This window comes from Erpetoichthys calabaricus, chromosome 13 (genome assembly GCF_900747795.2).
Source record: "Erpetoichthys calabaricus chromosome 13, fErpCal1.3, whole genome shotgun sequence".
Taxonomy (NCBI): domain Eukaryota; kingdom Metazoa; phylum Chordata; class Cladistia; order Polypteriformes; family Polypteridae; genus Erpetoichthys; species Erpetoichthys calabaricus.
The window spans coordinates 59,267,157-59,339,245 of NC_041406.2; the positions used below are offsets into that span (position 1 = coordinate 59,267,157).

Below are 72,089 nucleotides of genomic sequence, written 5' to 3' on the forward strand. Positions count from 1 at the left end.
GCATGACACAGTGCCAACACTTCTGTGAAACATTCAGCACATTCACTACATGTGGATTAGCCATCATACTTTTTTTTAAATTTTTTTTACAGTGACAGTTTTAGTATGTGAATTGTGACATAAATTGTACTTTGCAACAGCAGTGGTTGACTAATTTATTGTTCTTGTTAAGAGACTTTTAATTATTTGGTAATGCAGAAGAAATTTCTCAACATACAGAGAAAGGGGAACATTTCATTATATGTAATATAGTGTGTCACTCCCCAAGGGTCATTGTCCTTCTCAGTTACTCCATAATCCTGAGCATGTGGTGTTGTCATGCATACATGGATAAATATCTTTTTTATTTTAAGGAAACACTAGAGAAATTATGCTGAAATCATTAACCTCACCATCTGTATAATATGAGAGGCTTGGCGTAAAACCATAGTTCAGCTAGAGGCTGCAGCTGCAGTCTGATTGTGACTTATGTTTGTCACAAGCAATCAATATCATCACAGGTTTTAGGACTAAGAACACAGAAGAGGGAGGTCGATGTGTTTCAAAAATAAATGAAACAACAAGGTTAAATATTTTTGCAACCCAGATACATTTAAATTAAAAACAGTAAACATAAACATGTTAGGTGCAGATACCTAAATCCTTGCATAAATGAAAATACTGAACAGATCCAAACAGGCAAAGAAACAGGTCACATTCTCCAGGAAAACCAATTCCAGGGAAGAGATTAATCTCATGGAAATAATGCAATGAATAATTAAATCATGGGCATCATGTTTTGGGGTTTCAGTGTGTCTTCTTAAGGGCAGAATCTATTATATACCAGAAAAAAATCTAAATGATATAACATTAAGTAGTAGTGTTTGTAGCAAATATACTGTATGATAGCATAATAACATCACACAAGAAATATGAAGAAAGCAGGAGGGAAAAAAAGTTTTTAAAAATTATAAAAAATATATGAAAGTATCTTAACTGTGCTCGTGGAATGCTTAAAAGTCACAAAATTTTAATTTCCAGTAGAGGATCAAATGTACAGCATAGTCATTAAAAATAGTGAACTTTAGACTAGTATAACTAATCATTATCTCATAGAATAAAATATATGAGCAGATAGAAAAACAACTGTTGTCAAAATAATTATATAGGGACTGTAAGAAATCATCAGAGAAAAGAGAGGAGTTGAGAGTAGCTATTCATACAAAAGAGTGAGGGCATTTTATTTGACAAAAAAGTCACCACTGTAGATTATGTGAGAGATCTTTTATCTCCTTCCAAGCAAGTGGACATAACCATATTTAATTTTTGATATCTGAAGGATTTCTTTCTGTAGTAAAACTTCCTCATATAGGGGTAGTTTAGAGACCACTCTTAACACATTCTGTTTTATGATGTAAGAGGATACGGGAGTACCTGAAGAAAAAATGAAGAAAGCATTGTGTCCAGCAAGAGGCTCATGCTCCCGGGGAATGCATTCTTTTCAAATTGTAGTCGTACTTGAGACAATATATCCCTCCCAGTAATCATGATGAAAGTATTAATACCAGTTAATTATGATGCAGAAGGAAGAATGTGTTTACCTTGCTTTTAAATGCTGCATTTACTCCTATAAACAAACAACTGAGGAAGCCTATAGGACAGCACAGTTGTTTTATAATGTTTCAGTGGGGTCTTGGACAATCAGGTGCCAGTTTTGCAGTGGAGTTGGAGGCATGATCCTAGGCACAGACAGCAGGGGATTTGTTCCACCCATCCATAGGCAAGTCTTCAATGAGTGGCTGAGATTCTTGCTATTTTATATCCTTACTTTGCTAATATTACATCATCTTCCTTTGAGACATTGCTGTTAGCTGTTATTACCACTCGAATCCCTGAGGCCTGTAAAAATATTCGTAATGCCAGGCCACCTTAAATTCCCTCGCACCTCCTCATCAGTGCGTTTGTTTTGCGAGTATGTCAATCAGCACTGGCAGCAGACAGTTTGCTCACCTATCCCCCACCGGGGCAGCTGAAGTTGGACACAAAATTCTCACAGCTGAAGTCTGTTTATCTGGGAATGAGGTGTCTGGAATTGTGTAGAGAAATAATATATCATTATGTGGAATACATACATTTCATATGTGTTCTGTGTCTACAATGATTTGTGTAAATATAGGATGACAGGAAATGCGAGGCAGGAATTGTTGAACACATAACTAAAACAAACTTTTTTTTTCATACAAAAAAGTAGAAGATACCACAACATTAGAACCAGCACAGCCAGGTCCCGTAACAGCTTCATCCCCAAGCTGTCAGACTTCTGAACTCTTACATGCCAACTAGTACCATATCCCTATAACATTCCCCCAATTATGTACTGTCACGTTACACTTGGCACTTTACTATGGATATTGAGCTTTGTTCGAGCTGTATAGTCCTACATCATTTGTTTTGTTACATTGTACTGTTTCAATGGTTTTGGTAATTTTATGTTGTATGTTAAATTGTTTCACCTATGCACCAAGGACTGTAATGAACAAAATTTTGTTCAATCATTTACTATGTACGTGGATAAATGACAATAAAAGTTGAGTTGAGTTGAATGTCCTGTTAAGCTCTGTTCGATCCATCATCAGAAAGTGAAAGGTTCATCATAGCATCCTGACTCTTACTGATAAGGCCATCCCTCAAAACTAAACATTAGAGCAAGGTGTCGTCAGTATCGGAAGTCTGCAATGCTCTTCAGCTGGAACAGGAGTGAAGTTGCATGGGTCCACAATTTCAAAAGGGTTCTCACCAAAGTATTAATGTGTAGGCTTGAATACTTATGCAAACACTAACATTTGTCTTTCTTCTTCAGTTAAATATCTACAGGTTTATTTTGACTTTGGAAATGTATTGTTACATCATGAGCTCACATTAAAAATACTGAATGGATAAATGTGTGTGTGCAAATCTTTTGCCATGCAGAAAATCATGATGACTTTCAAGGGAATTGAATACTTTTGCATGCCACTATATTTTCAAAAGGGGAAGTACTCTGGAATAGTAGGTAGCACAGTTGCCACACAGACCAAACCAATAATCTGCTTCTCGTTACCTTGAATTTAGTTAAGCGTGTTTCAGAATGTTATGCAATTTTGTGACTGAATTCTTTGTTGTTATGTTTGCTTTCATAGTTTTTATTCAGATTAACTAATGTGTCCTTAATTTCTTAACATGTTTCAATTAAAAGTTATACTCCTGTGGCTGCCTGCTATACTATTCATCTTACTTTCAGATATATATATAACTGCAGTGCTTCACTTAACTTTCACCAGTGGGGTTTCTTAACCCACTTCATATCCATATTACTAACCGAGAATGCTAAACCGGATGATGGACGCAGGCACATCCGGCAATGGGCCGTAGCTGCAAAAAGACGTACTGCGCAGGCGCAAAAAGAGTCCGCGAGGGTCGGCTGAGGAGCCGAGAAAGGCGGATAGAAGAGGGCGAGAGAGGCGGATGAGGGGCCGCGAGAGGCGTACAAGACCACAGAAAAAAGGAGTGAGCACAGGAAAAATTGAGAAATGAGGCGCAAAGAGCACCGAAAAAAGGAAACGGCACATAAAAAAGTATTCAAACGCAAGCAAAGCACGAAACACATTGCACACGAAACTAGACCCAAGAAAAAAAAAAAGAGGCTCGCGCACAACAGCAAGGCACCCCCCCCCCTACAGGCACTGGACGGGACACACACCAAGAGGGGGATTCAACAAGCCCATGGAACACAAAAAAAGAACACAAAACCACCCCACAGACCCTACAAGCAAGGGACGGGACACACACAAAGAGGGGGATTCAACAAGACACAGGAACACAAAAAGAAAGAAGACGCTCGCGCGACAACAATCCTCAACCCCCCCCCCCCCTCCCCCCACACACACACACATCCATAAGAAGTGACACCCAAAGCCACATATTCTAAAGTCAACATCAACACCTTCACACTAGACAGCATAGGTGTCAGCATAGGTGGATCTCCTTACAATAAAGCACTATTAACCGTTCAACTGCAGAAAAAGAAACATATTAACAGTGACTGCGATCCTTCTTATTACTTATCCATATTTCGCATGCTGAGAAAGAAACAAGTCATGAATACACGGTCACGGGTACAAAACGAAAAGGAAAGGATAACAGGAACAAACACACGAACACGAAAGAAACAACAAAATAGACGGCTATGCAGCATAGGTGGATCTCATTACAATAAGGCACTATTAACCGTTCAACCGCAGAAAAGGCTCCATATTAACAGTGAGTGCAATTCTCCTTATTACTTATCCATATTTCTAAAAGAAAAAATGTCTCGACTCCAAAAACGCAAAGCTCAACTAAAGCTTCTAACTAACGATGTACCTAAAAGTAAAAACTTTATGAACTGCATTAGATCCTACAATGGTTCATTTGCTTTTGCATATACCGGAGTAAATATCAGGCCACCAAAAGGCAATGGCCCATACTACTTTCGCATATGTGCTCAAATACTGCATCGCATTGGAACAGTGCACCCTGAAACAAATCAACAACGCAAATATGCACAAATCTACATCCTAGATCCACATGACGCAAACTATCAATCAAAGTGCTGCATCGCAACAGGCACGGATTCAAAACGAAACACCTCCCGTCTCAGACATACGTTAATGGCAGTGAAGGCTACAACGGGCTTCTCACACAGCACAGGCAAATCGATTACAGCTCCAAAACAACACGTCCCAAATACTACACATGCAACAACGCGCCTCTCAAACGGCACAAGAAAAACATACACCACTAAAATTCATTCGGATTAATGAATGTCATTTGCAATCATTGTCATTCAGTTCACTTCCCTGAAGAAACAACTGGAAATACAAGTTATACATTTACACGTTGTTGTCAAAAGGGTCAAATTAGACTGCCTTCTTTACATTCATATACTGAATATCTACAGAGGCTTATAACTGACGATGTACCTGAAAGTGAAATCTTTATCAACTACATTAGATCCTACAAATCGGTATCCACTATGAACATTAACGGTGGCACTGCACGTGACATCCGTCTTGAAAAAATGTTGTTTATTGATGAATGTTCAATGGCATGAAGTCACTTACTCAACACCATTCATAAACTTCTACAAACGTTTATGAATAATAATATTCGATTTGAAGGAAAGGTACTTTTATGAGGAGGAGATTTAAGACAGTGATTAGCTATTCTTCCAGATGCCATGCACTCGGCTATTGTTCAGTGCACCTTAAAATACGCAGACAATTGGCATTGCTTTCAAAAGATACAGTTAGTAAAAAAGATACGATGTCCAGAACCAGATCATAACAATTGCTTATTACAACTGAGAGATGGTACACTCACCAATACAGCTGGACTTCAGGCACATATTATTACAATTCCTCAAGCCTTTATCTGCGACAACTTAGTTACAGAGACATTTCGAACAGCAATCTCATTAGACCAAATGCCCCTTTTAACACAACGCACTATATTATGTCCAAAAAATATTAATATGGAAAACATTAATACCCAAGTCATTCCATTACTTCCTGGAGAGACACAACTCTTTCTAAGCTCTGACAAACTTGACTCTGATCACAACAATAACCATCTTAAATGACCTTACAAGTTCTGAGCTGGAATTACCTTTTACACTTAAACGGCGTGTACAAAGAAATTTTCAAATAAACCTTTACACTGTGCCACACACTTTATTGTTTGCTTTCTATTTGCATCATCTACACCGTCACACTATTCTATATCTCATTCATACATCACGCTCTTTGTCATTCCCAACACCAGGGGTTGGCGAGCGAAGCGAGCAGGGGGCGGAGCCCCCTAGTTTTCATTCTAAATGAACACGTGATAAGATGTACTGTCAGTTTTTCTTATACTGTCCTTTGTTGGTCCACTGCTGTTTTACTGATTTAAATTAATGTTTCTCTCTCTCTGTCTCTCTTTCTGGCCATTTTAGTCCACTCCTTATAAAGCTGCATGTGCTGTGTTTAAAAGCTGAACCTTTGAAACCATTTTGTTTGCTCCATGCATTTTTCTTCAATGGTCATGTAGTCAGAGATCATGGATTTCAACTCCAATGCTATGCTGATTATATGATTTGCAGGCATATACAGTACAGTATGTCAATTCAGGCTGCAGAGCCTCTGCACTGCATTTGAAGACTTGTTTTGGGAAGAAGACAGGTTGAATGAATCATTACTTCTTACTTTTAAACTTGATTAAGACTGGTGCCCTGCTTTTGGTTACTCCAGATTTACTTCTATATCTCAAATCTATACTGTCTCCTTTTGAGGAGGGAGATCATGTATGATTTCGCTGTGGAAACAACCTGAAGTACAGTATATGATCCGAGAAGTGCATATGATATTATTTATGTTGACTTTCAGAAATGGGAAACTTGTGATCAAAGCTCTGAGGCTAGGGATCTGCACTGGCAACTGGAAGGTTGCAGGTTCAAATCCCGTAAATGCCAATAGAGACTCTGCTCTGTTGGGCCCTTGAGCAAGGCCCTTAACCTGCAATTGCTGAGCGCTTTGAGTAGTGAGAAAAGTGCTATATAAATACAAAGAATTATTATTTTAAGTGCCTTGAGCATGGGAAAGGCGCTATATAAATAAAATGTATTATTATTAAAGTAGCAGGAAAACTAAAGGCCACACCTTCTTCTTCATTTCCAGCAAATACCACTGTGGTGCACCACATTTAAAGCAGTTTAGAAACTGTGTAGATAAACAAAGCAAATATCCACATAATAGTAAATTACATTACATTTACATAGTAAATTAAAATTAAGCAAACAATGTATTTTATAAAAAGGCCATCATACAGAGAATTCCTTGGTCTTTTTGTCTGTAACTGGGTGGACATTTCATTTTTCTGCTAGGCAATGTGAATTATCCTGCTAACTGAAACATACTGTATTACATAAATATGCACATTGGTTCATGTTTTGAATTTGAAATGGAAGAGTTGGGGAACTTACTGGTATAGAAGGTAGCATTGCCATTTCATTCTCCTGGATTTCGGCTTGATTCCTTCCTGGCATACACTCTGTAGTTTCAAGGTTCATTAGGTCTTATCATTTTTCTTTATTTAGCAGGCACCATCTTTACCCACGGCTTTTTCGTTCATATATGTTCTTTAAATCAAGTCTCCAGTTGATTCCACAATTTAATGAAAAGCATTCTCACCTCCTGATACCGTCAGGAATATTAGTATGACCTTAGATGATTTCCTTTCATTCAGTTGATCCATTTCCTCAGTGACTTAATCCCATAGTTTCTTCTTGCACAACATTTACAAAATTTGACCATTCCTCACCACCTGTGCCACTCGACCTCTTCTACAAGCTGTTTTTCCACTGGGCTGCACTACTGCAGCTCTCTGGGTAGGTGACCCAACAGATGCTGTCTGACTTCTGCACATCCTATACTCCTGTCCCCTCAGGTCAGGTCAGTTTAGGCAGCACACACTAGTGTAGAGCATTGTTGCACACACCACATAACAAAACAGCTTGGGATTCTGGTCGATAAAAACTCCCAGGCAGATACCTGGTCCAGTCCCACCCCACAGAAATGACCATGTATCTTCTGCAGCCAGGTGTTACGTGGGTGTCCTCTTGGTCAGGCCCAGCTGCTCGGGTCTTCAACAATGAGGATCCTGTGAGCTGGATCACCCTCTGGGAATCGCGCCACATGGCTGTAGTGCTGTAACTGACACTCCCTCACAATGCAGGTAATGTGCCTCATTTGGGAATCTGTGACCAACCGCTCATTTGACACAAAGTCAAACCAGTGGTACCCAAGGATTCTCTGAAGAGACAGAGTACCAAAGGAGTCCAGTCTTCATCTCAGGTCACTGGATTGCATCCATGTCTCACAACCATATAGCAAAACAAGAAACAACAGGACTCTAAAGATATGGACCTCCGTCCTTTTGTAAAGATATCGGGAGCACCACACCCCCCCTTTCAAGCAACCTCATGACCCCCCCCATGCTCTCCCAATTTGTCTACTGACTTCATTCACCTGAGACATGAATGTCGCTGCTAAGGTAAGTGTCCCTTGTTTTACCACAATTCTTTGCTTCTCTCTTTCCAAGCACTTTCACTTACAAGGATTCTGTTCAAAATCTTGTCTTTACATAAAGGCTCCTGCATTGCTCTGCTTCTGGGAACCTCTTTCCTCTGGTATCTGTCCTTTCAAGTCTCCTTCTGACTCCTCTCTAAATGTGCTAATGCTAGTTGGTGTTTCTCAGTTCTCGCTCTCAAGCTGTGGAATGGGCTTCCTGTGAACTTCACAGTCACGTCTACTAGTGTTAAAATTAATGATCTTTCTTTGGCCAGCAGTTCTTTTTAATAGATACGTTCATTAGATATTGAACATCAATCTTTTTTTTATCTTTTACTTTGTGGTGTGTAAGGTAGGATTGAGGAGGTTTCTAGAGAGTGTGAGCAGAAATCTTCAGAACTGGTTTCATTCTGTGAATGAGAATTAATTCAGAGAATTAGTTTCATAAGAGAAATGTATAAGTATATAAGCATGGCATCTGACAATAATGGGTTACCAGGTGACGTTTGTACATTCATCATATGACTTTGTCTTTTTTTTCTCCATGAAGTCTCTTTTTTTGCCGCTCCTTAACACATGCAGGTAAGTAGAAGTGGTGAAATTGTCAATGTACAGCACATTCATGATTTTTCCCATGGTTCCTAACTGTGTGTGATCCCCCTTGTCCCTTAAAATGCAGTGCCATGTAATGAATCCCACTAGAAAGGTTGTTCATGACCAATCTGATTTTAAGTTCAGGTTTAACTTGGGAGCAAGTATTATTAAACATGTTCCTAAAAATATCCAAGATTATTTGCTCAAATTTGTGAGGGAAACATCCTCAGAGAGTTTGTCTCTGTACACGGAAACACTTAATCAGCCTTTTCTGTTCTAATTTCCTTTCTTTTTAGAGTGTTCTGCTTTAAACCCACAATTGCATTGTGGCTTATTGGAAGACCCCAGAGTCTAAATCACAACCATATGTTTACTGAGAATACAACCATATCACATCTCAATGGCAGAAAGAAGATTGCACAAATGTAAAGCATTCTCGGACTCTAAAACAAATAGCTTTTCTACACGCAAAGACTGTTTATTTTTTATTTTTTCTATTGAATGCTTTATCAACAATTGGACGTTTGTGAAGAGCTATTGATGTTAATAATAGTGTAGTCTTCCCTAAATGTGTGTGGTTTGGGCTTTTTCTTTAAATATTGTGCAATTTTTCTATAGCACCTTGCCACATTGTATTGGGTGTTCTTTGTCACACGGTCTGCGAGACATGGATCTGCTGCAATTAGAAAAAGAATTTGCTTAGTTAGCCTTGGCAGTTATGTTTGTTATCAATGTGAACAGTGTGGTCAATACCTAGAAACAGACTTCTTTGGTAAACATTTTCAATATTGCACTGTAGGAGTCTACCTAACTTCTGTGACAGATGAGATGGCACAGACTGTCCATATTGTGTGGGAAATGAGCTGCACGGAGTCAAAGCTGTGGGCTTATGGAGAGTAAATTTATGGGAGTGAGACTGACAGTAGTTGCAGTGAGGCTGAAATGGAAAGAATCCGCTTCTGTAGGAATGGGATTAGGATTTATCAGTTTTGCCTTCAGCAATGCCAATAATGAATTAAATGATTTGTTAAGTCTCCTACTTTATTTTCTCTACCTTTCTCTATAGGAGGCGGTCTCCGGCTGTTAGACTTACTGTATACCAAGGTGACCAAAGCACACTCATTCTCCATCCATCCATTATCCAACCCGCTATATCTTAACTACATGGGTCACAGGGGTCTGCTGGAGCCAGTCCCAGCCAACACAGGGCACAAGGCAGGAAACAAAACCCCGGGCAGGGCGCCAGCCCACCGCAGGGCGCGCACTGTGGACAATTTAGAATCACCAATGCACCTAACCTGCATGTCTTTGGACTGTGGGAGGAAACCGGAGCACCTGGAGGAAACCCACGCAGACACAGGGAGAACATGCAAACTCCACACAGGGAGGACCCGGGAAGCGAACCCGGGTCTCCTAACTGCGAGGCAGCAGCGCTACCCACTGCGCTACCGTGCTGCCCCACACTCATTTTAAGAAACCAAGTACAATTTATTGATAAACACAAGGGTTAAAGAAATAATGATAACTACATATTTTTGTTGATATACAAGACAGACAAACATGTAACATAGAAGAGGCTGGCTGTTTAGTGTCCATTTACAGTTCTAATTTATCCTGGCACAGATAAACAGTTTTACCATATTGGGTCTTTAAGAATGGTGTCTGATGTTATGTGAAGCTGTTTGTTGTTGTTGCTCCGGGTTCAAGTGAAGGATTCTTCTTGCGTTGGAGTGCACTTTTTCTCTTTGTGACGTGCTCCTTTGTTCATGGTGTGCTGTCAGTTAAGCTTTTTCCTGTGTCCTCTGCAACTTCATAGGGAAAAGCATTACACTTTCTGGCAGAAAAGTTTAGATGCTGAAGTGCCTTTCTTGATGTAATGGCTGCTTCTAGAATGGGTTCAGTTAGAGGTACAGGGCTTGGCTTAGCACAGTGGATCTTAGCTTTCAGGTCCACAAGGAGAAGTGATTGTCTGCTTTCCGTTCCCTGAAGAGTGAATGTCTCATCAGCCTTTTTGTTTCAGAGAGAGGTCCTCAGCTTTCAAAGAGGCAGGACAGATGAGTGCAGTTAGTTTTGGAAGGAAAGTATAACTTCCAGTTACAGAACCAGTGCCTGCTCGTAGACAGGTTATTTTGTCCTTGTCACTCTTTGAATTATAGATCTGTGTTCGGACTTGGGTGTCCATTTGGCACCTTCTGGTCTTAAAGAGATCTCTGCAAAGATGTCAGTTTAACTGTGATTTACACTTTTGTTATCAGATGAAGTACAGTCTGATCCTGATGTTGTAAGAACTGAGGTTCAGTCATTTATTTTGGAATGAGGTTGGCGGAAGGTAAAGCTGGATTTCTGCACCACTGTTAAAAATCTGCCTTTTAATAGCTCTTGTGTTCCATTAGAGAGTATAGCAGAATAGGCAAATGTACAGTTTCTCCTATGCTGCAGGGAACAAAAAGACCCCCACACAGTCAAAAGTTAATTAGTCACAAGAGAGGGAGATGTTCTCCATAAGGTCGACTAGATGCTAAATCCAGAAGCTCACATGAGCACTCACAACCAAGAGGGGCACCGCCTGAGAGAATTTCCTACTAGTGGTTCTAACATAAAACACAGCAACACTAAGGTAGCACATATTATATAAAGCGGCTTAGAAAAGAGAACAGCATAATTGAGCAAACACTAGTCTGGGGACTGTTTTGAAGCCGGTGAAGATATCTAAACTAGCGTCAAAACCATTACCAATTAGAAACATCTTCAAAGAACAAGGGAGACGGTTTCTAGTTTTTGCACCCCTAGGATTTGGGTTTCAACAATGGAAATGGAACATTTGTTAATGAAATCCAATAAGCTGTAAGAGAGTTCTAATATTAAAGTTGCTAATGTAGAAAACAAATGAAAAATCCATTAGGATCATTTTAGAACTTTTGAAATTGCTGCACAAAAGAAAGGCATTGCAGTGTTGCTGGGTGAGTAGAATAAATTAGTAATGTCACTGTGGGAGTCTTTTCATTTTAGTTTCTGACCCTATCAAAGCTTTGAATGGATTCACCTTTACATTGTTATAACCTCCACATATGCTGACTCTGGATGACTACAGTATTTGCTTTTTCTCATTGACCTCACTGGTGCTTTTGACATTGTTAACAGCAATGTCCTCCTTGTTGGAATGACTGAAATTTGCTTCTAATGGATGTGTTCCACTTCTCCAGCTGTGTGCAGACTCATTGGCTTTTACATTTTTTTGCTTAGCCGATGCTTTATCAAAGTGTATAATCCAATAGTTTCCACATAAGAAAAATGCTTGGCTTCAGACGGTGAGTATGTGTTAGTGAACGACCTTATACAATACCTATAAAAAGTATTCACCGACTCTGAAGTTTTCACATTTTATTTTTATAAAACATTGAATCACAGTAAATTTAATTTGGCGTATTTGAAACTGATCAACAGGAAAAGACTCTTTAATGTCGCACCATACAATCTAGAAAGTTTTAACTGAACGCTGATTCAACCTGACATAGCAGAAGCCCTAGGACCATATTAATAATCACCAGCAACTTAAACAAGGAGGGAAAAATCTTAAAGGATCTCTCCTGCATCAGAAAACACAACGGTGGGCCATTTACACAGTCAAGGTCACCATTTGCAGTGTTGTGGGAGGGACGTGACTTTTCAGTGATGTGTGGAGAGTACCCTTGTGTCTGCATGCAGGGGCAGTCACAGTCTACAAGAAGGAGGCCCAGAGTTGTTCCATTAAATCAAGAAATCGGACGTCTTGGCCTCCCATGGAAAGCCCATTCTGGTGTGCTGCAAAAGGCACACGGGCCATCAGAAGAACCCTAAGTTCAAGAGAAACAATACTGTAGCCATGGAGCTGTGAGACAACTCTTTGTTCTTGCCAGGGTATTTGAAGGTTTGTAGGAGCTTGCTAATCTTCCATATACAGTGATCCCTCGTTATATCGCGCTTTGACTTTCGTGGCTTCACTCCATCGCGGATTTTAAATGTAAGCATATCTAAATATATATCATGGATTTTTTGCTGGTTTGCAGATTTCTGCGGACAATGGGTCTTTTAATTTCTGGTACATGCTTCCTCAGTTGGTTTGCCCAGTTGATTTCATACAAGGGACGCTATTGGCAGATGGCTGAGAAGCTACCCAACCAGAACGCGTATTACGTATTAAATAAAACTCCTCAATGATATACGATATGCTTCCCACGCGGTGCTTCGCATACTTGAAAGCCCGAACAGCACCTATTGATTTTTGATTGTTTGCTTTTCTTTCTCTCTGTCTGTCCTTCTCTGCTCCTGATGCGCACTCCTTTGAAGAGGAAGATATGTTTGCATTGTTTTAATTGTGAGACAGAACTGTCATCTCTGTCTTGTCATGGAGCACAGTTTAAACTTTTGACTAAAGGGTGTTATTTCATGTCTAGGGGGCTCTAATAATGTTTAAAAAAAAAAACGTATTTAGAAGGTCGTAAACAGGTTTTCTATACTGTAACTGCGAAAATATTCGATTTATAAATAAAGAATCCTACTTCGCGGAAATTCATTTATCGCGGTAGAGTCTGGAACGGATTAATTGTGATAAATGAGGGTTTACTGTACCTTTTTATATCTGTATATCCCGATGCAGCAACAGTATAAGATGTAATCTACTGTTCTGTCATTTGTTCCTTGCATTTGCAGTCTGAATGATGTCTTTATATTCTTGGTGTTCAGTCAGATCTGTTTCAAGAGTATGAAGGATGCCACCCATGGTCTATCTTGTTTCTATTTTTTCTGGTGACTTTCATGGACAGGAAGATATTGGACACATTGAGTGAGTCAGCAGTTTGTTACACCAGCTCAGAGCTACACATGAAGAGTCTGAGTTGAGATTTGATGCCACACAGAGGTGGTATCATCAGACACTCGGTCACTAGCAGTCCTGAGTGGGCGAAAATGAGTGTCTGCATATATGTATGTATGTGTGTGTGTGTATACGCTGATCCATTGACTACTTAATGTATGTTGCTAGAGGGAGTCAGTTGATTGACCTGAAAGGGGAAGTGACATGCGCTGGTTATTGAACCGTCTGCAGTAGCTGGCTAGCACGTACTGTAGGCACTCATGCCAGTAAGGAGTTGCAGTATTCAAGTCATGAGAAGACCAATGGCTAAACTAAACAGATGCTGAACAGGTTGAATCATAGAGCTCTCCAGTGCACTCATTCAGTATGACTCTAAACGTTTCTAAATGTCCGATCATAATCACCTCTCAGAACACAGTAGCTTGCGTTCTGCACCTGATTGGTGAGTTGTTGCCCCACATGATGCAGCAGCTGTAGTTGAGTGTTGGCTACAGTGCATGGTGGTGGTGAAGGAGAATCAGAGTTCTCAAGTGAAGTTTTCATTCTTGTCCTCTTTGCATATGGTTGTGACTTTTGGATGGTGATAAGATTATGAAAGTGAGCAGTCAACAGGGATTCCTATGAAGTGTTGCAAAACTCATTTTCCATGAAGGGTGTAGAGGGCAACAATCTGAGAGGACCTTAAAATGGAGTCTCTGTTCCTGAATAGTTAAGGCCCAGATAAGGCCATAATCACTGTAACTCTCACCATGATAATCAGAAGAGAAATTAGAGAAGTATGCAGTTAATAAGGAAAATGTCTATTTCATGTAAAATCCTGTGCTTTAAGATGGCTTCCCATTGTGTTTCTTTCTCAGGGTAGTGACCCAACTGCTTTGTCTGTGCTCACTCAAGCTATCACTGGCCAGGTTGGCTTCATTGATGCTGAGTTCTGTACCACTTGTGGTGAAAAGGGAGCGGACAAACGATGTTCATCTTGTAAAGCGGTAGGATCAAAATACATTTATGATATAATTAAAGAGAAATACTGTGCGATATTGGAATTTGATGTTGAAGGCATGAATGATGTTTCTATTTTCCTCTACTAGAAAATTGTTTTCAGTCATTTATTTCATACATAGACTCCTCAGTTGAGTAAATTCATTAATATACAGATTGGAAATGACTCCTAAATATGCATATTTTTTATTTGTAGGTAATATATTGTGGCCAATCATGTCAGAAGCAGCACTGGTTTACACATAAAAAATTTTGCAAACAACTAAAAGAACAAATAGAAAAGCAGGAAAAGGAAGGAGCTAAGCTAAAGGAAAAAGAGGAGAAACATATTCCAAAAAAAGGTCAGTGTTCATTAATATGGCTGTAAAGTTAGAGAATCTGCCCAGAAATGTTTTCTGTACAGTACAAAAGCATTCTGACAACTCTGTAAATGACTTGGCGAGTGCTTTGCCTCTTATTAGATTCAATTTCATAAACATACGGTGCAACTGCAGAGCATTTCAGCATTGTTTACTCTTTCATTTACAGAGGAAGTCTCAGTATGTGGCACAGTGACTCAAGAATCAACTGAAACATCTAAGACAGAAGAGAAGGTGCCAGAAGTGCAGGAAGAGAAAAACTCTGTAGCTTCTGAAAGTGTACAGACATGTGAAGAATGAAACGGTCCTCAGAGGTTTGGCCAAAGTCCAGCTCTTCTTATATCAGCGACCTAACGTGTGCCCAGCAAAGCCACAGCACCTGCTGTGTGACGACAGCCGAGCTGGACATTCCTGTTTATTCTGGCTACCAGCAGGCTGTCAGAAAGATTAGCCTGGCAGACTGAGCCTGCACATGAACTGAACAGCAGCAGGCCAAGTTGTGTAATCACCGCTGAACGGGAGTAGATGTAGAAAACACCGGCACCGCGCAACCACAGCTTTTAAGTTATGTATCTTTCCCAAATATTAATAAATATTTTGTTCACAAGAGAGTTTTGATGAAGTGGTTTGTTTTTAAAGCCAAAAAGAAACATTGCTTTTGAAATGTAAAATAGTCTAATCACCATCGGTGTCACAGATTGGCTTAATAACACTAAATACAATGCCTATAAAGCTGGGGTAGGCAATGTCGGCCCTCGAGGGCTGCAGGTTTTTATTCCAACACTGTTTCTTAATGAGAAGTCAATTATTACTGATGAAGCACTTACTGCTCAAGTGAATTTTTTGATGCCTCATTTTAGTGGTCTCGCTTGTTAAGGTTCCCCACCCTTAATTGCTTATTTCAGTCTTAAAGAGCTGCATTCACTGTTTTTAATAGCTCCTTATTAGCAATAAGATGCAAATGACAAAGGAGCCAGCAGGTCCCCATCGAACTTGTTTCCATTTACACCTCTGTGGCTTCATCAAGCATTCTTTGGTTAAATAAAACACTTAAGAGAAAAATGTGACAGACGAAAAATCTTCAAATCATTCAGATGATATCCTTGGAAAGGTAAAAAAATCTATGATATAACAACCTAACATTGCAGACTAACAAGCTGTAAAGTTCAATAAGGCAAGTTTGCTTTCTAATTAAGCAATTGGTTTGGAATGAAAACTTGAAGCCACTGCAGCCCTCCATGACTGACGTTGCCTACCCCTGCTGTAAAACATAATCACCCCTTGGATGTTTTCACATTTTATTGTTATAACACATTGAATCGCATTGGATTTTTTTTTTTGACACATCAGCAGAAATACACTCTTTAATATCAAAGTGCAAACGAATTTCTGCAAAAAATTATTGATCACATAATATAAGCAGTCACCCCCTTTAAATCATCAGTATTTAGAAGTCGCAGAATTACCAAACTGGAGATCACCAGTCTGTAGTGAAGACACATCAATTGATTTAGTATTACTGTACTTGCATCTCCTTCTTGTGGTGAATTGGTATCATTGCCTCACATACGCATTGAAGACAAACTTTGTGAAATGGTGATTATAAAGTACGGGTCAGGGAGGAAGATGAGAATATCCAAGTTATGGAATATCCCTTGTAGTTTAGTTGAATGAACCCTTAAGAAATGGAAAGATCATGGCACAGCTGTACATTTGCATAGAGCAGCACATCCACAAAAACTGAGTGATTGTACAAGGAGAAGATTAATGAGGGAGGCCAGAAAGAGACCCCTGAAGGAAATACAAGTCTCAGTGGATGCGATTGTAGAGACTGTGGACACAACAACTGCTCAGACACCTCATCAGTTGCAGAGACACGACATCTTAGCCAGAGTTTGCCAGAAGGGCCATGGGAGACGCTGAAGTCGGCTAGAAGAAGGTTTTATGTTCTGATGGGACCAAAGCAGAGTTTAAAAATCAATGCAGCGAAATAAAGGGAAAGAAATCCGGGAGCAAAACCTGAATCGGTCATACAAGTGCATTAGGATGCAATTCTAACAAAACTTGACTTTTGCAGTCACCTTCCTATTAACAAAATGGTTATTGAAAATGTTACATACTCTTTTTCCTAAGTGTAATTATTACAATTAACATCTAACCTGCTTGTCCATTTCAGTGTGGCGGGACACCAGAGCCTGTTCAGGCAGCACTGAGCACAATGTGGACACCAACTGAGAAGTCCGGCAGCAGTGTATTAACCTGAAATTCTATATCAAATTGTACAAGTGTGCTTTTAAATTGGAAATATTTTAAAATATTAGTTATGGGTTCTTTGTTTATCTGAAGTATCAAAACTGTTTCTAAGTTTGAGACCCTGTGCCTGCGTCCCACTCTCCGTGGTATTTTGGAGTTTGACATGTAGTATTTAATTTTGAACTGATTTCTCTGTGAACATTTCAGGGTGGCTTTGACTGAGAAAATTGCACCAATAAATGTAAGTAGCTAAGATTAGTTTTGACAGCTATAAATTAGCTTAGAAGATAAAGATATTCATTTTCAGTAAATTGTTATCCAAAAAAAAAGTTTTATTGTTTTTTTAGACAAGCATAATTACAGTTGTGCATTTTATATTATTTAGTACAGCAGAGCAAGGTTTTCATTAACCATACTTTATATTTAACATAAATTAACTGCTTTGTAACTGTTGACATTTATGTCATAATTCAATAATTGCAAAGTTATTAAAAATGGTATGTCTTTTGCTAGGTATCCACCTTAATGTAGACAAGGGGAAGACGCTTAAGCATAAAGTAAGATGAAGGCCCGGGTCAGCTTTTACGTCATGGAAATAAAAAGTAAAAAACTGAAGCTACAATCTCAGAAATGTCTGAAGGTTTGTACTTTTAATGCTGAAATTTCAAGTGACAGTAAGAGTGACGTTTAAGGAATTGCTTAATCCTGGGTTTGAGGTCTGATAAGAGTGTGTAATAATGGTAGAATCACTTTGAATTTTATTTACACTATACTTGCTTATGGTCAGTGTTGGGGAACATTACTTTTGAAAGTAACTTACTCAATACTTACTAAAAAAAAAGCAGGTAAATACATTATGGAGCAAAGTGTAATGTGTAATAAACAGTGTGTTACTTCTGTGTTCCTTTTTTTTTTTTTTGTATGAAAAAGTGCACATTTGACTGGCCAACATTTATTTCTGAATCCAAACAGAGCAGAGACTCGGCCACATGTGACTATTGTCTTGTGTTTTATTAGGACATTTAGTCCTTCGTGTGCTGTGAAGTAAATAACACCCGTCCCCTTTTTACATCCCCTTTGGCAACACTGCCAGCTGCGCCACCTGACAACAATGTTTTAAAATATCTAATGCAAATAACTGGATTAAAACTAAACTGATACTTTATTTAGAGGTATCTCTTACTGGATTGCATGCAGCACACTCTTCTGCTTGGGTGTGTGGTACAAAATCTGTACATTTTGGTTTATATTTCCATTATAATTTGTTCAAGACAAGACAACAGATGAATTACATTCAGGACAAATCAAAGCAGGTGGTCTTCCCAGTTATATCTCACTTTTAAAACATGTGTTCCAACAAAGAAAGGAAGACATGCTGGTGGCTCAGGTTATCAATCTATATAATAAAAGCCCAGCACGGCGTCCGTGTCCGGGTTCCTTTTGGCTGTATAGCCGCCCCCGTAGAAAAGCCCCAGTCCTTCCCCTCTCAGAATTCCTGCTTACCCCCCTCCGTTCTTTCCCCTTTGTGCACGTGAGTATTTCAAGCCCCGCGGCTGAGTCGGATGGTTCCCCTGGTCACCAATTCGTGTGTTTCAAGCCACGATTTTCTATTTTCTCCCTTCCGGCCCACTATGCCTTTCTGTCTTCAGATACCCATGTACACTTGTACGGAGGAGACCTTACGGAACAATGCCGAAACGAAAGGCAACTGAACCTGCTGCTGTGAGAGAGGACACATTACAGCGTCATCACGAAGCAAAGAGGCAAAGGCGTGCCAGTCGCTCGCAAGAAACGAACAGTCAGCATTCACACAGATTAGCTCAACGACGCGTCTCTGTCGCACAACGAAAGGCAACTGAAACCCCTTCTGATTAGTCTGCGTCCCACACTTCGTGAATCATGGGTTTTGTTTTGAAATTTTGTTTCCCATGCAAAAATCAAATGCGGTGCGATGAAGGAGCCAGTTCACGACTGGCAGCCACGTTTAAACAGGGAGTCCTTCAACTGTGGTCATCCAACGCGCAGCGTAGCGCGCGCCAGGTCGCTAGTTACTTTATAACCTGAGAAAGGATGAACATCTAATTATTTTACAGCCAGGAAAGGAATACATAGCGATGCCTCCGAGAACACAAAAAAGTTTTATTGTTTTGGAAAATGGACAGTGACTTCATTCATCATATTGACAGCCAGCCAATCAAAATATCTAACAATCACATCTTGCAAAACCCCCTCAGTAGAATTTTAGAATAAATGTGCCTTGTCTGAGGAGCGATATAGTGAGAAAGGAGGGAGGAAGAAGAAGAAATGAAGTCGTTAGCAGAGAACAGAGCAACGGCAACGTGCGGCTGTTTCCATCTGGTCATCAGAAAAGCATCATGAACAACTACGAGTGCTAGATCACAAGCCACCTGTGACATTCAACCTTGTCATCTTTACTTTTTCGTGAGCTTTTTCTAAAGACTATAAATATCCAGACTTTACTATCAGTCCTATTTTCTATTATTCTTTGTTCCACTGGTATTATTATTATTCTTGTAATAAATACCATGCTGCTTTTAACTTTCTATGCTTTGTCTTTATGTCTTGAGCAATTGAAGTAATAAGTTTGATTTCTTTGAGCACCTGGTCCGGCCGGAGGTTTGCCATTACCTCTGTGCTGCGAGGTTTATTAAGGCTGAGGGTGAGAGCTCCACTCAATAGTAGGGACAGGACGTAAAGTAAGGCATTCTTGGCTGATAAATGGCCTATAGTCAAGAGTGCTGAGCCTTTGTATGTTTAAATGTATTCTTGTAGACCAAAAGTAATATTTAGGTCTGAGATAACTTTAAAACATTGTATGTTGTTTGTACCGATAGTAAGTCTTTTTAAGTGCTGAGAGAGTGACAGGCTGTGTTATTCCTAAGGCACTTGTGTGGTTTAAAGTGCTAAAGGTTAATCAGCGTGTGTGTGTCATTCATGGGGTACTGTTGTGGTTAGGGTCTGTGTGTATGTGTATAGCTATGTATGTGTGTGTTAATCTTAAAGTGCAACGGTAGGCCAACCCGGTAACGAACTTGATGAGTACACCATACCCTTGAAGAAAACAGGTAAAGGGTAAGTAGAGGGAAATACTACGATAATACAGTGTGCGATCGAATACTGCAAAGCACCGCCATAACGTTCACCATGTTTGCTTTTTGCCTTACACCCAGTGCTGCTGTGATAATCCCCGGTTCACTAAACGGGACATGCAGGATTAAATGTATACTTCTGTTCAGTTCCCTTCCCATATTTGCGCACACGACACACTTGCTTAACCTTCTGGTCCGCTGTCAGTAGGTGGCCGGGGCTCACGTGCACAATGTTACAGTGACATCAGAATGCAATGTCTTTATGCAAAATAATGTTGCGATTTAGCTTCTGTAGTGACATCATAACATTTTAAAGTAACACAAGTGTTTTCACTTCAATAAAATAAGTTCTGTGTTACATTACTTGTTACTTTTCAAAAGTAATCAGACTACGTAACACACATTACTTTTAATGCATTACACCCAGCATTGGTTACAAAGCATATCAATCACACTTTAATTTTACAGGAATTTACTGTATAGCCGATAAATTAGCACTTAACATAAATGAAACCTGTTTGGATTCTAAGAAACCAATACATGCGGATCTTTGTTTGACAACAGAATTCTAAGGTGGGAAAGGTATTCCCATGAAGTCGGATGGACATGCAAGGAGTCATCTGAATTGGATAATCACTCGATGTGGAGTTTCAGACGTCTCCCCCTCCAACGTTTGTTTGGAAGTCGCCACGGTGTTCCAGTCCACAGTAGAAAATTGCATTAAAGATCTTTTCATTTTTCTTGTAATCAAAGTGCCATTTCTTCCCCTTAATAATGAGCTGAATAAAGAAATACAATAGCAATGTGTTTACCGTGTCTGTAATCCACCAACTCCCCCAAAATAACCCCACAAAGAATTTTATAATTTATTACATGGAAAACATCCAACTAATGTTCTGTTTCAGCATTTGCTTTTCAACTTTGTTTACTCTGATGTTACATATCCTTGCATGCACATTATTAAATTTCAGTTCATATTATTTGTTCTTTAATTTGCCCTGTTTTAATAGGCACCCTGTCAGAGATCCCTTTTGTGAAGTGTACCAGTGTTGCTAATAGTTTATAAATGAATACGTAAAGCCTCTTCTCTATGAAAAATGTCTGAAAACAACTGCAGAGAGTCTTTTATTTATTTATTTCTTCTTTTCTTCTCGTTCAGTACTGTGTTTTCTGTATCCAGTAATTCTGGCACAGATGCCGCCACCTAGCTAGGCAGAAAATGTGAGATATCGCCTGGCCCGGGGGCACCAGTATGACACACGGTACACTTTGCATCAGCGATAGCCCTGGCCTTAGTGCTGCTCTTAATTTAATGGAAGGACAAACGGACCCTGGTTGCTATCAAAAGAACAAACTCCACACCATGTGTTACTAATAGTGCCAATTTATCTTCCTTAATTTTCTGGAGGCTCCCATTGGCTCAAGTACTTTACTTACCAAGTCTGGTGTCTTCCTGTGGCATTATCACCTGGAGAAAAAAGTTATTAAAATGAACACTTTTTTTTAAATAAATATACACTGATATATCCTTGTATTATGCCGGCCCTTACTTTGATGATGTACTTTGCATTAGATATGCAGGAAGGCATGTTGTCTATTGACCATTTTCATTGAATTCATTGATGATCAACACATGATAGGAACCCAACTGAGAAAGCTCTGTTTGTCAAGACAGACATTTTACTTTATGGTGTTATTAGCTGAGGATTACCATTACAGAATAACAATACTGGTTCTGGATCTGAGTCTTAGTTAAATGACCCCTTAAATAAATACAAGATCAAGTTTTTGAGTTCTATGCACAGCTTTAGCATATTTACACACAGTTGGACATGTTAATGACACAAAGGAAAGCAGAAGGAGCTTTATAGCCGAACAGAAGAGCAGGATCAGTGGTTGGATAACAGCGTGATCACCCCAAGCTGGCCAGTTTGTCTCTGGACTAATGTTAACTTTACAGTGCAGATGTTCACTCATCACATTGTTGGTGCGTGAGCCTACCATTTTAATGCAGCAGTACATGCTGGTAAGATACCACGGGAAGTACTATGCAAAGGAGTGGAGTGGGCTATAAGAAACCTAACAGAGGTGAGTAAATGCCTGGATTTTCATTTCGGAAAACCAGAAGCTTCATTTAAATGTATGGATGTTGTAGTAAGGAAAGCTAGGTGAAGACATTAGGCACAACTTTATTTTGTAGTAAGATTGTTGTAGCAGTGGATTGAAATGATTCAAGAACAATGCTGCAGCCAAATATAAGCCTTTACTGGCTATGTGCTCTACTTGGTATATCTTTTATTCGTAATTTTTATAAAAGAGACATTGCTAAATTGAAAGGGGAAAGGATCAAGGCAAATACTTGACAGTAAATGCAGTTGTTTAAAACATGAAATAAACATAATATTATACAGTAGATGCATGTTCATCTAACTTTAACAATTGATTGGCTGTCTTTAGTTTTGATTGTGAATGAATGCTCGGTGTTGTTCCAGAAACAAATGTCTCTAAAATCATCAGCTCATTTAAAGTAGTGTTTTTCAAGTCACCTCATTTCAGCATTCATGCCTTCATAGTGCTGGTGTCGCTATCACAAACCAAGCAAGACTACAGGTGCTGATTAAGCTTGGTGCAACTCTGACCTGGGATAAGAATAAGGTCACTGTTCCCACCAAAGCTGACTGTCAGAGGGACCTAGAGAATGAGGAGCTCGGTGAGTAAGTTATCATTTTGTGTCCTGGAAATGGACCTCAGAATGGACAGTAGTAAAATTAGTTTCAGAATTCTCATTAAGTGAAAATTGTTAAGCCATCATTGCAGTGCACTCTGGAAGAGGCCGAGACGACCTGGGTGGCCAGCAAAGATAGCCTCTTATTTGACTTGTCAGTTTTACTTTCTCTGGATCTGTTTACATAGGAGTTTTCATTTCTTCATCTTTATTTCCTACTGTCTTTACCTTTATATATCTTACCATTTACTTACAATTACCTCAGAGCCTTAACAGCCTAATTAAAAATTTCTCTACATAAGCAAAGTATATGGTTTGCACATTGCATGGTGTTTGTGTTTTTCAACACAGGTAAACTGCTTTGAGTTTGTTGAGTATTCTATAGTATATTAATGGTTCAAATGTACTTCTGTTCCATATTCTTTTACAGGAAAAGTATTTAAAATAGGAAGATGTAAAGTATAGATAAAATAAACAAAATCCCTGCATTGGTGAAGGCCTCATAAAAAGACAAAATGGCAGTTATTACTCACCATGCTGGATGAGAGCTCTGGACTGGCTGTTTGGCACCACAGACTCCACACGTTTCCCAAAAGCTATTGACTGCAGAATTCTGAAACGCTCAGGACTGTATTTACTAAATGCTGCATCTTTTTCTTCTTGTTTAATCTCTGTAAATTGAAATTGCTTCACATTGGTATTAGTATCAAACTAGTTAGAACAGATACAGGTCAACTGTTAAAACTGTACAAATAAATGACATCATTTCCTTATGCAATGACAGTCCCCTTTTTGTTAAGCATTGCTACACATAAATCAACTAAGTAAACAATACTCCATTAAAGAGTAATTTTATTTTGTCTGTTTATCCATTTGTTGATTTAGTTTTTGTTTCAAATATTTGTGGGACACTTTCTGAACTCGACATTACACACTAGCAGAGGCGTGCTATAAATCTTTAAAAAAAGGGACAGGCGCCAAGGATCTAGTCTGAAATGAGAATACACATCAGGGCACAACCCATTAAAAAGTGTGCAATGAAGAGTAGCGAAATCTGATTGCTCCAGTCTGTGCATTTTAAACTGCTGCTTAAGGGCTTTGGGGAGAGAAGAAAAGATTTGACACAGAGAAGTAAAAACTATTGTTATCCATTCAGGAGCTCAATAGCACAAGGTAACTGAAACTTAATGATTAATGTGCATGTTGTAATGAGTACTGTGACAGCAGACACAAACACACATTGACCACCACATCGACTGTACTGGGCTCCACACGTTGGAGAAGTGCCTTTGTCTGCTACTGCATGTTTCTGTCATTTTAACTGCTGCATCATTATATGACATAACAACAGCAAACAGAGTTTATATAAGCATTATACTTAGAGTTTAAACGCTGCAGCTATTTAATTATGGCATGTTTGCATTTCCAATTAGACAGTAATGTTACATTTATTTATTTGTTCAAGTGTGCAGTCAGAAGGTAGATGTTGTGCAGCCTTATCTGTGTATCTGCTGGTGTTGTTAGGCAAATTTGTTGATTTGGGTGTTTTGAGTGCTGAAATCTGTAAGTCACCCCTTTTATAGGCAGTCCTTTGGATGGAGTGTGACAGACTGTTTACTTCAAATGCATATTTTGCAGTTAATATTTTCATGAATATAGCTGCCAGTTCTTTGAAGCTACAACGCTGTTGTTGTAATGCTGAACAACAGAGAGCACACACAGCACCTGCAACAATGTATCATCCACTATTTACCATTCATCCTCTGATGCCTTGAAATGCCAATTTTTAAACTGATGTCACAGAAAGATTTTTCTATTGAAACAGGTTATGTTTATTTTTAAGAAGTGCAACGTGCTCTATGCACGTTCGACACACGTTTATATGACTAGTGGGGTATTTAAGAGACATTTTGACTTTGGAAGTTTATCATAAACACAAGCCTGCTGTCTGTCTGACCAGGTTAACAAGAGCACATCTGATTTTTGTAGTTCAAAATTATCAACCCTACTTTGAGTGCTGCCTTCATGAAGCATTGGATTGGTTTAGGAATGTGACACTCAGTGAGCCGTCTCATGGTTCCCATCCAATTTTGAGCAAAGTTCACTATTGGTTGTCTCCAGACATATATATTATATGTCCAAGGATCTAGAAATATCTCGGGTGTTGGAGGAAATGAATTAGAGCTAGCTCAGTCTAGGGTCGGATAACACCCGTTTTGAACCAACAAGTTATCCCCTATGGCTTTTCTGAGGAAAAAGTGTGGTATGACCATCCATCTTCAGTATTGTAGCTAGAAAGTAGGTATAGCTTTTCACAAATTTAAAGCCTTGCAAGGCTTTCTGTATTATTTGTGCTGAATATTGCAGGTAATACTGCAAGACTGTGACTGGCCATGATTTCCATTACTGTAATAAGTTGCACTTTAAGCTTTTGATTTTTCTAATAAAGCATGTATAAAAATTAACTTCCAAAAGCTGTTGAGGATATGCTCTCAATCATTCAATTCGAATTTATTCCTTTGCCTGAAAAAGGTCATATTGAGTCACAATCTGTGAAAGTACTGGCACTGGATGGGGACATTAGTCCATAGCAGGTCTGTTTATAAGGCCAAGATACTTAAGCAATGTATACACACATTAACAGTTTAATTCAAAATTGTGTTACATTATATCCTCATACTGTATCTGTAAACTTAAAATGCATGAACTAGGTGGTGAATATGCATTGTTTATGTGTTATTCTGTAAATATAAATTTACTTCAAACTCAAGCAAAATACATTTTGTAGATTATGTTTTTTTGAAGAAAATACCATTGTCTTGTGGGAGCCAAACATTGATTCCTATTTTGTACATTCTTCCTTTGGCTTGCACAGGTTGTTACATTTTGTCATTCATTCGAAAGACATGAGAGTTAATCTAACTGGTCTGGTATGAGTCAGTGTGGGTTTGTGTGAAATTATGGTCTGTGGTGGACTCTCAACTTGTCCACATTTGCCTTCTCGCTTTTGAATGATGCTGCCGTGATTGGCTCCAAATGTCTCCCACAAATGTGTATTTAAAGGAACTAAAGGAAATGGATGGACTGCTGAATGATTTTTCAGATATCAGAAGTGATTTCTGCAATCTTGTCATCCAGTGCCTTAAATGTTTTGATAACCCAGATGTTACATTGTATACTGACAATACCGCTGGACTCTGTTAAAATGTGCCTGATAGTCTAAGAGAAATTACTGTGGACATATGGGTCCATTGCAAGCTTTAATGTGTTTATGACTCCCTGAACAGCAGATCTCGGGCAGGTGGATTGTGTGTTATTCTATATAAATATCCATCCATTTTCCAACCCGCTGAATCCGAACACAGGGTCACGGGGGTCTGCTGGAGCCAATCCCAGCCAACACAGGGCACAAGGCAGGGAACCAATCCTGGGCAGGGTGCCAACCCACCGCAGGACACACACACACACCAAGCACACACTAGGGCCAATAATTAGGATTGCCAATCCACCTAACCTGCATGTCTTTGGACTGTGGGAGGAAACCAGAGCACCCGGAGGAAACCCACGCAGACACGGGGAGAACATGCAAACTCCACGCAGGGAGGACCCGGGAAGCGAACCCGGGTCTCCTAACTGAGAGGCAGCAGTGCTACCACTGCGCCACCGTGCCGCCCTCTATATAAATATGATTTTTTAAATTTTTTAAAAATTTTTTTGCTCTGTTTCTCCCCTACTTTGCAATTTTTCTTTTTTTGTAATATTTATCTAGCTAAGTTTTTAGAAAATAGAATAGAATTTTAGAATCGTACAAATATGTGTCATATGTGCCAGCTTCGCCTATTAGGTAAGATCAAGCCTTTTTTATCTTCTATGGATCTTGAAAAAGCTACTCATGCTGTTATCTTTTCTCACCTTGATTACTGCAACTCGCTGTATTCTGGGATTAGCAAATCCCTGATACGCAGGTTACAGTTGGTCCAGAATGCTGCCGCTCGCTTTCTGGTTGGGGCAAGAAAGTCTTTGCACTGGCTGCCTGTTAGTTTTCGAATTGATTTTAAAATCTTGTTGCTAGTTTTTAAATCTTTACATGGGCTTGCTCCTGCCTATTTATCTGAATTGTGTGCTTTACACCAGCCATCTAGAGTGCTTAGATCTTCTGGTCAGTTGTCTCTTGTTGTCCCTCGTACCAAGTGTAAAACTAAGGGGGACAGGGCTTTTGCAGCTGCTGCGCCTCGCCTGTGGAACGCTTTACCTCATTACATAAAGGAGTCGTCTACAATTGAACTGTTCAAAACAAGAGTAAAGACTCATTTCTATTCACTTGCATTCCGTGACCTTCAGTAATACGGATGGTTTCCTCGTTGAGATTATGTAACTTTACTTCTATTTATTATTTATTTTATGTATGTTCATTTATTTTATTTCTATTTATGTTATTTATGTTAATTGTATGTTTTTTCTTCTATTATTGTAAAGCACTTTGGCCATAGCATTCCTATGTTGTCTTAAATGTGCTATATAAATAAACTGACATTGACATATTCTTCATTCAGTAGTATATGTTAGCATTTTTTAGAAAGTTTCTTTGGAATCATTGTTCACTACATTAGCTCCCTTAGCTGAAATGAATCTCCTTGTTCAATGAATGCTCCTTCAGTTTTGTGTTTCTCTCTATTGGTGATCTTCTCTTGCCTGTCTGTTCCTCCATTATTTTCAAAATCAGTTTTTTCCCTACACAGGCTCATTGGGAGTCAAACTGACATACTTCAATGGACACAGTTTATATACAATGTTATACTAAATACAGTATATAAAATACTTGCAACCTTTTTTGTCAAGCATCTTCAGTAATGGCAGATGATGAATTACATAAAGGCGATATGGTGACTCTTGAGCCAAGGGATTCAAAAATAAACCTGTAGAAATACAAGCCAAGAACCGTAAATTACCAGTATCTGTTTTGGAAAAATGTCATTGCAAGATAAATCTGGAACAGCATGACATGGTTTCTAAATTGATGTATTGCATAATTTTAACACACATTGCCAGCACACCAGACTAACAACTGAACAAACTAATCCTGTCTTGTTATCGTAAAGCTGAATGGCTTATGAGTAACTGACTGCACAAAATGGCTAACCCAGGAAAACATGTTCTCTTAGTTTCAGGGCAGATGTGGTTTTACCTTTAAATACAGAGTAGTGTAAGACCTGCAAACCAAAAAAACAAAGCACGCTGTATTGCATGGGTAAAATGATGTGCATGTTAAACAACAGATTTTAAACAGTATGTTAGCAGAAGATGCAAAATAATTAAGGAAGAAATCTTACAAATGCACGAGTTATTGTTTTTTAGATTTTTGTTTGCCCTCGTGTCTCTCTCAGCAACAATATACACATGTCTACTCAGTGTATTGTGTTACGTTTGTCCTTTGTTCCTCAACTTTTTGAAATATTTGTTTTACTATCTCCAGGAGACCAGTTCATATCCTGAGCAGGTGCAGTCTGATTCATTTTAGCACATTCTTCCCATGTCAAAATTGGGTTCTTTTCCCAGGCAGTCCGCTTTTCTTTCCATGTCCTAAAGTCATGTTGGTTTAGTTGGTGAATCTAAATGTACCTGATGTGAATGTACAGTAATGCACTGACATCCTGTATTGGGTTAATCTTTTGGGTTTCACTGAGATCTACTAGCTGAAAAGATTCAGTTTATCATTTATAGTAGGAGGTGGCAGAGGGTTAGTACTGCTGCTTCACATATCCAGAGGCCTAGGTTTAAAATCACATGTGGGCCACCATCTGTGTGGAGCTCACACATTATCCAGGTACTTCCCATTACCTAGAGATAGCTGTTAATTCTAGGATGGCCCAGTGGGATGTGTACTGTAGAAGTGTGTCATACGATGGATTCAGGGTAGGTCCCCACCATGAGTCCAAAGCTGCCAACACAGGCTCCAGCTCTCACAGTCCTGAACCCAGGATGTCTAATTGGATTAGAAAATCGATGCCCTGAGATATAGTCAGTACAAGAAGAGGTCTTTGTACAACAAATGTTTATCTGGAGATATGAAATGGTGTTTGTGGTATTCAGGCATCTGCTAGGACAAAAAGCCAATTTATAGTAGTTATGTCAATTCATTTTTGTATCAGTGCATCACTGGTCAATGACATCATGAAATTTATACTTGTGTGCTGTGCGTGCACAGAGACAAAATCAGACATTAGTTTGGTTGATTTCTGATTTGAAATACGTAGCTTCCTCATGATGCGCCATGTTTTGACAATACTGTATATTGGCCATTTTCAAGTGTCAGTTTTTATTTTCACTTTCCAATGCATAATATATATGGAAAGAATGTGATGATATTGACGTAAAGGAAATAATATATAAAGAATATCTAAAGCAGGGGTGTCTAATTCCCGTGGCTGCAGGTTTACTTCATAAACATTTTCTTAATTAGTGACCTGCTTTTGCTATTAAATAACACTGCCTTAATTTTAATTGAATTGATATTTAAGACTCTTGTTTCTTGTTTTGTTAATTAGCAGCCAAACAATAATGACATACAGAAGAAGCCAACACATTATCAGCTAACTTGTGTCCATCATGCAGTATTTGAAAATAAAGAAAGATGAATGTTTGAAAATGTCAGGCAGCTCAGGAATTAAATAACAGGCTTAATTAACAACAAGAATTGCCTCCTAATCAAGAAATTGATTGGAGTGAAATTGGTTGGAATTTGAGAACCCAGTTTAGGTGGTCATCTTTTGGCCCACTTCTGTTTGGCTGCCATTTAAGGACAAAAGAAAGACTAAGTCTTAAAAAAAACAAAAACAAAAAACACAGCAGTTGAAATGAAGGGAAAGGAAATCAATTAACAACAGAAATTGGTCACTGATTTAAGATAGTGAAAGAAGGAAAACTTACAGCCACTGCAGCCCTCTAGAATTGGAGTTGGTCACTAAAGAAAGAATGTTTTATACTTTTGCGCACACTTTCTAATGATAAGTTACAGCTTACATTTATTGGAAAACATGATATAATTGCAATGGTGACTTACTGATTCATTCGCCTTTCTTTTTTTTTTTTTAAATGTTCGAACCAAAGTGGCAAAGGTTAGCACAGCACGATTACGGCTCCAATAGAGTAATCGTCTTGAGTTTTCATGCTGCCTGTGTGGGTATTAGTTCAGGATTTCTCTGGCATCACAAATACATGCAGGTTAGATTAACTGGTTCCTTTGAACTGGCTTGGTGAAAATGAGCGTGAGTCCACCTTGGGGTTGACTGGTATCTAGAATTCAGGTGGTTCCTGCCTTGCACCAAGGCTGCCCCATTCATCTTTCTTTTAAACATGTCAAATAAATGGTTTTGTAGATTTTATCAAGAAATGTGACAGGCTGTGAACAAAGCCGAGATCTAGAACAGTTAGATGGCAGTGTTAATCACTTTTCTATTGTGCCAGCTTCCTCCAAAGTAAATTTGTATCTCCAATATTGGAAATGTAAACGTTTTAAACCTCAACAGTGATAACAGAAGTACTCTAATAGTGTAAAAGTGAGATGAAGGAGAACATTTATAACAATAACTAATTATTTGGTTTTTGTTGTTTACTATTAAAACTCTTCTTAGTATGAAGTTTACCAAAAGTGATTACTGTGTTTTTAAAAGCACGCTCCAAAGTTTTTCTCTCCTGAAGTGAAAGCTCTTGAAAGCCCTGAATTAAAATCCTGCTTTATAGAGATGTATAAAGAATTCTGTATAACATCAAAACCTTATCAGTTATTAATTTTTTTAAGATGAATACTAATTATTCTATCCTTTAAAGTCTGAAGCCATTTTGCTATATTCTGCATGATCCACTGGATCTCAAAATGCAAACTTAAAAGAAAAAAAAACCTCTATATTCCACTATGTCTGCAAAGCCTGTAGTGATCCGACCGCTCTATCACTCCCTGAATAGCAAAGCATTTCCACAGCTCCAAACAGAATATTGAATTTCGCCATCTCTCATAATGGATATACAAGATACAGCCAAACTGCCAACATGAGACAGAATCTCAGAAGCAAATTCAAGTCCTTAATGTAGGAGCTGTCAGGATTCTCTTGTCAATCTGTATCTGAAACATTACTTGTACTGACCCAGTAACAATCTACATACTGTAATCTGTTACACTGTTCAAAGGCAATTAACTTCTGTGGGCACGGCTTTACTTGTTATTGCTTAATGTATGTTGTGAAGATTTTGTCCAATCAGCAAACCATTGTCCTCTTCTCTCAGAGTGAGAAAGGGTAACTCCAATTAGCAATTTAAATACAAAATTAAATGCCAGTGTAAGAAATTCACTGTTTGGAGACAATAAATAATGTCGATGTGCTGTAAGCTTTGGAAGTAGATAGAGAGACATTAGGCATTTGGCAAGGAGCCAACCGATATCATGGATGAAATGTTGCAGAACACGGTTTCTAGCCAGGAAAGATTAACCCTTCTAAAGTTTAGGACTGACAGAATGTCAGTTATTATCCTTTAGCTTGTTATGTGGCAGTACAAATTTTGAACTGGGAGGAGCTGCACTGTGTTTTCGATTTACAATCGGTAGCCATGAGGCTGCTTGGAAAGTCCGGCTACATGGGATTCAAAGGATTAGATGCTCCACAGAGAATTCTGTTCTGGCATTTCTGCAGCTAAAACAGGCCACCCCAACTCTGCAAATTATTCTAGTACTTTGCTCAAAAGTAGCTAAAAGTTGAGAGGTACATACGTAAAGTCAGAGTTCATTCAAGTCCAAAGTAAGAGTTGAATACTTATTGGTGGAGTACTGCAGCGGTTCCCAAACTGTGGTACGCGGAGCCTTTTCAGGTGGTGTGCATCACGGTCCCTGAAATTTAATTTATCTGTGCACAACCCTTTATGACAAGCCTGTTGTGAGCAAAAACCAATGAAACTGTTTAAATACAATAATACGTGAATTCCCAAATTTAGTGTGGTGTGAAATTTCGTCATCTGAATAAATAAAACCTATTATTCGAATCAGTATTTAGTTCATTTAATGCTACCATAATTCCGTTTTGCGGAAGTCAACTTCTACTTCTTCACTGTTTGAGCTTTTGGTCACTAGATGAAAGCACAACACCGACACTATTTATTCTTTGGTAACTCTGCCTCACAGAAACTGCTCGCGTTTGTTGTTATACGTGCACTGCCGCTGTATCGCATCGTAGTCACTAGATCTAAGCACAAAGCCGATACCATTTCGTCTTCGGTAACTGCATCACTACACAGTTGTACTAACATAAATTCATTCAATATTGTAGTCAGTGTCGTGAATTTGCTGTATATTACCTAATTAAGAATTAATCATTCATTGCAGTACTTGCTTTTTAATTTTTTTGTTAAAATTTCGGGTGGTACGCAACGCAACTCACTTAACCTCAGGTGGTACTTGATGTCCAAAAGTTTGGGAACCCCTGCAGTACTGCACAGGAGATACTTTAACATTTTCATCTGACAGATTTAATAATAATAATAATTCTTTGCATTTATATAGCGCTTTTCACACTACTCAAAGTGCTCAGCAATTGCAGGTTAAGGGCCTTGCTCAAGGGCCCAACAGAGCAGAGTCCCTTTTGGCATTTATGGGATTCGAACCAGCAACCTTCCAATTGCCAGTGCAGATCCCTAGCCTCAGAGCCACCACTCCATCTATATAGATTTCAGGTAAGAGGCCTTAGAATGAATGTCTGTCTTGTCATGCTGAACAGAAGTACAGTGTATTCTATGAAAGTTGAAAGGTAAAGCAGGATTCAGAGGGTTTTGCTTAGATAGAAAGTGAAATAGATCCTTAGAATGTTTTGTGAAGTCAGTCTGTTTGCAGCTTTCAATTTCCATGGGAATATAACCTTGACTTTATGATAATGATTTAGTTACATTTCTGTGTTTTCAGAAACTGTAAAAATGTAAGCTTCATTTCTAGCTGAAACAAGGAAGTGGGGCGAGAGAGAGTCACTACTGTGTATTAGACTCTTTTTAGAAAAGCTCTGTTTAGCTGCTGCTTTTCTGACACTTTTGTAAAGAGCTCCGCTCAGTGGCAATATTAGATTCTTGCAAACAGCTTTTCTGTAGATTATATGGACACTTTAATGGAGCTTTATATCTGTTTAGCTGCTGGACACTTGAAAAGGACCTCTGTCTCCAACAGTCTTTTTATTTTCATGCTTCAAATAAGGATATATAAGTTGCACCTAAACTAAAGAAGCCACATGGGAACTGTCATTTGGTAGTGAGTGAAGACTACAGAAACCCACCCAGGTTGTATAATTTTTGGCATTGCTTATATTTGCTGCTATTGGTTATTGATGTAAATAAATTAATTTTTTAAGTGAAAGCTTAAATCAGTGTCTCTATCTGATTGCTGTTACCAAGCCGAGATGCTAGATTGGTCACTCCTTGTCTAACTCAAGGGGACGCTTTCAAGAAGCCTCTTATTAGTGGTAAAGTGGGTTAAAGTAAAGGGGTATAAGTAAAGATGGCTTCAGTTAACAAGCAGCCTGTCATTAGAGGTATCTATGATTGAATACATGGGGTACAATGCAGGTTAGAGGTTGTAAAGCTGTTTTTGACATTTCTTCCAAACCCCCATTAAGACAAAAAACTAAGAGGTTAGATGGTACATCTCACAAGTGATCTAATAACATGATAAGACAGTTGAGAAGAAGTGTGATCAGGGTCATGAGTAAAAGACCGAAACATAAGAGGTGATAAGGACATGCTTGACATGGTACTCAGAAGGTGGGCAAGTGGGTGAGCCATGTCAGCAGTTAGGCAGGGAAGTGATACTGTTGGGAAAGGCCAGGGGGCAGCAGGTTTTTGTTCAGTTAGTACTCAGTTCAGTTAGTTTTTTTCAATCTTTTGTGTGTTTTAATAAACAAATAAAATAAAACACCCTTTTCTCAGATACCTATCATCCTTAGTATTATTCTGGGAGTGGAGAGACACCTGGATTTTGCATTGTGTTCATGGTTTATTTGTGAGTGCTGATAAGCTGAATGCCCCTGTCACTTCATTAGCTGAAGACTGAAGACATAAACTGATATGTTATCTAACACAGAATAATCATGCATTTTTGAGTTGTTTTATTAAAAAATAATGTAGAAAACTTTATTTGAAAAATATACATCATTAAGGTGTGTGGGAATGGCTATTAATTTAATAATGCCATCATGTATAACAATTGTCCAATGAAGCGTGCTGCTAATTCACACTTTTAGAATCATGGGTTTGAATGGTAGCCGAGTTACTTTCTGTGTGGACTTTGCACATTTTCCTGAGTTTTTTCTCCAGGTTACTCCCATCTCCCTTATATTGACTGGCAATTCTAAATTGCACCGTTATGAGCACCTATGGCTGTATTCATGAATGTGCCCTACAAACCACTGGTACCTCCAATTATTTTGGTGCCTGTCTCGCACTTGATAAGGCCCAGCATAAACTATAGCCTTTAGAGACTCAAGTTCTTTTTATCAGGAATGGATAGATGGATGGATCTTTTAGAGTAAAAATATCTAATATGCATTTCTGTGCTCCAGGAAGACCCTGGGTATAAGATACATTTCTAAAGAAGACTCGATGAAAGACCATCCCAACAGTCATATATTTAGAATAGCAGCTTACTTTGTATACAAACGTTAAGCTTCACAACTCAATGTATAGTTATGTTTTTATTCAGTTCTTCCAGTGCTCTTCACAATCCTCTGAACAATGTTATTGACCAAAGGTATAGCAATAGATCAGCTGAACCATTCAGTTTCTAATCCCACTTGTTACATCACAGGGTGTCTTGTTGCTGCAATCCTGACAATGAGGCAGGAATCAGTACTAGACTAGATACCAGTCCATCACACGACACTATCACACACCTTTACACCTGGCCAATATAGAATCTCCAGTTAACCTAATCCATACACATTAGGGATGTTTAGGAAAATGAAAAGCAAACTATCTTTCAAGCATTAAGAGGATATGCAAAGTGTAACTGGCATAATTGAAACCAAATCCCTAGAGCTGTGAGGCAACCATACTAATCAATGAGCTATAGAGCAGTAACATAATATTCTCAAACTTCCCTAAAGCAATTAAGGGTCATCTGGTTTGGAGCCTATCACAGCAAAATAGTCCTGGGCACATCTCCAGCCTATTGTAAGGACCTACTCAATCTTCAAAGCTAACTTTGTTATTTTGGAAGAATTAAGTGGACAGGACTGGTGATCTTTGTTGGGTTGAATGGCCTGTTCTCATCTAGATTATTCTAATGTTGTACTCAAACACACCCCAACACTCAAACAGCCTAACCTGGTTAACCTAACCTAAACATATTTGTGGATGTAGGACAAACCCATGGAGACACATGGATAACATTAAAACTTAATAAAGGATGACTGAGTACAGGATTCAAACCCAGCACACTATATAGAGAAAATGAGTGGCGCTACTCACCACTCCACCATGCGAGTTATAGATTAGTGATTTCTTAATTTCTGTCCAGAAACCATAGTCTAAAAATACTTCTATGTGGAAATATTACAAGTCACAAAGATACCAGGATAGAAGTATTCATCTTGTAATAAAATTATGTTTTTTTACAATTTTGATATATGTTTTCTTTTAATTTTAATATTTTGAAATCATAACAAATATAGTTTAGCTGTACTAAAGAATGGCTCATTGCTTTAAAATGGAGCTAAAATAACAGGAATTCAAAACTGACAATAAAACCCCAAAATTTTCCTACTTTGAGGCAGCAACAGTTTGGATTTCAGAAAACATGTCTTCCATGTTTCTGAGGATTGCTTGTAAATTGGAAGTAATACATTTTATCAGAGTTTCTTGGTACTATGTTCTTGGGGAACTGTTTTCATCACTGTAGCTTAGGCTTGCATATTATCCATCTTTTGACTCTCCAATTCTGCTTCGTCATTACTTATGGTCTTCTGTGATATATAAAATGGCGCAGTGCACAAATGTGTGTCAAGAATCTTATACAGCAGCAGAGCTGTCAGTTTTTGTCTGCAATGCTGGCCCACATATTGAATCACATAGAGACACAGTGGTTTTACAGTAACTGTGCACTCAAATCACATGATTAATTTTTCCTAAATGGCATGTCATACATATATGGTTATCTTTCGCATTGCATCGGACCTTCCACCTACGGACTCGGTGCAATCTGAGATGCATGTCAGTATCAAGCAAAGGAAACCAACTATGTATTCTTGCATTTTCATACATTGTCAGGTCTGTCATGAGCATGTTGCCTCCCAGTTTAATGTTTTCTACCCAGTTTGCTCCCTCCCTTTGTGCTATCATTTCTTTTCTCCATGTGGAAGATGGTGCAAGCTGTGTACTAATTACTCCAAGTTGTGTTAAAACCATTGTAAGGCCATCCCCAGTGGTTCTGTATATGCTTTTACCTAAGTGAAATCATGAACCATGGAACCCGCTGGGTGAGGTAATTGTGGCAGGGCCATGTTTTGTATATTACATTCAGTGTTGTTTTATTTTTCATATTCTATAGAGCAAGACTCACAACACGTGACACCATAGTGCGTGTTGATTAAGCTTGCACAAGAGTTACATTGTACTTCGTATATATTACAAACTGACTACACTGTATTATGTTTTTTTTGTCAATGTCTTACATTTTTGGATCAACAGTTGATAACACACTTGGCTTCATAAAAATGGATGTATTCAGTAATTTTTAAAGCTTTGTTGTCACATTTAGACACATGCCCCTTTAACTCCATTTTAAAGTGCAACAACAGGCATGTTTTTTTTTTAATTTATTCAAAAATGCTTCACTTTAGAAAAAAAATTAATTTGTCAAATTAGTATATAACCTAATTGTGAACAAATAGATTGGACTTGGAAAAAAACAAATTTACCTTTTAAAATGTTGACAAGCAGCTGAATTACAATCAAACAAAAAGGTATAAAAATTAACAAAGGTCCTGACCAGTAAAAGTCATGAAAGCAGTGTCTTTCCATCCATCCATCCATCCATCCATTATCCAACCCGCTATATCCTAACTACAGGGTCATGGGGGTCTGCTGGAGCCAATCCCAGCCAACACAGGGCGCAAGGCAGGAAATAAACTCCGGGCAGGACGCCAGCCCACCGCAGGCAGTGTCTTTCCAAATCTCAAAATAAAAAATAGTTGTGAAAATGTTTTATATTTAAGTTCTGTTGACATAGAGCTAGATCTATTAATTTAATTTAAAAAATTATTAAATTCTAAACAAAATTTACACTAAAATAATGTATTGGCTGGAAAGACCACCTGTAGCCTCTGTAACCATCCAGCATAAGAGTTGAACACCCCTTTGTTAAAAAATGAATTATAAATCTCATTATATTACACTGAAGGTTGTCACATAAAAGTAAAAATCTTACTTAAAGTCTTTAGAAACTGCATTCCCTTGAGTTCTGAAATGGTTTTCTCCAGCTTTGTCAACTGGTTGTTGTGAAGCATAAGAACTTGCAGTGATTTCAAATGGTTCAGAGCTCCTAAAATGAAAGATCATGTGGTGAGTGCATGTTACAAGAACATACAGCCCTGCTATCGCTCAGTTTACATGGCTCTTGTGCCTTTATGGCAAACACACACTGAAATAGTCAATGATCTAAAATCATAAAAGCTACAAAGACCACACTGAAATCTAAATGTCCTGTTGTTTTCACTTTCAAAAATTTACATTGTTTTGTATTTTTCTGAACTTCAACAAACAAAAATATTGGTTTGTATAGTTTTTCATTATTTCTTTGTTATTTACTTACTTATCTTTATTTTTGTTTATTTGCTAATCCTATCCTTAAACTGTTCTAACTAGGAGTGTTTTATGATAAGTACTGTTTTGTGTATTTCAACAGGGTGTGTTATTTCATGGTTGTTGCATTTCAGCCAGTGTTCCTACCTTGGCTGGGGTCCAAATCCTTGTTTCAGGTCCTTTTTCCTCATTTTTGAGTTATTTATGTTAATGTCACTTTTGTTAATTATATGCATTATGCATAGTTTTTGATTTCGTCTCTAAACCACTACCAGGGACAAACCTCAGTCCTATAAAGGCAGAGGGTTTCCCACAATTTCTGGTGGTTCTTTCAAATGTGCTAGGGAGTCCATGAGTTTTTTTTGAGATTTTTGTCATGCCTTGTGCTTATTATGATTTTCTGGATTTTTGCTCCTCTTTTTGACTTTGCTTTGGATTTTGTTTTGGGACTTTATCTACATTGCACTGCATTTATTGTTACAGGTAATTCCTTTTGCCTTTTGTGCTCCACTGAATTTTCTTTTGTGCATCAGAGCATTGTTATAAAACTAAACCAAAGTTTTCCCTTGCATCTAGCCAGAGTTTGATGATGTATTCACCCCTAGTGAGCATGTTTGGGACTCTCGGCTTCATAACAGTGAACTGTTCTAGGTGCACCATGCTTCTTGACATGTCAAAGGACAGGGTGCAAAATGGGGGCAATACTGGGGTTTTCAGTTGAAAAAGTGTTCTTGTATATTCAGCATCAGCTGGAAATGTTAACTGGGTTGGTCAAATTTTTAATACCAGCCATGACAAGAAGACTAGATGAGTGGGCATCTTAATTAACACAGCAATTTTATTTGTAGTTCTTGATATAATATCAGACATGGAAAAGCAGTACAATCAGTGCATGGGTTTTATTGCAGGACTGTGGAAATTGCACCTATGTTAGTTTATAATCCTGTATGGTGTACGTTAATTAAGTGGGACAATCCTGCCACTCTTGCAGAGGCACTTAAGGACTTTATTATCACCATTTTTATCCCATTATAGAATTATATAATTATTAAGAACATTATAGAAGTGAAGAATTCTCTTGTAGTGGAGTTCACTCTTTATCTTTGTTTATGTTTAAAGTTTGATGATGTCTTCCTTGGGCCTCTATAAGTGATGGAGGTTCTTTGCCGTATCCTTTGCAGCTTAATAGGTCAATGCATGACTCTTTCTGGCACAAGACTGTAGGTGGTGAAATACCTTTCTTTATGTAACGCTTCTTCTGTCACATTGGGCTCACTTACTTAAGTGGCCTTGGATAAAGGCATCAGCCATATAAGTAAATTCATTTATTTTGACAGTATATTAAGTTTGGAGGAGTGAATCTTTGAGCTAGTTCAGGATGCCTAGCTGTAAGGCACATTGAAGAGTAGCTACCAGGCCCAAAGAAAATTACCTCTGGCACTCTGAACTGGGTAGGGGAAGGTGGTGAAGTGTTCAGTTTCACTTTTGTAAAACACAATGTCTGTATTACTGTACTGATGTATCTTTGACTGAACTGAGCTGTTTGTGTTCTGTTCTCTGAAAAAAAGTAATAAAGAAAGCAAACATACAACAGATTGTAAATGAAAAAAAAGATTCAGACATTGTAATTCTACCTTAAAATGTGCTATAACAGTTGTGCAAATAAATGTGCTCATTGCAGGTATCCCCCTTGGTGTAGATTTCACATGGGAACAGGGACCAAGTGAGTTATAAAATGTAATGTTTCCTGAACCCTATGGAATTAACATAGTGAAAATAAAGTTTTTATCAATATAATTGTCATTATTGGCCATATTTTGTTTCAATTTCTTGCTATTATACATTTTTAACATCATATTAACTGTATTTATTTATTTTTGCCACCATTTTGTTTATTGTTAACACTGTCGTTTTTACTTCTCCAAATAGAAAGCCATACTATTGCTATCAGTTGGGCTCCATCGCCACCATGGCATTACTTGTGTGATATTTGAGATGTCAGTGTCCTGCTTGAGGCATCCAAGACTCTGGATCTAAAAATAAAAATCTTTCACAGTTTTATCTAGTAAAAATAAAAATCTTGAGCATATTTTTTTGTTTTATATACTTAGCTTTGTTATTTTGGTTTGTTGTTGTATGTGGCTTTGAACCCTACATGTTACTTTGACAATTGATTTTTTTAATTCCATCTCCTGCTTTATTTCACTATCATTTACTACTTTTTCACTATGGCAGTATATGTGGTGCTAATAAAAAGTACCATTAGTAATGTTAATGCAAAGCCTTTCCATAAATATAAGGTGAGGTCCAATTATACCTGTGACACTGGTAAGCTGATTGTCATGAAGGTACAATTCTGTTATTCCGTGATTGTGTTTCAAGCCACTCACATCTCTAATCTGTAAAATAAGTATTAAACATCAGTGTTGCAATTAAAATTGTTAGCAAACTATTCATCCTTCTATTATATGATCTTGATTTTAAATTTTGAGGTTTCTGGCCAGAATATGTAGTTTGCTCATGGATGTGCCTTATCATACTGGTTTTTAAATAACTTATGTTCTCAAGATAAGCATGTATTACAAAAAATGATATTAATTTTTATGATATCTCTATTATATAAAAAAAATTCTGCGACAACATGAGACTTTTTGGAAGATTTTTTCAAGTCCCGTGAGATGAGAATTTGCCCATGAGATTTTTGCATGTCATGCCCTCCTCCCAACCATATTCAACAATACACACGGTAATCTCACCTCTCATCCGTGTGAATGCTTTTGGCAGACAGTTTCTGCTCTCTCAGCTCTTATAAATTTTAACGTTTTCCTCACTTTAAGTACCCAATTCAAGAAGACTTATGTCCAAACCATATTGAAGAATTTCATCAGGAAGGGTTATCAACAGAAAAAATGAGTACACGGGCAATCCTAGCACCAAGAAACTAAGTCAAATGAATTGATGCCAAAAATTTTGATCGGTTACACAGCAAATTGGTTAAATTTGTATCAATAGACTATGCTGAAACAGTTGGTGGTGATCGTGCTGAAGATGAAAACATCAACTTACAATATCCCGAAGAATATCTACAACCATTAACACCGTCTGGTCTTCCATCGCATAAATTACTGTTGAAAGAAGGATGTATCCAAGAAAGGTAATGTAGTACATCTTCCGCGGATAACATTAAACAACAAAGGAGATCTTGATATGCCATTCGTATTAAAATGTTAACAGTTTCCTGTTAAAGTAGCTTTTGCAAAGACAATTAACAAATCTCAGAGCCAAACATTCAAAATAGTTGTTTTATTTAATAGAAAGAAAAAAAGTTGTCACAATGAATGTCCAAACACAGAATCAAAATTCAATGCAATTTTCACTAAACTTTTATTAAAAAAAAAATGTTTTTACTGAAGTTTTACAGTAAAACTAAGTTTAAAAAGTATTTGCGTGTTAATTTCAAAGCCAAACAGAATGAAATCGTATTACTCAACGAATAACGCAACATGAAACATAATTTACTTTCAAATTATTACGTTTTACTCTTTTAATTGGCAAGCGAAGCACACAGGGGACAAAGCCTCCTAGTTAAACAGAAATAAATTCTTCCATAAACATGACAATCTTTAGAGTAAATTTGCAAAACAAATTTTAAAAAGTATTAATATTTTCTTGTAGGGTTTTAAAATAGATTTAATTGAAAAGGAACTTAAGACTTGAATACATTGTGGAGCTTTGGAAAACAGGTCAAATTTGGTGCCTGCAATCATAGTGTGAATGGAAGAAATACTATAGCTTACTGCCATTTACTCTTATGCACTTATGTACCTGCTCCTTACAACCCTGAACTAGAACATTATGTTAAAATATGGATTGATGGAGCCAAATGAAGCCTAATGCATATGCAATTGTTATGCAATGGTTTTCACTTTGCAAAGCCAACATGTGGAGTTGAACATCTTATGGGGCACAGCGTGTGAAAAGAACAGTCTAACCCACTTCAGCCATAGGAGAACTCCCTTTCCTGAAGTGACTGTTTGCCTTTTAGCTTTTGATTATGCATTTTCTTCCTACTGAATTAAATTCAGAGTTGTGGGGTGCTTGGAATGTATTCCAGCAGCACTGGATCCAAGGCTATTGAAGGGCACACTCACTAGCACAGGGCAGTGTGTGTTATCTAAATTAATTTCCTTCTCAGGGTTGTGTTCACTCTTTTTAAAAACATTATACTGTATAATATATATAATTACCTCATTATTATCTCAAATATAATTACAGTGATCCCTCGCTATATCGCGCTTCGCCTTTCGCGGCTTCACTCCATCGCGGATTTTATATGTAAGCATATTTAAATATATATCGCGGATTTTTCGCTGCTTCGCGGGTTTCTGCGGACAATAGGTCTTTTAATTTCTGGTACATGCTTCCTCAGTTGGTTTGCCCAGTTGATTTCATACAAGGGACGCTATTGGCAGATGGCTGAAAAGCTATCCAGCTAACTTTCTCTCTCTCTCTCTCTCTCTCTTGCGCTGACGTAGGGGGGTGTGAGCAGGGGGGCTGTGTGCAGCTGCTTCCTGAAGGACAGGCTGCACGGAGCTTCGCATACTTAAAAGCTCAAAGGGCACGTATTGATTTTTTTTATCTGTCTCTCGCTATCTCTCTCTCTCTCTCTCTCTCTCTCTCTCTCTTCCTGCTCCTGACAGAGGGGGTGTGAGCTGCCGCCTTCAACAGCTTTGTACCGGCGGTGCTTCGCATACTTAAAAGCCGTATTGATTTTTTTTTTGACTGCTTGCTTTGCACTCCTTTGAAAAGGAAGATATGTTTGCATTCTTTTAATTGTGAGACAGAACTGTCATCTCTGTCATGTCATGGAGCACAGTTTAAACTTTTGAAAAAGAGACAAATGTTTGTTTGCAGTGTTTGAATAACGTTCCTGTCTCTCTACAACCTCCTGTGTTTCTGCGCAAATCTGTGACCCAAGCATGACATTCTAAAAATAACCATATAAACGTATGGTTTCTACTTCGCGGATTTTCCTACTTCGCGGGTGGCTCTGGAACGCAACCCCCGCGATGGAGGAGGGATTACTGTATATCATTATCTCATATTATAATCATCAGGAAGAAGAGAGTAAATGCAGCCCTAAATGCAGATGAAAATGCAGTTATATTTAATCCATAAATAAACAATGCAAAGAGTTGAATGAAAAGGTTGATTAAGCGATGGGTTCCCTTAAGGCCTTTTTCTATTATTGGGCAGTTCAATGTTGAATATACAGTATGTTACAGAATAAAGTATCTTTTTGGCTATGATGAACTGGCATCTCATACAAAGCCCAGGCTTTTCCCTTGATGATGCCAGAATAGGTGGACCTCCATAACTTAATAAAATTGAAAACAGATCGAGGGATAGATGGATTTCTTCAGGCAAATTAAATCTTGAAGGAAGAGCCTAGAGCAGCCCAAGAGAACATCTGGGGTCAGTCTATTTGTAATGGGCTAGAGGGCATAGATTTCAGCTACATATTCTGTCATTGTCTACTGCTTTAGTTGCATTTAAATAACTCTAATTTTAAATATAGACATGTTGGTTAATTTTCATTCTCTTGTTTGTATCTATCATTATGCATAGTCAACATAACTCATATTCTTATAGGTATTTAGTAATTAGTATCATTTGAAGCCAGAGGTCCTCCTGGCAGTAATGGGTGCAAGAAACGAGCTAACTCTGGATGGGATGCCATTCACACACAAACTGAGCAAATTACAATTGTCAGGTAACCTGGCTATGCAAAACTTTGGGTTATGAAATTAAGCCAGAGTACTTGGAGAACGCCCATATGGGTATGTGGAAGAAAATGAGCCACAATATTTTAATTTAACAAAAGCAGGTCTTTAATAGCATTAATGCTGATCCACAGCGTTAAGTTCTGAATGTCAATTAAAGCAGTCTCTAGTATATTATAGCTTGGAAATCTTCCTCCCACTCTTGCCATTCCATCAATTAATATAAACCTGCTTACTTCACACCAACAAGAGTTAGGTCATGCCTGGTGACCCTTAGTTAGCAAACATTTATCAGTTTTATTGCTTACACAGATCATTAATTGTCTTATCAGTAACTGCCTGACCCTTGAAACTCCAAAATACTTATAAAGATACAGATTTGGTTACAAATAACTGTGAAACTACTTAATATACATGAAACCAAGTTCACTACTTATTGTTAAGCAACTACATATATTTTCCTAGTGATAGGATTTAAAGTTAACAGAGCAGAATACAATCCTGAATAGACATATACAAATTGAGCATAAATTCTTCCATGGGTATTAGAGAATGTACACACTCCTTGAACAGTGAGTTGGTCAACTTTTAAGTCTACCTTGTTGGTGCTCTCAGACAGTATCCTTAACCACTGCCACACTGTGCCATCCTTGAAAATTTAAACTTGCTATAAATCACAGAGTGACTGAGTGATGATTGTGGGTATAGCTAAGCATGATATACTGTATGCTGGAGAAAAGAATAATGCTTCTGAGATGCTAAAAACTATGTAGGTTAGTACCAATCCAGTTATTGCAGTTGGGATTTGCCATAATGATAGTTTGTTTTTCACATTGTCCTCTGTAGCTATTCTCTAAATAAAGGTTTGAATGCTTTGTGGTGATTTGCTCCCTGGAGAAACACATTCAATAATACTAAGTGGCTGAGATTCAAAAAGCAAACAATAATATCTCATTGTTAAAGGTTTGAGAGTGAATTGCCAAGATGCCAGAATAAGGAGCACTTTTCTAGATATGGTTATGATATTCCTCATTTACTAAATGGAAATAATGTGATGCAAAAATGGAAGATAATGCAGTTATGTTATGGATCTCTCTGTATCTGTTTGTGCAATTATAAATAAGAATAAATATGTATTTCAGTCACAGAAGAACAAAAAAAATGCTTTCTAGTCTCCCTTCCTCTCTGTGTCCTTTGCCATCATGATGGTGGAAGATGACAGCTACCAGAAACAACACCACAGCAGTATTTACTGTAATTGAGAAACACATGGTTCAGCTTTACAAATTAGGCTAGATCTGGTGCAATTACTATTAGAACTGAATAAATTTGTGTTTAAACTATGTTTAAATTTCACATAACATCTGTCAGTAGCAGAATTTGTTACCAGTTTTTGCAAAATTATGACCTTGAGCTGACCTCTCCTTTCAGTTATATAAAATAAAAAAATATAAGCTTGGGTAGAAACAGCATGCTGCATTTCCTTTGAGTTTATAGTGATATGACACAGTAGGATGGTGCAGTGGTAGTGCTGCTGCATCTCTGTAAGGAGACTAGGGTTCATGGCCCGGGTCCTCCCTGTGTGGAGTTTATATGTTCTACCTGTGCCTGCATGGGTTTCCTTCCAAAGACATGCAGGTTTGATGGATTAGCAACGCTAAATTGGCCCCAGTGTGTGTGTGTTCTATGCATGTGTGAGAGACTGTTTTCCTGTGATGGACTGGCATTGTATCCAGGGGATTGTTTCTGCCTTGTGGGTGTAGAAAATGGTATGGAATGATACACAGTTAATTAATTTCCTTTACTTTGGTTTTGCTAGATTAATTATATGTAACCTTTTTTCTTTTATACTGATAAAGCAGCAAAATTACAGCAATCTGTGTATTTCTAAAAACCTTGACTGAAACTGCACTTGATTACAACAAAGTGAGAAGGACTGACATCATAAAAGGTAACTTCAAAATTCCCATAAATAATGACCACAACATTAGTTTACCTTGAGAGCTGTAAGGCAAGACTAAACAATGGAAAAAATAAAAACTGTGCAGCCCCCACCCCAAATAATGGCCAGATGATTTCATATCATGTAGAAATGTTGTGGACTGTAGGGGGCGCTCCAGCTCCCCAAACTCGACGAAAAGGCCTGGACACAATTATAAAATGATTGAAAGAGTTTTAATTTGGGAAACTCTTGTAGAAAGTGTTTCCCACGTTGCAATCACAACATAAGACACAAGCAACACACAGAAATTATGTGTCTTTGTCTTCCTCTTTCTGTCTCCCTTTCTCCGGCACTGCCTCCTCCACTCCTCATGCAAGCTGCGTCTCCTTCCTCCCAACCCTGGCACCTTGAACTATGGTGGGCAGCTCCTTTTATATTGTTCCCAGAAGTACTTCTGGTGTTTGTAAGGCTTGGCCCTTCTGGGTAAGGCTGGAGCCCCATGAAGTAGGGCTTCCCAATCCCCACAGCACTCCTGGTGGCACCCACAGAGCTAATTCGAAGAACTCCAATTCCTATGGCACCCTGTTGGAATCCATGGTGCCACCACATCCCAGGGGAGCCGCCATCTGGCGGTCCAGTGGAGATAACATCCTTTGTATGCTATCTCCCCCGGTCTTTCCCGGCTGAGGGCATCCCGGCCATCCCTCAGAATATAAAAAGATACCATTACATTTGTCTTTTTGCAAGTATATTTCCCTGTTTGCAGAACTTGCAACAAATGCATCTTGCCCCATCACGCCTGTCTAAGGCCATTCCCTTGGGTACCTGAATGTGGGTCCAAGAGAGAACAGTTTTTCTTGACATAGAAAATGTTACAAATATATATGCAGGCTGCACAATATGGAGCTAATCTGTTGTGACAGGGTTGGTAGCGAGATCCTGCCCCAAGTGGAGGAGTTCAAGTATCTCGGGGTCTTGTTCACGAGTGAGGGAAGAATGGAGCGTGAGATCGACAGGCAGATCGGTGCAGCATCCGCAGTAATGCGGGCATTGCATCGGTCTGTCGTGGTGAAAAAGGAGCTGAGCCGCAAGGCGAAGCTCTCAATTTACCAGTCGATCTATGTTCCTACCCTCACCTATGGTCATGAGCTATGGGTAGTGACCGAAAGAACGAGATCGCGAATACAAGCGGCTGAAATGAGTTTCCTCCGCAGGGTGTCTGGGCTTTCCCTTAAAGATAGGGTGAGAAGCTCAGTCATCCGGGAGGGGCTTAGAGTAGAGCCGCTGCTCCTCCGCATCGAGAGGAGTCAGATGAGGTGGCTTGGGCATCTGATCAGGATGCCTCCTGGACGCCTCCCTGGTGAGGTGTTCCGGGCACGTCCAACCGGGAGGAGGCCCCGGGGAAGACCCAGGACACGCTGGAGGGACTATGTCTCTCGACTGGCCTGGGAACGCCTTGGGATTCTCCCGGAAGAGCTAGAAGAAGTGGCCGGGGAGAGGGAAGTCTGGGCATCTCTGCTCAAGCTGCTGCCCCCGCGACCCGACCTCGGATAAGCGGGAGACAATGGATGGATGGATGGATGGATGAATAATTAATATGAAAATGTGAAAACTATGATGCAAAAGGCCATTCCCAAAAGATGTGATACTGATCAGATGCTTCTAGCACATTTGATCTGGTTCAGATTGCAGTATTAATACAAGATCAAAACATTCCTCAGGTGGCAGTGTAAACACCGTACTGAAAAATGTATCTGAACATCCTTCAAATTCCTAATCATCCTTTGCTGGTTTCCAAAGTTGGTAATATATATATATATATATATATATATAGTGGCAGACGACCAGGGATCCTGCCCCACCGGGACGCTTGGAAGAAGGACGGACTGGGAGAGGGGCACTATCTTTCCCTGGGCGCAAGAGGGCAGCCCCCCTGGATTCCATCAAGGCCACGGAGATGTAGCTGGGAAGCTCAACCCTGTGGGGATCTGTGGCCACCACCAGGAGGCCCCTGGACAGTCTTGGAGCCCTGGAGAACAGCACTTCTGCCACACCAGGAAGTGCTGCCGAACCAGGAACTATGTATGAGCAATGCTCATAAAATAATTCTTTACATTTTTATAGCACTTTTCTCACTACTCCAAGCACTCTCCACACAGGGAGGACCCAGGAAGCGAACCCACAGTCTCCTTACTGCAAAGCAGCAGCACTACCACCGCACCACCTGTGAGGATTAAAAGCCTATCAGGCTCACATACTGTAGGATGAATGTAAACATAGGTCTCCATACATTTGTAGGTAAATAAAAAACGTGAATTGAATAAAATTACTATTTAAACAGAGTCACACAGAAATACACCCTGTTTAATAAGCCCATTTAAAAATACAATTAGTAAAATATACAAGCAGATGTGATTGCCAAGTATTGATGTTCTCTTCAAAAGTATACCATGCCTCATTAAGCAATTTTAAAAGCATTATCACTACACATCACAGCAACTAATATAATGAGTTTTATCACATACCACGTTAGACAATTTTTGCATGTTTGCTGGATTCACTTTACCTTATTGTTATTCAGCCAGAGGTAATTCAACATCTGGAATCCTGACAGATCAGCAAAATGTATTAATCCACTATATGAAATAAAAAATATATATATTTAATGCATATACAGTAATTGTTATTGATTTATTTGTCAGAACAATCATTACTGTAGTTAAGATTAAATCAACACAATCCTAAAACCAACCTTGCATGGGACACTCATCCATCACAGGATATAGTCACTCACTCACAATAAGTAACATAACATGCATGTATTTGAGATATAGGAGGAAAATGAAGACAGTGCCAGACAACTCATTAGGCGACACAGGCAAAACAAAAAACAATGTTGCTTTCTCAGAACATGTGCCTTCATTGGTGCTACCAATGTTAAATGATGTGGGTGGATGGGCAAGGTGTCAAGGCGTCAAGGTCACTACACATTTAAAAAAATGCATTGCAACTGAAATAGTGACAAAGGGATGAAGACTTGTCGAGGAGTGTTTCAAGATGAAAATGCAAAAGCAATCAGGTGCTCAGTACCTCAAATGGAAGAAGGACGAAGTAGAGAGGAGAACTAAACACCGGGGTATGAACATTCTGTCATTGTGTAAATTGTGTTTGTTTTATTGCCACACCATGATGGCATCACTATCACTATTAGCACAAATGTAGGTCAAATAAACTTGCTACGCTAGATAATGAATGCGCAAAGTTAGTATGCAGGCTATTAACTACCTGCTTTTATTTACTGTAGATACGTAGATAGTCTTTTCTTCATATGTATATTAGTGCTATTTATACATCATAGAAATCACCAATTTCTGTAGTGTTTCTTCATATGTATATTAGTGCTATTTATACATCATAGAAATCACCAATTTCTGTAGTGGTCAGAAACGTTTTAAGGAAAAGATTGTGCATTCAATAAAGTTGCTGTAATGTCCTAATTACTTAATATCTCAATGGCCATGTTTAGTCAACAGTGAATATGCCACTGGGTTTGATTGTGCTTATATCCCTGATCATTCAATAGCTGCAATCATTGACACGGGTCAATAATATTATAATTAAAGATAATAGGGACAACTGCTTAGGAGTATTTCATAGTACTGTCATTTACGTAATTTCAGATGTGAGCCTTTAAATTTTGCTAAATGCTAGTTCTAAAAGCTCTGCAATTATTGTGTTATGTTAAGTGATATAATGCATAACATAACACATAATTCCAGAGATAACTGTTCTTTAATTTATTCTTACATTCATATATTTTAACTGTATATTTGCCTCAATGTTTATTATTATTATTGTTAATAATTACCTCGTGTGCACCTTGCACATGTTTAGTTTGCCATTAATTTAGGCCCCTGTTTGTCCATTTATTTTGGCATGGCCAATCATGGGCCTTGCCTATGTCTGCAGATGGGCTTCAACTGGCACAGAATATGAAAGAATAATAAAAGCTCCATGATAACAATGACCTGACCTGGAATCAAGCTCAGGTCTTTGAGGCTGTAAGGTGTCGGAGCTAATCACTGGTTCACCATAAATTCACAAAAGGAAACCTTTTCCAAGGAAATGTATTTAAGACCAACACGCTAATTAGCAAATTAGTAATTAGGAAATACAATATAGGGAACTGGCCTCCCAATGAACAAGCTGTGCTTCAACTCTGAATATTGTCCCCAAGACCCATCAGTATGTTTCTTTCAGAACATACCCACAGATAAATTTGGAAAAATCACCACCTCACAACAAAGAGTGCAAATCTCAACTACAAAAAGTAGCTGCCAAAAGTATTCTGTTGTTGAGACAATAAATAATAACATTTGTGACGTGAATCACTCTTCAAATCCCAGTTTTATCCACATCCCCGCCCTCCAGCCCGGTTCCATGCATAAATCTGTGAATCGGATTTACTTTACTCACTTGTTTGCCAGGCACAGCTCAGTGACATCTGATGCTCTCTTTACTCCACGCTTCTTAATGTAATTTTTGATAATCTAATAGGAGAAAAAAAGTCGCAGTAAGTTGATTTTTTAAGTAGTACCTCCAATACAAATTAAGAACCACTGAATATTGGCAGTGGAGCGCAGAAAACACCTGTAAGGTCGCGATTTGGGCCGACTGCAACGTAGAAGAAGCAAACTGAGAGTCAACGATTAAACATGAAGATACAAAGCACAAGAAAATCATTACTTTTGTATCATAATGCAGGGGTTATAAAACAGGTCTGTTTTAGAAAAGAATTTCCAAAGCGCAGAACAATCCCCCACCTCTTCGCAGGAGGCCATGTCGCCGCTAGCGCCCAGTCGGCGAGTTGACCGTTGCTAGGATACAGAGCTGCGAACTTCGCCCAGCGCGCGCTAACAGCTGGCTGGCTGGCTGGCTGGCTGTGGTTTGGTTTTCTCTCCTATAAGTTTGCAAACGTCGACTTTCTGTCGAAATGTTTATGTGTATCACACAAGGGCTGAAACAAAGCGTCAGTCATATTCGGACCTCAGATATCGTCCATAAGATTGAAATCTTGTTTTCAGAAATAAAGGTGACGTGTAGGAAATAACTTTAAGAATATGTGCAGTTATTTTTGATGCTTTCTAGTTTTGTGGCTGCGAAAAATCTAACATTGTCATCACGTTGAACTGCATATATCCACAGCAATGGACAAACGAACTAACTGCATGCCTCCGGCGAAAAACCGTGAAGCCTCTGGACAGCTTTGCAATGAGATGAAGCGGCGCGTAAGTTTTCAGTTAGCGGTGCCAATCATTTTTTATACAGTGTTATCTTATTAATGTTTGCTAAGGTGTAACTACAACACTGAACAACATGGTTTCGCAAACATTTTTACTTCCTGAAAAAGTCTGGGCGATTACGATAGACGGTTTCAAGATAAACACCAACAGGATTTCAGATCGAGCGTATCACATTGAAATTTGGAGAAGCGTTAGATGAACTTTTCTTGAGTTCAGTAATTGCTTGATGATGACATTGATGACACATTGCATTTGTGCAAAAAAAAAAACGTTTTCCTGCTGATTTTCACTTGTATTCATCATCTAATACTTCTCCTTCCAGTTTACAACAACAGTGGGCCAGCCTTAATGGATTCCACATGCAATGCTATCCCTATTCCATTGTTGTAATGTCCTGGTGAAGTCTTTCACCATGTTCACCACTGAGTGCACAAAGATTAGCAGGGTAGAAGTCCAAGTGTGAACGCAGAAGCTGAATCTTTAGCGATATATTGATTGCACTTCTTGCTTTGTATACTTGAAGTATGTTGTCAACCAGCTGGACGTGCAGTAGCTTGGTGCTTTGTACACTCGTAACAATACTGGTTCTTTAATGGCACAGTATGGTTCTTTACTGGGTTGTGTGGATCCTAATTGAGCTATTGCTTGACAAAAGCACCATTTCATTCTGGGAAGGCTTCTTTGCCTATGAAATTTGTTCTTTGAAAAACTTCCTAATATGTAAGAAAAAAATCTTTAATGTATGATAGATAGATAGATAGATAGATAGATAGATAGATAGATAGATAGATAGATAGATAGATAGATAGATAGATAGATAGATAGATAGATAGATAGATAGATAGATAGATAGATAGATAGACTACCTAGCAGGACACTAAGAGGGTAAGAAATTCTGGATTTAGCCAGTGTTAATGTACGTATGTAGCAAGAGTCCTTTTGAAATAATGAACCATTGGTATTTCACAAATCTGTTACCATCTACTCTTTACTGTATGGAGACAGTTATGGATCTAAATAAATAAAGGTTCTTTCTAGAACCTTCATATGAATGGGTCTTTTGGGAAACAAAAATGGTTCCCCTATGGCATTGTTCTGAAGGACCACACTGGCACCTTTATTTTTAAGAGTGTGGCTGGTAAGAAAATTCTCAACAACATCCTTTATTGCGTTCCATGTGATTTCTTCCAGCCCCATTAGATCTTTATTTCACTTATCATCAATGACATGTCCAACAAAAATACCTTCTGTAATCTTGGCATCAGTTACACCTTCACCCTCCTTGTTCATCAATTTCACAGACTTTTTTTTATCAGTATAAGTTTATATGAAGAGGAGGCAAAAATGTGCCACATATTTCAGCCCTGGAACCCAAAAAAAAAGCATAAAGGACAAAGTGACCAGTTCTTTTTAATGTAATGATTCTCATTAGCACAACTGTCCCATTTGAAAATGAAACAGCAGTACTTGGTATGTCTGAGCTGCAGTCCTAGTAGCAATGCCACTACTTTTAGATCACCACAGATGTTCAGTTGGTAGTTGTTTTACTGTAACTGTAACTTATAATAGGAGACAAAATCATAAAAATAAGTGATGTAAAAAAACTGAATTACAGAAAAACTCATAGGTGATTTTTGTAATTAGCAGGCCAGAATCCATAAGATACAAACAAAAGTGTTCAGGACGTGAAATCTTTGTCTGTAAGTATTATATGGATGTTGACCTAATAATAATGTAAATGTGACAATCCTATTGCACAAAAATTGTTGGGTGTTTCCGGTAACATGAAGGGATGCCTGTCACTGCACATTTTAGTTGTTGGCAGTTATTGATGATAATGAAACCCACTCATTTGGCCCTGTTTTAGTACATACAAATTCAAATTGTTTTAATTGTCTCTTTTATTCCTAAACAGCTGCATTGAGTCTTTAACTGTTTAGCCGTTGTTAAATCCCAGAGCTATAAATTTAATTCCCACCATTGATTTGTTGTATGACCATAAGTAGCTTGTAAGAAAAAAACAATGAGAGGAATTGTACTCTATTTCTGTTCTTGTAAAGTTGTTTAGGATGATATTAGCAATACAAAGGCAATAAATAAAATAATATTTGTGTGTGGCATGGTACTAAGTGGTTAGAATTATCTCCTGTCATGGCTAGTAGGGTCTCCTCATTCCTCTTCTATTTGTGTTGGTTTTTTTTCCAGGTACTCCAGTTTTCTTGCCACAGTCTAAAGACGTGTCTGTTAGGTTAATTAGCAGGCTGCACCACTATGGGTGTGTGCCAGAGTGTGCCGAAATGGCAGACAAGTGCCTCTCTCACAAGTCTGAACATTGGCATGGTATTCTCATAAAATGAAAAGCTGAAAGATTGAAATTACTGATCATGCAATTAAAGCAAGAATTTGCTACTTGTTAAGAAATGAGGTGGTGTGAAAACTTGCAGCGACTGCAAACACCCAGGAACTGAAAATGAAACCACTAACTCAGCATGTATGTGCCCTCTAAGTGCTGAACCTGTCTGTCTGTCTGTCTGTCTGTCTGTCTGTCTGTCATTGGAATTGCTGTGTGAAGTCGAGGTTGTTTAATTGTTAGCTTCATTGGCATGGAAGTTTCACTGTAGACAGGGGTGTAATGTTTTCATTTATTATTCATCTCTTGTTTTTGTAAGGTTTGTGAACCCTTTAGATTGGGGGGATTCTGTGTTTTCCTCTGTTGCGTACATTTTTTCCACAGCTTGAATTTAGGAGTCTAGTTTTTGGAGCACTAGAGGGCAGACTTTCTCTTTCAAACAACTCATTTCACTTAAGATAATGTAGTACAAAAAAACATCCCTGAGGCTATGTTGCCTTGCTTTGGTTTTTCTATTCTGCTGCTGCCATAGCTATGGTTTCTTGTCCCCCTTATTGTGAGAAATGCCTCCCAAGAGCCACAAACAGTTATATTCCACATCTACAAATGTCTCACATACTTCTCATTTTGGTTATCCCGGTCCTGCACAATAATCCTTTAACTGTTCAGTTGTTAGTCATCATTGTTTACTATGCTCAAGACCTCATTGTTCTCATCTAACAAAAAGCTTCATTTTTTTCTGTTTCAGTATTTTTCTGTGTCATGCTATTTATTTTTTTCTGCAAATTCCTTACTCCTTTTGGCCATACATGTTTATTTCAATTATTTTTATTTTATCCTGTTCAATGCACACAGCGACCATTTATTTTCACAGTTGTTAAAAATTAAAACATTTTAGAATGGTAATATATATAATTAATGATATTGTACCTGTTTTAATAAACCCTCTTATCAGTGGCAATAGCCTTAGTCAATATGTCTGCATGGGATTTTATAATAAAATCACACTGATAATTCTAAAATGTTTCTTTGAACTTGTGATAAACTTGTTAAGTCAAAATAGTAACTGATCAGAAAATCATTTTGTATAAAGATGAGTAATTCTTTTCATAACAACTGATATTCATTAAAATTGCTAAACCTTTATTCATTCATGTATCCCTTTATAAAACATGTTGTCCATGTATGAATGCAAACGGCCAGTTCATTGGGAAATGTCCAACAGGGAATCATTCTTAATAGTGTTGAACCTGATGTGACAAAAATCCTAGTTGACTTTTGCAAGTGGTGCAGAATGAGAAAACACCATTTTGCACTGTAGAACTGGAACAGATGAGAGAGGACTGAAAGATGTGAATGGTCAAGGTAGCATTAGTTGATAGCAACAAATAAACACAAGAATTAAAAGAAAAATAGAAAAATAAAATTGGCAGAGAAACATCACAAACTCCATCTAAGTCCACCTAGTCAACATCTGTGTCATGGAAATGAGCTGGAAAAAACAGAGCTCGCAATAAAGCATCAAACAGAGATTACAAGCTGTGTTTCATTTCAGTAAAAGGCTGTACCTTAATGGTATATGTAATATGGGAGTAGCAACAGGTCAGGTGCAAACCTGAAATGGACTCGAAAAAGGATGAAGAGAATTTTACAGTTTTACACTAACTACATGTCTGTATTACCTGCCATAAACTGTTATTTGAGCTTCATGTTTTAATTTAGTGGCAGAATCTGGCTCAATGCTATGGACAATGGAAAACTGACTAAGTCACTGGTGGATCCAAGTGCAACCAACAGGAGGAAGTAGAATGATGCTACAAAATTGTGCAGGATATTCATAAGGCCTGGAACAAGTTATAGACAATGAGAACCCTTATACTCATTGTTAGGAAATTAGGAGGAGGAGGTCTAATAACGGGATTGAGGAATAATGGCACTATAATGGAGGCAGACAATAGAGGGGCAAATCACAAAAATAATTTATTAAACAAAAAAGTACTGCTTACATGTTCTGATTATTCGCTCAATAAATAATGATTTACAAACATGTGATAAAAAAGTGTAACAAATGAAAAAAATGTTTTTTCATATAAGGTTCTTTAATGGTTAAATAACTTTTTTCCTTACTTGACAAAAGTAACCTTTCAGTCTCTCTCTTCTCATTTTTACACAAAAAATGACCAAAGCTTGTATGCCTTGTCTAACTCAGTTTCTCCACAATTGAAAGGAGAAGAGAAGAGAATTTCAAAGATCAGACAGAACTGATTACTATGTCATACTGTGACCGATACACCTGAGGAGCCTACTTAGACATGCACTGACAGCTTCTAAACTCTTTGGGGGCACCATGTGATGGAGTATACAAAGCTGTCCTCTACCTCATCATAACTTGTTACAATTCCTACTCTTGTGCACACATGCACCTGTGCACCTATTTCCCCCACTCCTATTCGTACAGACACAAACCAATCACTTTTCACCAGCAACTTCTTCTTGAGGTGCAAATCCTCCATCTATATAGTTTATTTGTTCACTCTTCCCAGCCAAACCCAGGATGTGGAAATTTCTCACTTCCTGGCTGTTGCTGTCCAGAGTCCTGCCAGCAAAGAGGTGACATGCACTCAGCATAAGTCCCATCTGATGAGACATTTGAGCCCAGGTGACTGAGCCACCATCCCTTCCTTGCCCAATGCTTTCTAGGAGCTCACCATTTCATTGCCCTAATCCAGGGGTGTCCATCTCCAGTCCTGGTGGGCTGCAGTGGCTGCAGGTTTTCATTCTAACCATCTTCTTAATTAGTGAGCCATTTTTGCTGCTAATTAACTTGTTTTGCCTTAGCTTTAATTGACGTGACTCAGACCCTTTAGTTGTTTCTTTTTCCTTAATGAACAGCCAAACAATAACAAGACACAAAACAAGCCGCCACATGACCTGCTAACCTGAATATAAAGGAAGGTGAAGGTCTCAGTCATGTTGGTCTGCTCAGGTCACCAAAACATCTTGATGGTGGTCTTAGAAAAAACAGAAAATCAACAGTCTGCTGTGGCAGAATGGGAGCAGCAACAATTCATGATATTCAATAATGGCTTTAATTAACAGCAAGAATTGGCTTCTCATTAAGAAACTGGTTGGAGTGAAATTGGATGGAGTTTGACATTCCAATTTAGCTAGTCATCTTTTGGCTCGTTTCACATCTCATTTCTGTTTGGCTGCCATTTAATGAAGAAACAAATCAATTCAGAGGACCGAATCCTTAAAAACAGGGCTATTAAAATGAAGGGAAAAGGCTAGTCCTTGCATGACACTTAAGAAGACAAATCAATACAACATATACAACATAGGGAGTGTACAACAAGTCGGTGACTATTTTATACACCAAAATTTGGGAAGAGCAAAGGAGACACCAAAAATGTTTAAACAGTGAAGTACTACTTCATGTAGACTTTTAAAAAGGCACAATGGGCAATAGCACAGGTAGTTTGTCAAGAGAAAACACAAGAATAAAAGACATACCATGTTCAAGTGGCAAATAAGCAAGAAAATCCTTCCTTAAATTTCACTGAAACATACAATGAAAATTAGGAGTAATGACCACTGCAAACAACTGGAAGACACAAGGTGCTGAAGGTATAAATACCACAGGTCAGAATACCACAGATCATTACACTATGTTCATTTTGGAGGTTGTAATGGCATCAAGAGGAGCAAAAGTTCCACTTTGAAAGCATTGCATTGTAGTTCATCATCACAACCCATCAATGAGATAAGTCGTCCAACATATTATGGGTTTTACATTTGTAAATGAAATTGCATTGATAATGACCACATATTTGAACCCTTCCCCTTGCAGGTTCTTAGGTAGTGGGTTCATTTTTGGAAAAATAACAATGGGATCAGATAAAGAGCCTGCCACACTGTTGCAGACATTCATGAAATAACTGGTGTGAAAAAAAAACACCTTGACACCACAAAAAGGTTTGGGTAGTCACCCCCTATACTTGAAGTTTCGACTGACAAAAGCACAAATATGAGCAATGAGTCTTTACAGACAAGAGTCCAAAACAGAACTGACAGGCAGAAGGAATATGGTGATTTTTAAAGTCGGTTAGGGGACATGATGTCATCAGGCCCAGAACCGGAAGTGATGTCATCATGCCCAGAACTGGAAGTGTCATCATCAGGTCCAGGCAAAATTTCCCATGTTTGGTCTGCAGGGATAAAAGAGAAAGAATCAGTGTACACTGTCACCCCCGGCCTGTTATGGAATTACCTTCTTTTGAGCCGTAGGGCTACCTCCCATGCACACATGTGTGAGACTAGGAAATTCAGAAAGAGTAACCATCATCGTCATTGTCTTTCTCCTTTTCATGGCCATCCTGTTCATGGTCATTTTCTTCAGACCTTCCCCAGACATTTTTATGGAACACCCAGACACTCTAAGTATTAGAGGGATTAAATCCACTTAGCATGTCCTATCACACAGTGGGCTTTGCTTTATAGAGGTGACCAGGGTTCAGGGGAATCCTAGGTACGTGCCCAAAGCACCTCAGTCCAGAAAAGCAGAAGCTGTACTCCAAGATTCTCCTATATTAGGGAGCTCTTCACCCTGTTCCAGAGAGTGAGCCCAGCTACTCTGTGAAACAACCCAATTTCAGTTGCTTATAATAGTGATTGTAGTCTCTCAGTACTAACCAGAGCTTGTGACCATAAGTGGGGATGGTGATGTAAATTGTTTGGTACATCACTGCCTTCATCCATAGACATAGCTCCTTTCTCATGATCACAGTCCAGTACAATACTCATAAAACTGCACCAATTCATTAGTTACTCTCATGATCACACTTCATTCACTCTTAAACAAGACCCAAAGGTACTTGGGGCAGCTGCCCACCCCTATTATGCAGATAAAGATCCTTTTCCATGTCAGGACCATGATATTTGGAGATGCTAATTCTCATCCCAACAACATTACATTCAGTTGTGAATTATTCCAGTATGCTCCAGAAAGCATAATAGGGTGATGCCAACAGAGCAACGTCATAGCATACTGTAGATGGAAACCTTAGGTTCCCCTTTGGCTGTGCCTTGATGTCCTGACCATAACAGCAGAGAACACAAGAATGATTTTGAGTTTATATCACAAATGCAAACACAACTCTCACTACACTGATACTAGAATGAAATGGCATAGAGCAGCAGCTCTGAACTATCAAAGCACACAGTCCATATTGCATACGTTGACAGAATTGCCAAATTCCTATGACCTCTCATATATCTGTGCAAAAGTAAAAAAAATTACTGGTAGTTCAATGTTCCACAGCCATTGGTTTTCCTGATCTGAAGTGATCAGGTGATAACTCAGCACCTCTCTTTCCTCAAGTGTTCTGCACATACAGCCTCAGATCAGATAACATGATTACAAAATCAGTCGTTGATCTCTGGGTAAATTACTAGGTAAACTAGATCAGATAACATGATTACAAAATCAGTCGTTGATCTCTGGGTAAATTACTAGGTAAACTTGTGAGCAAGGCACAGAAATTCTATAATAATTCACAGCTTGGATTCTGAACAGAAAGGCTCACATGCCTGTAGGTCATTCCCCACATAAGGACTGAAGTGTCCAAGGAGGACTATAGAATCATTAGATAGTACTCTTCTGAGCACCAAGTCCAGTATATCTAAAAAGGCTGAATAATCTGAATAATTACTTGGTGAATTCACATATTTCCGTTTTGCAAATGGAAGTTGCAACAAGGCACTCTTCATGTACAACAGAGCGAACTCCAGCTCTATGACGCCTACCTTTGTGCGTCTAAATATCATGACATCTGCTCAGGACATCTCCCATAGGACAAGTCCAGAGTAAGAGAGAGCAAGACATTTTGTTTCCGGAGCCAGTGTTGTGAGTTGTAGTGAATCACACTAAATGGTCTTTAAAAAAATTGAAATACTCAGACAAAAAAACAGCACATTTGTGAGGAGAATGTGAAATCTCCACAAAGGCATCATCTGGCTACTATTGGCAACTGTGGAGCAGCGTGATGCTTGTTAAAGAGAAGTAGTGGCAACAGCCCTTGAAAAACTTTGGCACTGGCTTATTGTATGCAGTGATCATAAAAATATATGATGTTTGTAAACCACTAATAATTGTACTGTTCTCAGTTTTCAGCTGGGTTTTGTAGATCTCAACAGTACAAATAAAATACATTTCTGATGTAAATGTATCTGATATTGAGGCTAATTTGGAAAGTGTTTCTAGCATAGAAGGCTACACTTTTGTTATGTTTGTATTTATATCAATAGTTATGAGTAGTTCCTTCTAAAGACTACATAAAAGAGATGAAGTCTAAACTTTTTGACACATGAACTGTTTTTCTTAATCACATAGACTTTTAAAAATAGAAGTTCTTCACTCTGATTTCAGGGGATTTTAGATTTTATCCCAAGACATAAAGCTACCACTTGCTAGTTAATTGTTTAGTGCATCATACAGACAAAAGCTTAACAGGTTACAAGTTTGCTTCTTGTATCAATAATATTATCCACATTATCCAATTTGGTTGTATCTGTAGTCCAGCTATTCTGCTACCTTGATGTAAAAACTGTTTTTTTTTTAAATAAAAGATTATGAGAAGACATGTCAAAAAACGGGCCAAGTTCGATACTAAAAAATGACTAAACCATGACATCTAATGCCAAACATTATAGTTGTTAACATGTTAGTCTGAAAAACATGAGTAGAGAAATATTAATCAGAAAAACAAGTAAAGAATAAACACGCTGACAAGTCTTTCCAAATTGTGTATGCAAATTGCATCTGGTTCAGACAACCAGGAAATATATAACACTAACCTTTATACCACTGACCCAGTGATGTCACACTTCTTGTTGACCTTGCTGAACAGCGGCATAGCAACTATTAACAAAAATTACTCAAAATGACAGCACCCAAGGGAAAACAAAATGGTGTCATGGGAGAACACCAGAAAATTTTAACATTATGAAAACTAATGGCAAACATATGTCAGAAATAAGATTCCTTGGGCTTCAAAACCTATTCTGCATGTAGAATGTTTGATAAAAGCCCAAGAAAACATAACAGTAGCAGTCATTTAGCAGAAGATTTTACTTTAAAATAAAAAACTAACATAGCAGAAAAAAAGCAAACTTATTAGATGACTGCTGTATGCCACATTGCCAGAATTCAGCGCAGTGTAACTTCAGTCTCAGTTTTCACTCCAACTCAGTAGTAATAACATAATCCTTTTAAAGATTTAGAGGAATTAGGATACTTCTTTTGCTTTTAATGTAGCAATATTTTTATTTATTTAAAGGCTTTTAAAGTGTCAGTTTTTCCCATTATTAAATGATACAGACTGCTCGCTAAAAGAAAATGACAAAGCATAAAAATAAAAAAACTAGTTTAATGTGTCAGGAAACATGTTGTTTAATTTATGTATGTTGATATATTGTTTATTTAATTTTTTTCAGTTTATCGTTGCTATCTTTAATGCCAGTAGTACAAACACTCTGACTAAATTCCAAGACAACATTCTGAACATTTTTTAGCGTAGGTTTTTTAAGAAGCTTTCTCGCTTCTACATTTGAAATATTAGTGCTCATCAGTAAAAACTATAACTTGTACAGTGGTTTGTTGGACTTGAATATGCACTTTATTAAAGATGCTGACTATTTATACAGCATCTGGTTAACACCATTAAACAATTTTTGATATTATTTAGCAAGTTGTAATAAAAAAATGTTATGTTTAAATAAAAAAAGCTTCATTGCTACCTTGTAACTCTCCATTCAAATAACTAAACCAAAGGCCAAATGATTACGCAGTACCACTCCTAGAGAAGCAGCAGCAGCAACAACAACTGAAAAAACAGGTGACCAACAGTATGTCCCTACTGATTTCACACCAAAATATAGAAAACCTACAAATAACGATAAGTGAAAAATATGAATATATATTAGAAAATAAAAAAAAAAGTCCAATATCTATTTACAAAAAAAAATTGAAATATAAATATTATCCTAATGAATGATACAAAGATAATAACAAATAAATGAAAGTCTAACAAAAACAAATTGTTTTAAATGGTTCTAGTCCGTATAGATGTCTCTGTCATTAAAGGAACAACAGCAGTAGGAGTTTCTGTGGTAGATACAGCATGATGTGATGAATACCATGCTTTTTCAACCGCTACCTACACTTTTATATTAAAAAGGGTTTTGGGAATGCAGGTCTGTATCGTTTTCTGAGTTGTACTCAACAGTCATTTTCTTGTGTGGTGGTTGGAAACTCTTGTCCAACGGGATGATAAGTAGTGACTGAAGATTTGTCCAATGATTTGGCCAATGAACAGTTTGAATAGTGTAGCACAAGTGCAAGGAGGAGGTGTTGCTTAATACATTTGTAACTGCACGTTTCTAAGTTTCTGTCTGAGAAATGGTAGCTTGGTGATCATTTTAGGAACTTATTGGAAGAATTTAGTGAACCTGTTCACAGTGAAATGAGAAGCTGATGTGAAATGTAATAGTAGTTACAGCAGCAGTAGCACTAGTAATAGTAGTAGTAAAGTATTAATGCATCTAATTTTCTGGAATGAAGTGAAGGTAGATAATGACAGCAGAGTGCACTGTTCATTAAAGTCAACTCAAAATTTCAGCATTGTGTGGAGATGGATGGAATAAAGTTTTCTACAATCACATGTTCTTAAGGTAAAGATGGAAAGAATGAAACCGTAGACCATTAACTGTACTAGTCTCTCTATGAAGATACCATGGCAGTCATGTGTAGTAGTTTACAATATAAAGGAATAATGATAGGCCATCTGGGAGAGGTAAAGGCAGTTATGGTGCATCCAAAATGTTGACAGTTTTATCTTAAGGCTGACACATACTCTGCATCTAAAAAATTGAAAAATTACAAATGCATCCAAGACTGGCAACCATAACACATCTGAAAGGCAACATTTTACCTGACTGACTTCTTCCTCTTTTTTCGGCTACTCCCGTTAGGGGTTGCCACAGCGGATCATCTTCTTCCATATCTTTATGTCCTCTGTATATTGGTTCTGTTACACCCATCACCTGCATGTCCTCTCTCACCACTTCCATAAACCTTCTCTTAGGCCTTCCTCTTTTCCTCTTGCCTGGCAGCTCTATCCTTAGCATCCTTCTCCCAATATACCCAGCATCTCTCCTCTGCACATGTCCAGACCAACGCAATCTCGCCTCTCTGACTTTGTCTCCCAACCATCCAACTTGAGCTAACCCTCTAATGTACTCATTTCTAATCCTATTCATCCTCGTCACACCCAGTGCAAATCTTAGCATCTTTAACTCTGCTACCTCCAGCTCTGTCTACTGCTTTCTGGTCAGTGTCACCGTCTCCAACATAGCTGATCTCACTACTATCCTGTAGACCTTCCCTTTCACTCTTGCTGATACCCATTTGTCACAATTTACTCCTGACACTCTTCTCCACCCATTCCACCTTTACTGTACTCTCTTCTTCACCTCTCTTCCACAATCCCCATTACTCTGTACTGTTGACCCCAAGTATTTAAACTCATCCACCTTCACCTACTCTACTCCCTGCATCCTCACCATTTCTTTGACCTCCCTCTCACTTACACACATGTATTCTGTCTTGTTCCTACTGACCTTCATTCCTTTCCTCACTAGAGCATAGCTCCACCTCTCCAGGGTCTCTTCAACTTGCTCTCTACTCTCGCTGCAGATCACAATGTCATCAGCAAACATCATGGTCCATGGGGAATCCTGTCTAATCTTGTCTGTCAACCTGTCCATCACAATTGCAAACAAGAAAGTGCTCAGAGCTGATCCCTGATGTGATCCCACCTACTCGTTGAATGCATCCATCACTCCTATCACAGACCTCACAACTGTTACACTTCCCTCATACATATCCTGTACAATTCTTACATACTTCTCTGCCACTCCTGAATTCTTCATACAATACCACAACTTCTCTCGAGGCACCCTGTCATATGCTTTTTCCAGGTCCACAAAGACACAATACAACTCCTTCTGGCCTTCTCTATACTTCTCCATCAACAACCTCAGATTTTACCTGATTTCCTAGTATCATTAATAAGCCAATTCAATCAAGCAATTGCGCAACAAAATGACATAACAGGACGTGTCCTTCTGTTTTGCACAGAGGGTGCTCACACCTTAATTTTCCTGTCTCCGTGACAGAATGTCTCTTCTCACCGCTGTGAATGAGCCCCCCCTCCAAGAAAGGACATGACATGAAAGAATATCAAGCGCTTCCAGTTATCAGCAGCTATGGGAAGTCCATAACAAGTGGCTTGACAGTCCTGGCTCTGATGGCTTTCAAAGTTTTTGCCTGTCCCCACTTGAGGAGGGTCTTGTCCTAAACACAACAGTTACAGGTGTGCCCAATCTCTCACCTCATTTTCTGTGGCTGACATTCACATACCGGGGTTTCATCAACTTCCTTTATGCAAAATCCACCAACCTTTCATTAAGATAAGTTTTTTATTTCACTCATACTAGCCACTGTAATATATTTAATTACTGGATTCCTATTAACTACTTGCAGATGCTTAGCTTTCTGGTCATTTCTTTGTGGTGCCAGTCTTCTAATAGTCCACCAAATTTAATGCTAAAAGCCTCCAGCATAGCACACATCCAAAACAGGAAGTGCCATGCAACACTGCACAGCAGATCCCCAATTAGTGATACCGATCTGCACAACACCTCACTCATCAAACTCCAAGCACCAAATTATCCTAAACTGCCTTGCTGCATCTCAGCCTTTAATAGGGAAGCAAAACAGAACTAAAGGCAGTAGGTGCTGCAGCCAACAGTGGGTGAGTTGTTTTCACAGAGCAATTATTTCTGGTTAGGACAGATTTATATTATATGATCAAATTATTTCAGTCATAATAAATATGGAGTACTGTAGAGAATGGTGTCAGCAACATTTCACGTTCTGTGTAAATATGACAGCCTAGTGAAGCATTTATGGTGGGCAAATGAAACAGACAGTCAGTAGTTTAATTATTTGAGACATGTTGGTATGGTAAATGACAGCATAGATGAAGCAGAGTAACCATGAAGCCCAGGCATACGCAGTGGGAATTTGATTTTGATTTTTTGATCTAATATACTTTATTAATTCCTGAGGGGAAATTGTCTTTTCACATGACCTTTGGGGGTCCGAGTGCAGGCTAGGCCATTGTACAGTGCACCTGGAGCAAATTTCCATGTATGACTTTTTGTACTTTTCCTACTCTCCACACATATCCCACACCTTCTTTTTCATGATACATTTCAATTCATTTTTGTATAGCACTCTTCATTGAGAACAGACTGAATAGCTGAACAGGAGAAAACATTCAACGTGCAAAAACTACAACACACACTCTTTTTATGCAGTGGTAGTCAAAAGATGGTTTCATAACAATATAAAAAGTACTTTTACTAATCACTAATCACAGCTAGTAGGACAGGACTGATGTGAAGCTTTCCTTAGCATATAAATTCCAGGTGGATACTGACTCTTAAGGACCTTTAGCTCATTCAACTCAAACTCTGGATAAGTTATAGTTACTCTTAAATTGGACCAATACATTATCCAGATACTGTTAGACAGATGTCATGATTTCCTGTCACACCACATTACCATTCCAGTGCTTCCCAGTTTCCTTCTTCAATTCTTCTTCTTCTTTCGCCTGCTCCCGTTAGGGGTTGCCACAGCAGATCATCTTCTTCCATATCTTTCTGTCCTCTGCATCTTGTTCTGTTACACCCATCACCTGCATGTCCTCTCTCACCACATCCATAAACCTAGTTTCGTTTCCTTCTTCAATGCAGTGTGCATTAATTTACTTCAAAGTCCTCAAGTATTAATTTACTAATTAACTGAAGGATTTCTGCTGGATTGAATTTATTAATGTCTTTTGAGAGTCAATGTTTTTGAAGTCTCAATTTTGTTCCAGGTAACCTTATCTGCTCAAGACTAAAGAGGTTTAATTCCATTAGTCTATAAGAGTAAGGCTTGGCCTTTACTCCCAGTAGACACTTGGCCACACTCCCCTACACAGATTTAAGAGAAGCTGTCTTTGGTGACTACAACTGCACACAATATTCCAGAAGTGGTCTCAATAACACAACATTGAGTATAATGTCTTTTAATTTATATTCAGTACCTTTTACAGTAAAAAAAAAAAATCTTATTTGTCTTTTTAATTACTCCTCTGCACTGCCTGGGAGATGAGATTATTGTATCAACATGAAAACCTAAATATGTTTCAGAATTTTCTCGCTGTAGGTCAGCATTGATCAAATTATATTTATAATTAATTTTCGTTTTCCATGAATTTCAACATTTTGCATTGGTCTATATTATACTGCATTTTTACAAATGTCTACTGACAATGGTGAATACATAGTAGTTCCATGACAGTGGTACAATAGGGACTAAATTTATTATATCCCATCCATTGTCCAAAGAATGTAAAGTGGACAATATACTGTATGGCAATGAACAGAAATAGAGAAGTCTATCATGTAGAATAAAAGATGTCAAATCTCTGATGCCTTCATGCAGCAAGAGCAGTTGATTCTGAGAACCACATTTATCAATTCCTGCCCTCAGAGCATTTATCAAAATGTCATCATTTTACGCTATATTTGGTATGCTGTGAAACATCTGATTTCCTTCAGTCTTTCCTCGCCTATGTCCAGCTGGTGTACCAACAGGCATTAGAGGCCAACAGGGAGTTAAACATTTTCAGTTCTTTACTTAAAGTAACTAGGGCATTAAGGATACCATCCATTGCAATCATCTTACTCCATATGTTTGTAAGCATGCAAGTTGTCTAATTGCAAATTTTGTGATGTGTGTTGTAGGTTGATTAGCACATGTAAACAAGTGATAATATCCATCCATCCATCCATTTTCCAACCCGCTGAATCCGAACACAGGGTCACGGGGGTCTGCTGGAGCCAATCCCAGCCAACACAGGGCACAAGGCAGGAACCAATCCTGGGCAGGGTGCCAACCCACCGCAGACAAGTGATAATATTGTCCCTATTAACCTATAAACTCTAATAATGAATGACCGACCGTTAAAATGTATCCTCCACCTAGGGCCATATGCTCCCCCATGTATGACAGGTGGCAGCAGCTTTCTGGTGGGTCTCTCATATACAGTACATATGCACGGGGCTGCATGGGAATTGGGGTTCTAATGGGAACCCCTGTTGGGACTCATGGGAGCCACCAGTGGGAGCTATGGGGAGAAGGTTTCCTCATTTTAGGGTGTTTCTGCCTGACTCAGAAGTGCTGCTCAGATGCAATGCAGTAGCACGAGAAGTACTTCTGGGTCCAATATAAAGGAAGCCACTGCTCCTCATTCGATGAGTCAGAGTTGGGTGGAAAAGGACAAAGTTCACTGAGTGAGGAAGAGTGGAGGAGAGGGAAGAAAGAAAGACGGAAGGAAGAAGACTTTTGCTTGTGATTGTGCTTTTGCAACCTTTGGAGCAAAATGGTTACTGGGAGGAAGAGGCGGGTCCAGGTGGAGTGACCCCGGAAATGATGTCATGGTTAGAGGCATGTCAATCTTCCTTTCTGCAGAGGGGAAAGGAGGAGAGAAATCATTATTGCTTAGTGCCCCTGTGTGTTCCAGGGGAGTAATATGATTAACCAAGCCCTTCAGTTGTTCCCCAAGTGCATGCATGTGACTTTATATATAATCCTTCTTGGATCGAGGCCTTGTCGTGGCAGAAGGGCTTGCGCAGTCTAGTGATCCTCGGAGCTATGTTTTCGGGAGCTACGTGCTCCTGGTAGGGCTTCCCAAGGCAAACAGGTCTGAGGCGAAGATCCAGACTAACTCAACCCTGAGACCCCATATGGACTTAAAACAAGGATCTGCGTTTCCCTTGCCCGGGAAAGGGTACCTGGGGCCCCACCCTGGAGCCAGGCCCGGGGGAGGGGCTCGCTGGCGAGCGCCTGGTGGCTGGACCTTCGACCACGGGGCCCAGCCACGTGGTTCCGCTCTCTTGTGGGCCCACCACCTGCAAGAGAGGCCATAGGTGTCGGGTGCAATGTGATATGGGAGGTAGCCGAAGGCGGGAACTCTGGCATTCCGACCCTCGGTTGCCGAAACTGGCTTTTGGGACATGGAATGTTACCTCTCTGACGGGGAAGGAGCCTGAACTGGTGCGAGAGGTTGAGAGGTACTGGCCAGATATAGTCGGGCTCACCTCTACGCATGGTCTGGGCTCTGGAACCATTCCTCTTGAGAGAGACTGAGACTTGGCGCCAGGATGCCCAAGGTCGCAGCTAGATGATCGACTTTGTAATCGTGTCATCAGATCTGTGACCTTATGTCTTGGACACTCGGGTGAAGAGAGGGGCTGAGCTGTCAACTAATCACCACCTGGTGGTAAGTTGGATCAGATGGCGGGGGAGGCTGCCAGACAGACCAGGCAGACCCAAACGAATAATGAGGGTCAGCTGGGAACGTCTGGCGGAGGAACCAGTCAGAAAGATCTTTAACTGCCACCACCGGCAGAACTTCAACCTCATTCCGAAGGAGGCGATGGACATTGAGTCTGAATGGGCCGTGTTCTGAGCCTCCATTATCGAAGCAGCAGAACCTGGCTGCAAGGTTGTCGGTGCCTCTCGTGGCAGCAATCCACGAACCCAGTGGTGGACACCTAAGGTTCGAGAGGCCGTCAAGCTGAAGAAAGAGTCCTATCGGGTCTGGTTGACCAGTGGGACTCCAGAGGCAGCTGAGGAGTACCGACGGGCCTAGCGTGTGGCGGCATCGGCTGTTGCAGAGGCAAAAACTCGGGCATGGGAGGAGTTTGGGGAAGCCATGGAAAACGACTTTTGGTCAGCACCGAAAAGGTTCTGGCAAACCGTCAGGCGCCACAGGAGGGGAAAGCGGTGCTCCACCAACACTGTGTACAGTGGAGATGGGGCCCTGCTGACTTCAATTGTAGACGTTATTGACCAGTGGAAGGAATACTTCGAGGATCTTCTCAATCCCACCAGCATGTCTTCCTTAGAGGAAGCAGAGCTGGAGGACTCCGGGGGGGCCCATCCATAACAGGGGCTGAGGTCGCCGAGGTAGTTAAAAAGCTCCGAGGTGGCAGGGCCCCTGGAGTGGATGAGGTTCACCCTGGGTTCCTCAATGCTCTGGATGTTGTGGGGATGTCCTGGTTGACATGTCTCTGCAACATCGCATGGACATCGGGGGCAGTGCCTTTGGATTGGCAAACCGGGGTGGTGGTTCCCCCCTTTTTAAGAAGGGTGACTGGAGGATGTGCTCCAACTACAGGGGGATCACAATCCTCAGCCTCCCCGGTAAGGTCTATTCAGTGGTGCTGGAGAAGAGAGTTTGGTCGATGGTCGAATCTCGGATTCAAGAGGAACAATGCGGATTCCGTCCCGGCCGTGGAACACTGGACCAGCTCTACACCCTGGCCAGGATCCTGGAGGGGGCATGGGAGTTTGCCCAACCAGTCCACATGTGTTTTGTGGATTTGGAGAAGGCATTTGACCGTGTCCCTCGAAGCATCCTGTGGGGTGTGCTCCAAGAGTACGGGGTACAAGGCTCGTTGTTACAAGCCATCCAGTCCCTGTACAGGAGGAGCAGGAGCTTGGTCCGCATTGCCGGTAATAAGTTGGACTCATTTCCTGTTGAGGTTGGACACCACCAGGGCTGCCATTTGTCACCGATTCTGTTCATAAGTTATATGGACAGAATTTCTAGGCGTAGCCAAGGAGGGGAGGGGGTCTTTTTCAGTGACCTCAGAATCTCGTCTCTGCTATTTGCGGATGACGTGGTTCTGTTGGCATCATCGGACAGTGACCTCCAGCTCACACTGGAGCGGTTCGCAGCCAAGTGCGAAACAGCAGGGATGAGAGTCAGCACCTCTAAATCCGAGGCCATGGTTCTCAGCCAGAAAAGGGTGGAATACTGTCTCCAGGTTGAGAGCACACTACTGCCTCAAGTGGAGGAGTTCAAGTATCTCAGAGTCTTGTTCACGAGTGAGGGAAGAATGGAGCGGGAGGTTGACAGACGGATCGGTGTGGCATCTGCAGTAATGCGGGCTCTGCAACGGTCCGTCGTGGTGAAGAGAGAGCTGAGCCAAAAGGTGAGGCTGTCGATTTACCAGTCGATTTACGTTCCTACCCTCACCTATGGCCACGAACTTTGGGTAGTGACCGAAAGAGCAAGATCACGGATACAAGTGGCCGAAATGAGTTTTCTCTGCAGGGTGGCTAGACTTTCCCTTAGAGATAGGGTGAGGAGTTCAGTTATCCAGGAGAGACTCGGAGTAGAGTTGCTGCTCCTCTGCATTGAGAGGAGTCAGTTGAGGTGGTTCGGGCATCTGGTTAGGATGCCCCCTGGACGCCTCCCTGGGGGGGTGTTCCGGGCATGCCCCACTGGGAGAACACCACGGGGCAGACTCAGGACACGCTGGAGGGATTATATCTCCCGGCTGGCCCTGGAGCGCCTCGGGGTCCTCCCAGAGGAGCTGGAGGAGGTGGCTGGGGAGAGGGAGGTCTGGGTTTCCCTGCTTAGGCTGCTGCCCCCGCGACCTGACTTTGGATAATGGATGAATGGATGGATGGATTGTGAGCGAAGCGAGCAGGGGGGCAAAGTCTCCTAGTATATATTTATATAAATAGTCACACGTATGCGCTTGAGTCGAGAGGAGTGGAATGAAGCGTACCAGAGGAGGAGTGGAGGCAGAAAGAGGAAGAAAAAGATAAAGAAAAGAAGGCAAAGTACTGTGTGCTTCTGTTGCTGTACTTGGTGCTTTACTATACTGCGCATTGGTGGGAAATGGTTGGACAGCATTTCCCACAGCTGAATTAAAAACGGTGTGTGTTGTTGGACTTGTGCCTAGTGTCTGTCTGTGTCAGGTTTGGGGAGCTGGTGTGCCCCATGGTAGCCACCATATATATAGAATGAGTATCTTAAATAAAGAATCCCCACACAAAAAATGTGTTCTGAACTCATAGATTATTAGACTGTGGTGTTTGCCAAAGTAAATTAACAATTTTCAATGAATAACCTGTGACACCTCCTTTAGCAGCAATAACCTCATAATGTTCTGATTTGCAGAGTTCTTAGAAGACAGCTTCTTTGTAAATCCATTTGTACTATTCATGTTTATCATGACTCCAGAGAGTGATGACATGTTGAATGGTCAGGCATGCAAGTAAAAATTTTACATTATTCTGTACATATGACAATACTATTACTATAATATATACTGTATTAAGAATACAATATCAGTACTTTTTCAATAACCAAATATAACTATACAATTGTGACATCTAGTGGTTGAATGAAAACATAAAAAAACTTAGTACATGTACTATGCTAGGGTGTTGTATCATGTTAGCCATTATGGATGTAGTGAGAAGTTGAGCAAAATGAGACCTTATATTGGCTATCTAGAAAGATTTTAAGGCAGCTCATCTTACCTGAGTTGCCTCAACAGCAGAAGAGACGGGCGAAAGAGATACAGTGGGGCTCAGTAACTAGTGAAGAAAATTAACCTGATTTTAACTCTGTATTTTTCATTTTAATTTTAACATTCTTACAGATTCATTTATTCATTGACTTCATCTTCCACAAAGGCTCTTGTTTTTATGGAACATTTATTTATTGAAGATTTTGCATTGAACCTGTGATAGACTAGCACCCTTTCCAGGGGATTGTTCTTGCCTTGTGCCTTTTGCTTGCAGGGATGAGCTCCAGCCTCCCGAGACCTTGCTCAGAAATAATCATGCCTAGGAGGTGGTATGGTATGGTATGATTTTGCACTGCACTTGACTGGACACTGCTTTGTTTTGGAGTAAATGCATTATGCATCTTACACCAACCCTGTTGATCGTGTCCTTATTGCACTAGTCCATATTCAGTACATGACTCTTGATGTCCTGGGAAATGAGTAATCCCAAGGCTGAGTGCACCTAGAGCATCACAGTTAAGACCCTTTCTTTTAATTATGACCTCAATTTTTAGATAGACTAAGTAAAAACATATCAAAGTTTAAAGTATTTTATATTGAAACTACCTGTACAAGGATTGTTTCTTTCATTTTCCAAATTCAATCTAAGAAATTTAGCACTGTGACAATGGTATTCCACCACACTTTGTTCAATAAGAATCTGTTCTTAACTACTTCAAGATGGTCAACTGAAGGTATGGATTTTTGCAGTTGGAAGAAGAAGAAACACTTACACACACACACATCTAGAGGTTTTAAAAAAAATGTAAAAGTCCAAGTCACCTGCCAGATTATGGCAGAAAGGATATGTGGTCTGCCTGCTGCTCCTAAAACTCCTAAATGTTGTTAACATTAATGGGCACAGTAGTGGCTCTGAGGCTAGGGATCTGCACTGGCAATCGGAAGGTTGCCGGTTTGAATCCTGTAAATGCCAAAAAGAACTCTGCTCTGTTGAGCCCTTGAGCAAGGCTCATAACCTGCAATTGCTGAGCGCTTTGAGTAGTGAGAAAAGCGCTATATAAATGCAAAGAATTATTACGGGAAAGACCATTGTCATAGCACCATTTTGTTCAAAGATAAATCTGTTCTGTCTGTAAGCTGTCTCATCATTGTTAGTAATCAGACCTATGATGGTGGCCATTATTAGCAAATTTAATAGAGACGGAACTGCTATTCGCAATGCAAATATAGGTGAACAAAGATTACAGTATGGGGCTCAGCACACTACACTTTTGGCTTCTACAGTATGGTGGAGGCTGTGTGAGGAGGAAGTGATGCTGCCAATCACATGCAGGTGTAAATCCAAAATACATTTGCAGAGGGTGGCACTGTCTAGGTGAGACA

The 72,089-nt window shown here is 39.2% G+C and overlaps 2 protein-coding genes across 2 annotated transcripts in view; one reads left to right on the forward strand and one right to left on the reverse strand.

Moving 5' to 3' along the window:
• The window catches only part of ankmy2a (ankyrin repeat and MYND domain containing 2a), a 51,081-nt gene extending 35,565 nt beyond the window's left edge, over nucleotides 1-15,516 (forward strand). The window contains exons 8-10 of the mRNA XM_028817027.2: nucleotides 14,409-14,537; nucleotides 14,747-14,891; nucleotides 15,079-15,516. Coding sequence (XP_028672860.1) covers nucleotides 14,409-14,537; nucleotides 14,747-14,891; nucleotides 15,079-15,209 — 405 coding nt within the window. The 3' untranslated portion in view covers nucleotides 15,210-15,516. The remainder of the gene's footprint in view (nucleotides 1-14,408; nucleotides 14,538-14,746; nucleotides 14,892-15,078) is intronic.
• An 8,006-nt stretch (nucleotides 15,517-23,522) lies between these two features.
• On the reverse strand, nucleotides 23,523-50,575 carry LOC127530002 (leucine-rich repeat-containing protein 72). The gene is made up of 7 exons (XM_051935550.1): nucleotides 50,369-50,575; nucleotides 50,022-50,095; nucleotides 48,112-48,181; nucleotides 40,138-40,219; nucleotides 37,447-37,560; nucleotides 27,824-27,913; nucleotides 23,523-23,668 (listed from the first exon to the last, which is right to left on the reverse strand). The coding sequence occupies exons 1-7, from the start codon at nucleotides 50,384-50,386 to the stop codon at nucleotides 23,523-23,525; spliced, it is 594 nt and encodes a 197-aa protein (XP_051791510.1). The 5' UTR covers nucleotides 50,387-50,575.
• Between the last annotated feature and the right edge of the window lie 21,514 nt (nucleotides 50,576-72,089).

Excerpts from the sequence above, each read along its gene's own strand:
- LOC127530002 (XM_051935550.1), bottom strand. Across the intron at positions 48,182-50,021 it reads GAGCTGTGCCTGGCAAACAA|TGGATTAATACATTTTGCTG; the intron begins GTGAGTAAAGTA and ends TATTTCATATAG. Across the intron at positions 37,561-40,137 it reads TCAGCTTACCAGTGTCACAG|GAGCTCTGAACCATTTGAAA; the intron begins GTATAATTGGAC and ends CTTTCATTTTAG.